The 72,089-nt window shown below is 41.3% G+C and overlaps 3 protein-coding genes across 4 annotated transcripts; 2 read left to right on the top strand and 1 right to left on the bottom strand.

Annotated features, from left to right (window-relative positions):
- Positions 1-11,498: 11,498 nt before the first annotated feature.
- Positions 11,499-27,918, bottom strand: LOC103697987 (cyclase-like protein 3). The gene is made up of 6 exons (XM_008779934.4): positions 27,381-27,918; positions 26,784-26,828; positions 25,129-25,201; positions 22,662-22,759; positions 12,899-12,969; positions 11,499-12,046 (listed from the first exon to the last, which is right to left on the bottom strand). The coding sequence occupies exons 1-6, from the start codon at positions 27,790-27,792 to the stop codon at positions 11,921-11,923; spliced, it is 825 nt and encodes a 274-aa protein (XP_008778156.2). The 5' UTR covers positions 27,793-27,918; the 3' UTR covers positions 11,499-11,920.
- Positions 27,919-43,293: 15,375 nt separating this feature from the next.
- LOC103697988 lies at positions 43,294-58,895 on the top strand. Of its 2 annotated transcripts, XM_039129921.1 has the most exons (9): positions 43,294-44,071; positions 44,196-44,328; positions 45,149-45,366; positions 45,459-45,651; positions 45,732-45,817; positions 46,148-46,239; positions 57,671-58,173; positions 58,264-58,581; positions 58,687-58,895. In XM_039129921.1, exons 1-7 carry the CDS (start codon positions 43,899-43,901, stop codon positions 57,925-57,927), a joined length of 1,152 nt encoding a protein of 383 aa, XP_038985849.1. In that variant the 5' UTR covers positions 43,294-43,898; the 3' UTR covers positions 57,928-58,173; positions 58,264-58,581; positions 58,687-58,895. The 2 variants fall into 2 exon arrangements, with proteins under 2 accessions (XP_038985849.1, XP_038985850.1); XM_039129922.1 differs by lacking the exons at positions 57,671-58,173; positions 58,264-58,581; positions 58,687-58,895 and adding an exon at positions 49,457-49,712.
- Positions 58,896-65,579: 6,684 nt separating this feature from the next.
- On the top strand, positions 65,580-70,573 carry LOC120111859 (DNA-directed RNA polymerases II, IV and V subunit 3-like). The gene is made up of 3 exons (XM_039129918.1): positions 65,580-66,121; positions 66,656-66,893; positions 70,064-70,573. Exons 1-3 carry the CDS (start codon positions 65,652-65,654, stop codon positions 70,325-70,327), a joined length of 972 nt encoding a protein of 323 aa, XP_038985846.1. The 5' UTR covers positions 65,580-65,651; the 3' UTR covers positions 70,328-70,573.
- The last annotated feature ends 1,516 nt before the right edge of the window (positions 70,574-72,089 follow it).

The following is a 72,089-nucleotide window of genomic DNA, read 5'->3' as shown; positions in this document are numbered from 1 at the left end:
AGTTTTTCCGTAGTGCCGGAAAAATTTGTCAAAATCCGATTCTTCTTCTTTTAACCACCTCTACAACCCTTATCCGACCCCTCTAGACTATATCCACCCTTTGTATAGCCTAATGTCATCAAAAGACTAGATAGGGATGGATATTTACCTTTTTCTTTTTGGAAATCGAGGTCCTTGCATAGAGGGGAAGGAGATCTACACTTTTCCCTTCAGCTGGCAGCGCAACCGGGATCTCCTTCCTCTTCCTTTCTTCCTTTCCTTTCCTCTTCCTTTCTTCCTTTCCTTTCCTCTGTTTCACGCCTGAGAACCCCCCCCTCTCTGTCTCTCGGTTTCATTCCAAAGCCACAGCAAACCCTCCAATTAAATCACATCAAAATACTATTCACCCTTTTTTTAATATTATTAAATTCCCATTTTGCCCCTAACACTTCAACATATCTACTGTTATGCCATTAACTTTTGATTTCTTTCCAATTTTACCCTTACCACTTCAACGCATCTACAACTATGCCATTATCTTTTCATTTCTTCCAATTTTACCCCTCATATCAATTTTAAAGGACTATTCTATCCTTTTTTATATAAAAAAATATTTTGGGGTTATTACAGGAGTATGTGTGGATAGGTTTAGAAAAGGGGTTGAACATGAAGAATATTATGGTGTTGTTAATGAGGAAGATGGTCCAAGAGTTCAAGAAAGGGGCATGAGGAAACCTAGGATAGATTTTCCAAGGTTTAATGGAGGAGACCCTTTTGAATGGATTGACAAAGTAGAACGATACTTTTATGTCTATGAAATTTCTCATAGAGAAAAGGTTACTCTTGCAAGCTTCCACTTAGAAGACAAAGCAAGCAAGTGGTGGAGATGGCTTAGGTCCATCTATGAAAAAGAAGGAATAAGGTTGGGATGGAAGTAGAGCTGATCAAAATTCGGGCCGGGCCGGGCTCGAGCCGGGCTCTACAACAGAAATTAGGCCCGATGGCTATGCCTAGGCCCGGCCCGGCCCGACTATCGGGCTTAAATTTTTGCCCAGGCCCGATCCGACTTTATAAATCTGGTTCTAGGCCCGTCTAACCCGGCCCGACCCGATAGGCCCGACCCGACAGGCCCGATTTTTTCTTTGTTTGGAATCTGAAAATGGGCCAGAATGGCCCGACCAGGCCCGACCCAATTTTTTTGGTCGGGCCGCTTTTCTTGCCCAGGCCCGACCCATGGGTCTTTTTTTAATGCCCAAGCCCGAAAAAATCCAGGCCGGGCTGGGCGGGCCAGAAGGCCCGTGATCAGCTCTGGATGGAAGGTCTTCATCAAGGAATTCATGATCCAATGGGGTCCTTCTCCAAATGTCAACCACCATGGGCAACTAGCAAAGATTAAGTAAGAAGGCAAGGTAAGAGCCTATATTGAAAAATTCCGGCAACTACAAACATTGGTGTCAGGATAGTTGGAGGAGGCTCTACTTGGTACCTTTGTGGATGGGTTGAGGCCTTGGCTTGCCAAGGAACTCAAATTGAAGCAACCTACGACATTGCAAGAGGCCATAAGGGTGGCTGAGATTTTGGAGGAGGGCTACCAATCCGAAAGGAGAATGATCAAGGAGACTATCAATCGGGAGGCCAAACTCATTCCACCAAAAATCAGTTGGAAAAGCAAGGAATCAAGCATCAACAACCCCAAAAATCTGCAACCACAAGTCAAGAAATTGTCCCGGGAGGAAGTCCAAGATTTCATCAAAAAGGGATTGTGTTTCAAGTGTGGAGAAAGATGGAACCGGGAGCCCAAGTGCAAGCCGGGCCAAGCCTATCTTATTGATGTTCTTGATGCAGATTTTCAAGAGGAGGAAGTCACCAACTCAAGTGACCATGAAGAGGATTCGGCCCAACCAAAGGAGGACTCATCCGGAGGTGAATAAGATGATGCCGAACTCTCTCTTCATGCACTCACCAGCATTCCCAAACCATGTACCATGAGGCTCCTAGCATGGGTCGGGAAGAATGAAGTTTCTGTGCTTATGGATAGTGGGTCATCCCACAACTTCATCAACACCAACATTGTACCAAAGTTGGGTCTTCATCCTACCCAAATTCAGCCCTTTGAAGTCAAAGTTGCAAGTGAAGAAAGGCTCAATTGCAAGGAGGTCATTTATGATATTAAGATGAACATCCAAGGGGTACGTATCAAGGCAGATATATATGTTCTTCAATTAGTTGGTCTTGACATTGTCCCTGGGAATGCTTAGCTTCGAAATGTTGGAAGAATGATTACAGATTTTGGGTCCATGACTATGGAATTCAAGATTGGTAATCAAAAGAAAAAATGGACAGCAATTGGAAGCCAAGAGGTGAAATCATGTGAAGCCCATACCCTTGAAAAATTATGCAAAGGAGGCGCCACTTGTGTGGCAATATTATTAGCCACCCAAGGTCAAACCAAGGATGAAGCCAACAAGGATGAGTTTGAAGGTTTGCCTAGTCAAGTTAGGCAATTGTTGGAAAGCCATAAGTGGGTGCTTGAAGCCCCTAAGACATTACCACCGCAAAGGATGTATGACCATCCCATACGACTTAAGGATGAAGCCAAAGCCATCAACGTACCCCCATATAGATATGCCCATTTTCCAAAAGGAGAGATTGAGAAGCATGTTGAATAAATGATGAAGCAAGGGTTGATTAGGAGGAGTACTAGTCCCTTCTCTTCACCGGTGCTCTTGGTTAGAAAAAAGGATGGGACATGGAGGTTTTGTATGGATTATAGAGCCCTAAATGAAGCAACAATCAAGGATTGCTTCCCCATTCCAACGGTGGATGAAATGTTGGATGAACTTCATGGCACCAAGGTTTTTTTCCGATTGGATTTGAGAGCCGGATATCATCAAATCAGAATGAGGCAAGAAGACATTCAAAAAACAGCATTTAGAACACATTCCGGCCACTATGAATACTTAGTCATGCCTTTTGGGTTGTGCAATGCTCCATCCACCTTCCAAGCAACCATGAATGACATCTTTCGGCCATACTCGAGAAAGTTTGTAATTGTGTTCTTTGATGATATTTTGATTTACTCTAAAAATTTGAAGGAGCATGTTGAACATCTAGATTTGGTGCTACGCATCCTTGAAGAGCATAGATTCTACATTAAAGCCTCCAAGTGTGCCTTTGTACAACAAGAATTGGAATACTTGGGCCACATCATTTCGGGAGAAGGAGTCAAGGTGGATCAAAAAAATATTGAAGCAATGACTGATTGGCCAATACCACACAATGTGTCCACCATGAGAGGATTCCTTGGACTAACCGGCTACTATCGAAGGTTTGTCAAAGATTATGGTCTTATTGCTAAACCATTGGCCAATATGTTGAAGAAGGGGGAGTTTGCATGGACCGAAGCCGCAAGGAAGGCCTTTAAAGAATTAAAAAAGGCCATGACACAAACACCGGTATTAGCATTACCAAATTTCAGCAAGCCTTTTGAGATTTATACTGATGCTAGTGGTGAGGGAATTGGAGTCGTACTTGTGCAAGAAGGAAGACCAATTGCCTACATGTCAAAAGCATTGGGTCCTCAAAAGAAAGCATGCAATACCTATGCCCGAGAGTTAATGGCGGTAGTTCATGCAATCAAGATATGGAGGCCATACCTATTTGGAAGGAGGTTTACAATTGTCACCGATCAACAAGCCATCCGACATCTCCTTGAGCAAAAGATCACCACTCTAGAACAACAAAAATTTTTAGTCAAATTGTTGGGCTTTGGATATACAATTCGTTATCAACCCGGTAAAGACAACAAAGTTGCGGATGCCTTGTCAAGAAAAGAAGGGAGCCCTATGATAGCTTTAGAAGCATGCTCTACAATCACCCTTGAGGACAAGGGTGTTCTTCAAGCGGGGGGGAATGGTGAGGTTCCCTCAAATTCCTTCCTAAGTGGCGGTCATTCCATGGAGTGTACACAAGGACAAGAAGCCCAAGTGGAGGTCAAGCCAAGACCAACCTCGCCAAGTGCCAACTTGATGACTATTGAGGTTAGCCATTCTTCCTTAAGTCCTTATCAAGCCAAACCTCATCCAAGGCACTGGGCGAAACATTCGGATTGTGTAGCATTGGGCTCGGCGCGCGCTCGACCAAAGGCCGTGCGCAAGGAAATTGCACGACCATGCTCAATGCCTTGGACGCCCAAGCCATTGGGGCATCACAAGCCACCGCACAGCGCGCGCGGCCTTGGCTTTTCAGGCCGTGGCCAGCGCGTGTCCAAGCAGGAAGAAGACGCTCGGCCAGAAGACCGAGCGCACCAAAAGGCAACCAGTAAACGACCACCAGTCTGTGCCCACACATGGAGTAGGCGCACCAACGACAGACCGAGCGCACGCTTCAATCAGGCGCATGGCTGACAGACCGAGCGCGCGCACCAGGTCCAGGCGCGCGGCCAGTAGACCGCGCGCACATGCATGAAAGAGGCGCGCAGGAAGAAGCTCACGCTCGTGCAGCCAGAGCGCCTTAGGCCTCGGCTGGCTCGTGCGCGTGCAAGGAAGGAAAGTGCGGCAAGCGGCGTCCCGCACGCGTAGCGCTGGCACCATCAGGCCAGGCCGGCGCATGCACACGCGCCAAGGAACGGGCGTGCGGCAAGCGAGCGCGTGCGAGGTTCGTGACCACGCACGCGGTCCGCCCGACCAGGCACGCCTAAGTATCCCGCGACCAACCGCCCAGTAGACAACCGGCTAGCGGCTAGCGCCCAGGTGTTCAGAGCCCAAGCGCCCAGCGGCCAACTGCATAGTGCTAACTGCCCAAGCGCCCAAGTGCCAGCATCAATGGCCAGAAACTGCAAGCCACAACAGACTGCAGCGCCAGCCAACAGCAAGGAACCAACGCCCAAGGGCTGCTGCAGTGCCATAGCCAGCCAACCACCGAAAACCATCAAGAGCCACCGGCCCAACCACTTGGCAACTGGAAAACAACTAATGCATCACTTCAGCCAACACAAGAGCAAGTGAACAGCGGTTGCCATTAAGTTATCAAGCCAAGAAGGGGACAAAACTGCAGCAACACATGGCGCCTTCTTAGGCATTGTAAAGGCCTATATAAAGGCCTAAGTTAGAAAGATTTAGGGATCTTTTTCAGAACATTGTAATAGCCACTTTGAAAGTGAGTTCGGCCGAAAGGCTTGGGTAGGCAATAGTGCCTAATTCGGTCCCTAGGGACTTGGGCTAAAGGAGGAAATATTAACCTCCTTAGATTAGGCTAAGGTTGGATCATCACGCCTTCCTTAGATTCATTGTATTTTCTTTCTTCAAGTGAAATCAAAGCAGCCATTTGTTGCCTCAATTACTTCCTTGAGTAGTCTACAATTGGCCTCATTTGCTTAAGGTTCCGAAGAGGAGATCATTCTCCATTCTTAGCCAAGTCAAGCTTGGAGTTAGAAGGAGTCACAAGTGCCAACATTCTAAATCAGCCGGCGTTACCTTAATTCAGTCAAGGCACACATCATTGGCCAAGCCAAAGGAACCAAAGGCCAACGCCCAAAGGAGCCAAATGCCATCGCCAAAGGAGGCCAAAGGCTAACGCCAAAGGAGCAAGGAGGAACACTTGGTGTGGTTGGCGAGTGACCGACGCTAGACCCCACCACCTACCAATGACCTCCTCCTTCTCCTCCGTCTTCCTAAAAATATTCCCCACTTCCTCCCGGTTCCATTTTCGCAACCGCCTCCTAGTCAACTTTAACCTGCGGAACACCCGATACATAGTATCTTCCCTAACCGGGACTCTCCAAGCCTCCCTCACCATTTCTCATGACCGAGGGTAGCAAAGCTAAAACTTCTCAAATCTAAAGGAGGTGTGAACTGGTATATGTGCCTTTGTACTCATCAGCAATGGGCTATGGTCTGAAGTAATCCTGGGCAAGTGTCTAACATGGTGATCTGGGAAGCACTGAACCCACCCAGCTGTGGCACAGGCTCTGTCTAATCTCTCCCAGTCTCGGGCCCGCCCCTGCGGATTATTGCACCATGTGAACCTAAGGCTCGAGTAGCCTAAATCAGCTAGTCCATTGGAAGTGAGAAAGTTCTGGAACTCCTTAATCTTCCTATTGTGAGAGAAGGGCTTCCCCTCCATCTTCTCATGGGAGTCAACAATACAATTGAAGTTCCCTGATATCAACACTGTATAACCCTGACCGATCACCTGAGAAGCTTCCTCCCACAGGATCCTTCTTTTCTTATACTCAGTACTAGCATATACCGCTGAGAGAACCTAAGGACTCCTATTTCCCTCCGAAATCACCATAATTACCTCCTGATTACATACATTGAATCTATCCAACCTGTAACGCCCCAGTCCCCAAGTGACTATAATGCCTCCCGACAATCCTTGAGATTCCACAGCATAGAACCCCCACGATCTCGGTAGAGCCCTTCTAGCCTTCTGTAGACTCCTCCCAGATAGGCGAGTCTCAAACAATACACAAATATTAGGATTGTGCAATTGCACCAATCTACGGAAAGCGGGGGCAAAGGAAGGTTTCTCCACCCTACGACAATTTCTTAACATAATGTTCATAAAACACCCAAAGAGTCCCTACAGCCCACTACCCTGGAGCTGCTGCTACCGCCTACCACCCCCTCCATGCTCCCTTCACCTCCTGGAGCAACAGTAGACTTCACCTTAGCTGAAGCCATTATTTGAAGTAGAATCTGATTGTGCTGTGCTCCCCACTGCACGCCTATGCCATTTGGCACGCTGCTACAGTGCCCTGCTTTCCACCAAAGTCCAGGGCCTCCATATCAACATCCGATTCCCCACACTTGGCCTTCCCCCGCGATAGCCTCACCTTGAGAGGAGCTTCACTGGCCGGTTGTGCCGTTTGGCACAGTTTGGTTCGGAGCCCACAGCCATTGCCGGCTGCGACCACCTCCACAGGGCCGAAGTCAAGCCCATCCACTGCTCCACCCTGACTCGTCGCCACCTCCCCAGGTTCATCCTCAGTCATTGTCGTCGCCCCCGACTCGGACAAACCCGCCGCCACCGAGAGAGCACAGGTCAACCGCTGCCCAAGTGGCTCCGCCCCCCTGCCGTGAGGCGTCGACCGCTCCCTTGGACTTGTGCGCCACCCGAGAAGGCCGACCATGCAACGACGCAAATGGTGGAGGGGAGCTCCTGCTCCTCCGGCGAACGGTAATCATCGTCCGCCCAGGCTTCATGGACGAGGGCGTCATCTTTCCAGCCGCTCGAGATGATCCACCCACCGTCAAGCCCGCTTCCTTTTGTTCCATGGGTGGGCTCTGGGACCATTTCATGGGGATGAGGCCCGACCCATCTGAGCACAGTCCACTACTTGAGATGGGCCTCACCTGAACCCGGCCCAAGTTGGTTTCAGCCCGACACGAGTCCAGCTGAGAGCCTAACTCGGCGCCCGACCCGGAGCCCGAGCCGGGTTGACTCGAACCACCCGGAATGGCACCTGCTCCAGCTTCCAAGACGTCCTTCTCTGGCGTCCTCCGGCGAGCCACCTTGCAGGGTTTCTGCCATCCTTCGAGGTCAGCCGGAGAGCCCATAGGGACCGGCCTATCTCCCGACAAACTTGGCCCAAAACTCGGGATGGGCATTGAGTTCTTCCTCGCATCAGTCCCTTTCATCTCCTTCCTCCAGGATGCCGCCAAGGGTGGCTGCCGAAAACCGATCCGGTTAGTAACCATCTACGGTCCGTAGCAACCTACCTCTTTGACCTCATCGCCCTCCCTATCCACCTGCGAGGGGACCTCTGCGGTGGCCTTCCCCCTAGCGTCCTCTCCCAGTCCATGCTTCTCCGTCACCGATTCCATCCCCGCCACCGAGTTCTTCCCCATCGCCGCCGGTGGCGGGAACTCACATTCCACCGATGAGTGTCCAATCCGGCCACACTTAGAGCATGGAGCAGGCATGCTTTCATAGGTAAATCCCAGCTAGAACTTCTCCTCTCTTCCTGCCAATCTCCCCAGCATGAACATCTTAGGCTTGAGCGGAGCAGAGATGTCCAGCTCAATCTTAACCCAAGCAAAATCATACTGCTTCCCCTGCGCCATGAAGCCATCTAACTCCAGAGGGTTGCCGGCGCTCGCCGCAATCCGAAGGATGGTTTTCTTCTTCCAGTAATTCAGCGGCAACCCGGGCAAACAGAGCCATACCACCACCCGCCCGTCGAAATGAAGTTGGAACGCTACTGATCCATGGCGAGCAACTGTCCGGCCACCATCCAAGGTCCATTTCTCATCGCGGCCTCCCGATCCCCTTCCTTTTCCTCACTTGAGATGCACGGTTGGATGTTTCACTTATCTTCCCCTAGTCCCCTTGTTGGTTTACTGCATTAATACCGTATCCCGCTCCCTTATTCCGTACACAACATTTCCATAACAAAATCTAGCTCAAAATCTTCATAGATCTGCCGGAATCTTTCCCGGGCTAGAGATATCCAGGCCAGGTGCAGGTACGACGTGGAAGAAGCCACTGCTCGGATTCGGGCTCGAGTTGTATCTTCCACGCGAAAGAAGGATTCAGCTTTCTTCACGCAAATCCACCGTTGGATTATCAACTTGCTTCATTCATGTCTGTTCAGCAGATGGATGACGGAGTTTGGGTCGCTTTGAGAGCTGTGTGATTGATGATCCAACGGTGGATTCTATCGAAGGAAGGTGAATCCTTCTTCCTCGCGAAAGAGACGAGTCCCCCCGGATTGTTGGGGTCATTCGACGCGTACCGACCCAGGTTCCCAACAGGTGGCCAAATCCTTCGCCTCTCACGGACTCCAAGCCATCCTTGGCGTCCGAACTCGCCGCCGAGTCCATAAAATGGCAAGCCCCCATCGCCGGGCCAGTCCTCAAAGAGAGCCAGAAGAGGACGAGAGAGAGAGAGAGAGAGAGAGAGAGAGAGAGAGAGCAAAAGGTTAAAGAATGGGAGGTTGGGCGATTGCCGTTCACGGGGGGGCTGGTGTGGACCCGAACCTTCCGGAGGAGCGGCAGGAGGCGGCCAAGCTGAACATGCTATCCCCCTCACCGACAGGCTACAGCTGAAAATAAGCTCTTCGGGCGAAGTGGTCGAATTCAACGCAATGCAGCGTATGCACGAAATTTGAATAATGTGATGCCAAGAATGCGATAATGAAAAAGACCAGGATCTGAAGAAGACCAAAGACCTGAACAAAAAGTTCAACAGAGGGAGCAAGCATCTGGCACCCGAACTATGTTCCTCTTTTTTTTTTTTTCTTCCTAGAAATGAAACAAAAGAAGAGTTCATCTATCAGTTTGTTTGGAGCCTTGTAGGGCCTTCTTCTTACATATAGTAGGAGACTGTAATTTCTAAATTTCCAGTTACTCTAAGGTTTGATAACTGCAATTTTAGAGCCAAAAGTTAGGACAGCTTTAGAGGAAAGGGTTTGGATGACCAGAGATGCTTAGAATCACAACATGAACTGATAATTACCTTACTCTTTGGTTCTTTAAATTGGTAGATTTACCATACACGGTGGTCATTTACCAAAATCAGGGGTACACTTGGTCAATGTATTAAGGGTGGTTCTATATACACCCCCCCTATTGCTAAGGACACCCCCCAAAAACCAAAAAAAAAATACCCAAACTAACCTTTAGTGTAATTACCATATTGCCCTTGAAATTTTCTCATACACCCCCCCTTCCTCCTCCTCCGTTTCGTTTTGAAAAGAAAAAAAAAAACACCCCTCAAACCCCCCTTAAACCCCTCGATCCATTTACATCGTTTAGGCGATCTTTGAAGGAGATTTAAGCCCCATTCGAAGCATGGACAAGCAACTAGTGATTTGGGACGAAGAATCGGCCGCAAAGGTACGTGTTCCACCTTGTTTCGAAATTTTTTTTTTTTCACGGTTCGTGCTCCGTTCGGCACTGGATCGCCGAACAAAAGGCTTCTGTTCGGCTGAACAGTGCCGAACAGAAGCCTTCTGTTCGGCAACCCTCAACCGAACAGATCTGTTCGGCTGCACAGTGCCGAACAGAAGGCTTCTGTCCGGCACTGTTCAGCCGAACAGAAGCCTTTTGTTCGGCGATCCAGTGCCGAACGGAGCACGAACCGTGAAAAAAAAAAATTTCGGGAGAAGCCGGCGAGGTGGTTCCGGAAGAAGCCGGCGAGGTGGTCGGAGATCGGGAGAATGCCGGCGACGAGAGGGAGAAGGGGGAACGGGGGGGTTTTGGGCGTTGGCAAGGTGTTTTGGAGGGGAAGAGCGGGGTGGGGGGGGTTTGGGGGGTGTAGAGAGCAATTTAGGTGAGGGGGTGGGGAGGGTGGGGGGTAATTTAGGAATTTTTAATTTTTTAGGGGTGTCTTTAGCAAATGGGGGGGGGGGGGGGGGGTGTAGAGAGTATTTAATTTTTTTTTAATTTTTGGGGGGTGTCCTGAGCAATAGGGGGGGTGTATATAGAACCACCCATGTATTAATGAGACTCACAAAGCAACGCAGATAAGTTAAATATTTTATGCTGGACGTGCATGGAAGCTGTATCACGTGTGGATGGAGCCCACGCATGTAGCATTCAATTTTTATGATTTCCTTTAAAAATTTCGCAAAAAAAAAATGATGGTCTTGCTATGTTTGGTCAAACGAGAAAAAACAGAAGCCTACTGCAAAGAAATGCAACACCAGAAAAAGGTAAATAAGATTCTTATTAGCTTCCCTTTCATCTTTTAACATTGGATAATATGATATAGAAAATTTAGAATCCTTTTCCTTGGATATAAGTTCCCTGAATGGCCTTAATATAGGTAAATAATTTGGTCATATAGATTAAAAAGATGGCAAGGAACAGGTACAACTATATCCTTTACCATAACCAACAAGCTTAAGTTCAGCTATTATTTCTTTGGATTCTTTAAAAGGCAACTCCAAAGCAAAGAGAAGCTAAACCAAAATCTTTCCAACGACATTTTACCAAGGTAAGGTTTTTGTTCCTCTTCTAGTCAAAAGAATTCTCGAGGCACATTTTAAACAAATAGATTGAATATCTAATGCTATCCTCAATAGAAATGAAAATATTAAACCAAGTATAACGGCGTCAAAACTAGTAGACCTTTCCACAAAAGGAGAATTTTAACAGTTCTGTATTAGAAACTGACCTCTTGAATTCAAGGACTATTATGGTTGCAGAACTTTTCAATAATTTCCACCAACAGCCTTGCCTCGATTAGATATTGTGCTCACTAAGTTGTACACATTTGAATTTGTTATATGACGTATTTTTCCTAAACAATGTAATCCTGTTCAAGGAAACATCATGGATCATGAATATAGGGCTGCTTATGCAAGTCTCACATGAGCAACTGCACCTATACTTGCATCAGTTCTTTCTTGTTGTAACAGAAAAAAAAGAAATTTAAAAGGTAAACTTAATGATACTGCCCACTCTTAAGCACAATAATAATGCAAAACCTTGCATCAGATATTCCATTACTATATGACATAATAAAGAGTCCAAAAGCATTCCTTATAGCACACCGATGCACCAAACATGTGATAATCAGAAGTCAATGTTGCTACCATGGCTACATTAGTTGGCATGATTCATATAATACAAGGTGAAGTCATAACCTAATGATCCAGACTTTTAACTCATTATAGAAGACATGAAGCATTTTCCACCATTCTATTACACATAGAATCTATATCTCATATAATGTAGTTACGAATCTACAAGCTGTGTCATTTAAGCAGACGTGTCTAACACTAAGAATCTAAAAATATTATAAAACCATGTCTATCCCAACACCTGATGATTGAAGAGATTATTATGCCACATTGTTGTCCCTGAAATACTGAAACTTTACATAGAATAGAGAGATAATGTCAAGAAAGGTTCTAGAACAACCCATTTGCAGCACTAACAGAGAGAAATCTGCGCTGGTATGTTGCCCTTCCGTGCAAGGCTTGCATAACTTATTTGATAAGAATGCACCTGATTGGTGAACCCTCAGCACCAAGCAACCTGAGAGGTAAGCAATGCAAGGCGTATATCCCAGGCTTGACATTATCTAGTTTTAAGGCTTCCACGAGGATGATTTCCTGAAAAAACCAATACAGTTTGACGAGCATTGGTAAAATGACGCAAAAACTTGCAAAGTCTGTCATAATGTGATGTATATCACAGAACCTGTTGCCTATTCTCTAATTAAAAACATAGACAGATTACAGATAATACAGGACAGCATGGTGTAAGACATCGACACATTGGTAAAATGGCACAAGAACTTGCATAGTCTGTCATAATGCGACGTGTACCACAGAGCCTGTTGCCTTACATGTAGTAAAGGATAGCATGGTGTAAAACACCGCAAATATTTTATTATTTATTAAACACGGAACAGATTAAGATCAGTTTCAACTTGATGATGATTTTGCCAGTTTGACATTGATCTGTCCTTTCCAGATGATGTTTATAATTTGTTGTCTAATTATTTTGTACTCCCAAGAAAACATAAAATTGAAACTTGAGGGTAACTCCCAATTAGGAAAATAATCCAAGGACAATAAACTATGACCTCTTGCAAAACTACTATGTGATACAATATATGTAGAAGAAATATATTTTATAAATATAGCACTTCCTTTCCCCCCTTTTATATATAATGTCATGTTTGCCTTTATGGCAATCACACCCCAGAATATTTACTATTTTCTCCATGTTGGCTTGTTTCTCAATATATTAACTGATAAGCATAAATTTTTATTTTATTTTTGCTTTCTCGATATATTTACTATTGCTTGGCAGAAGATAAGAAAGACCATGATGGATGATTTAAAGAAATGCATCTATATGGAGAGTTCAGTCAGGACATAAAAGTATAAAGCTTCTCCAATGAATTTTAAGAGAATACAATAGAAAGTAAAATTATTATCTAAAAGGAAGTCTCATACCCTGCTTTTGAGAAAAACCAAATGAGAAGGGATCAAATCAGCATATGCAGCAACAGATAAATAGTCAACACCTGTGCAACATGGCAGAAAATGTGAGAAGTGAGACCAACAAAGAAAGCAACCATTGATTATACCATTCAACTCGGAAAACTGAACTGCACTACAACTGAGCAACAACCAAACCACTCCCGCCCCTCTCTCCCCCACCCCCATTAGAAAACATAAACTGAATAAAATGAAATAGCACATGTCAATAACTAAAAAGCTTTGCATCTATTTTTACCTTTACCATAAGGATTCTAGAACATTGTGATAAGTAGACATCATTAAGAGGAATAAACATAAGAATGAAATTAAAAAATATGGAGTCAGTGAAGAATGAACTACACGTGTTGTTATTATGAATAGAACACCACAACACTAGAAATAATGCCATATGAGTCAAAATGATTTTCAGATTTAGGATGAACAACCTTTTTGTTATCTAGTTTCCACACATTCCTTACATTATTATAATATAAATGAAAAGTCACCAAAAATGTTAATATGGTAAACTTCCAATGAACACACAGGTAATAATAAATCTTGAATCACGCAGATCATATTACACCAATATCAAACTCACAGATACGCATCATTTATATTATGTTAAATGGACCCTATAGCTAATAAAAAGTTTAGTGCCAACAAGAGATGTTTCATGAAACTGGCTAAGGTAATCACAGAATGGCAGTAATGTTGAATAAAGTCGCCCTTATGCCCTATTACATTCATCACAAAGAAGAAAACAGATGTCTAAACAACTAAAATGATATAGTGGAGAATTAAGTCCCGTTACTTTAACTAAATTATTCTTTAAGTGCCAATGAGTGTCATGCCATGTTGGATCATGCCCAAGTGTCCAGAATTGTCAGCACTTTATCATTCCCAAAATGTAGAGTATCTAGGTAACTCTGCTCAATATAACACCCCTTGTAAATCCATATGGGGGATTAAGGCTCAGCAGAATTTTGATATTCAAAATTCTCACATTCTTAAAACAATATAGAGAGTTTTCACTAAGAAATTGACCACTCTTCAATTATGAAATTGTTTTAGAACTACTCCTAGATTTATTGATGAAAGTGTGAAGCTTGATTTAGGATAGTTTGTTAAGCAATCAAGTGAATTCAGTGGGCAAGCGTAGTGCTTAGATTAAAGGTGTTTCTGCATGCAAATTAGACACCTCTTGGGAGTCGTACCTTAAGGATAACATGTCTAGAAGCAGATTTTGCACTGCAACAACAGTGGATCTACGGTAAATAAATGCTAGCGTGTGTCTCAGGTTTGGTTAGAAAATCTTAGATCAAACTCATATGACTAGTCAAATTACATATACTAGTCTAGACCATATGATGTAGTCTCAAGACTCCATCTTGTACATTGTTTATATTTTTTGTTATTTCTGTGTTTTCCATCCAAAGCCATGTTTAGGCTTGAATTTTTAGTCGAGTCATGTACTAGGATTGCCTAGCAAAAAGGGTCCATCTAGGTGTGATAGAAAGCCTAACCCAACCACAAACCACTACACTTAATTGCTTGAGCCTTGGCTTTTCTTCAATGCCCACGACCATCACTCATCTCTAGGAACGAAGGAGGATGGGTGAAAGTCTTGGAGATAAAAATTGTGCATGTTGAATGTATGGAAAAGGGGGGAAGGAAGTTAGAAAAGAGAACAAAAAATAAAAATAAATAAAAAGTTGCTGTTCACATGAACAGTAACCCGACCCGAGTTACTGTTCATAGAATAGTAATAGGCGGTTGGATGGAAGATAAGGACGAGTGGGGGAAAGATAAGGGCTATTGGAGAAGTTATTGAATAAGGATTAGTAGAGAAGTTACAGAAACCGTTTTGGAGGATTTTAGGAAGATTGTTCAGCTGTTTTGGCGCCTATAAAAAGAAGGGACAACGTCCATTAAAAGGAAGAAGAAGAAAACTTAGAAAGGTCGGTGCCACCATGGGCGAAGCCCTGAGAAATTCTTTTTCTGCCACTTTCATCCTTTTTGACCTATTTCTTTTTGAAACCACCTTCTCGATTCCTTCATCCTTCATCTCGATGCCTTGGTGGAGCGCGGCCTGAAGATTCTCATTGGATTGGAGGAACCAAACTTGCAGAAGTAATTATCCAACTAGTTCTATCACTATCTTTTACCCAGCCCTCGTTTCTTCATCCATCAATCATTATCTCTATCCATTATCATTACCATCGTTGCCATCGATCACATCCTTGGAACTCAAGTTTACTAGCAATATTTTTTATTATTTTGTTGTTATTTTTAGTTTGCTGCACTAGTTATATTTCATCGATTAGGCTTTATTAATAAGATATCTATCATATTTTGTTTTGTGTTCACATACCTCTATGATAATCTTTTGGGATGATAACTATTTGCTGAAGTGTCTAATCAATCACACCATAATTGATTATTATGAAATCAGTCTACACTTGCAGTAGCCGATTATAGGTTGCAGCAAAGTGGTATCAGAGCAAATAGATCCTGCATATCTAGAAATTTTTATTATTGTGTTTGCATCATAACATTCATTTTTCTATACTTTAAATTTTGAAAATTAAATTTTTGCACTTCAAAACAGAAAAATATATTTTCTGAATTAAAAAAAAGTAAATTATATTTTGTGCTTTTAAAACTATAGAAAGTTAAAAATATAGAAAAATTAGTTTCTGCATTTAAAAAAAATTCTGCATTCATTTTTTGCAATTAAAAAAATAAAATAAAATATATTTTTTGCATTAAAATACTAATTTTTGTATTAAAATATTCATTTTCGACATTAAAAAATTTAAAAAAAATTAAAAAATTCTAAAAAAAATCTATTTTACTTTTATAATATTAGAAACACCTTCGAAATAGTTTTGGCTCGAATCTTAGCCTACAATCATGTCTGAAAATTGGCAAGATGCATGTAGAGCCCAATAACAAACCTTAGAGCAGATCCAACGACAGGTAGAACACCTTTCCAACTTCATGACTAGACTAGAATTAAACATACCTGAGATAGTGAGACCTAGAAGAGAGAAAAACCATCAAGATGAACCAAGACGTAGAGTCAAACCTCAAGGTAGACAAAGGGTCAATCAGAGAGCAATCGAGAGTAGTGAATCAAATGAGATAGAAAATGGTTTAGATGACCGACCATTACATAGGAACAGAGAGAGACCACCACATAAAGAACCCCCTCATGCTAGACGTTGGGATGATGGCATTAAGATAGATATTGAAAATTTTGAGGGGCGTTTCCAGCCAGATGCTTTTTTTGATTGGATCGACAACATTGACCAATATTTTGATTGGAAGAAAATTGCTGAGGATGAAGAGGTCAAATTTGTGACCCTCAAATTAAAAGGACACGCTGGTTTGGTGGAAGCAACTCCAGAAATGAAGAGTTCAGCAAGGTAAGGATAAGATTCGTATCTGGAGTAAGATGAAGGAGAAATTGAGAAAGTGATTTGTCCCGTTGGATTATCGCCAAAACCTCTACTTGAAATTCCAAAACCTCCGACAAGGGACTAGGACCGTGGATGAGTACATCGAGGAGTTCTATAAGCTCCAAGCAAGAAACGACCTTAGTGAGGACCCCATTCATGTTGCCAATAGATATATCAATGGCTTGAGACGGGACATCCTGGACCAAGTGGAGATGTTCGATGTCTTGAGTATTGATGATACCCATCGCCGTGCACTGAGAGTAGAAGCACAACAAAGACGAACCAGCGGTCGAAAGTGGGACTCAAACAGAAACTCTACTATCCATGAAAAGAGTCAGTTCGAGAACAGGGCAATAAGTTCTTAGAACCTTACCCGGACAACAACTGCCCTAAAACCCAATTCTAACAAGAAATTATGGGACAAGGGCAAAGGCATTCTGACACCGGCACCTGATTCCACTATCATTTGCTATAAGTACCGGCAACCTGGACATAAATCTTCTGAATGTTCTCTGAGAAAATTTCAGTCTCAGCCACACCTGATTGAGCAAGGATGCCAGGACTATTCAGATGAACCCAATCCAGAGGCAAATGAGGGTGAGTCTGAACAGGAGGATGAGTCGGAGAACGATGATGTCCACATTACAGGTGTTGAGGTGGGCCCACTCATGATGATTCACCATGTCATGGTCGCACCTAAGCAACCTGTCTACAACAATTGGTTGAGGCGAAGTATTTTTTTGACTATAGGTACTATAGGGGGATATACATGTTCTATCTTGATTGATAGTGGCAGTACTGAAAATTTCGTGTCTCAACATATGGTGATAAACTAAAGATACCTGCACAAAAGATATATAAACCACATAAGGTATCTTGGTTTAAGGAGGAAGTTAAGGTTCCAGTCACCCACAGGTGTCTAGTAGAGTTTTTCATTAGGAAACGATACTAAGATCAGGTATTGTGGGACGTTATGCCTATGGAGGTGTGCCAGGTATTGTTGGATAGGCCTTCGCAGTACGATAGGAAGACCCAACATGACGGAGAAAAGAATACATATTCCTTTGTGAAAGACAAAATGAATATCACACTCTATCCACAAAAGAAATTGTATAGGTATAACACGAAAAATTATGTGAAAGAAAAAGGTAAAGAACCTACTCAAAGGGCCTTGATTCTAAATTTAAAATCTTTCAAGGCTGAACTGAAAGAGGACTTGGTAGTTTGTGTTTTGGTAGGAAAAAAAATCCAGGAGGAAGTGGAGATTCCAAATGCGGTCCAACCTTTATTCTCTGAATTCAAGGACCTAATTCATGAGGATCTTTCAGATGGCTTAGCACCCATGAGGGACATTCAACATGGCATTGATCTAGTCTCGGGTACAAGTTTGCCACACTTACCTCACTATAGGATGAGTCCGATTGAGTATGAGGAGCTGAACAAGTAGGTTACCGAACTCTTACGAAAAGGTTTCATTCGTGAGAGCAAGAGTTCATGTGTTGTACCTGCTTTACTCACTCCAAAGAAAGATGGGTCATGGAGAATGTGCGTTGATAGTTGTGTCATCAACAAGATTACCGTCAAATACAGATTTTCGATTTCTAGACTTGATGACATGCTTGATATGTTAAACGACGCAAGAATTTTCTCCAAAGTTGATCTTAAGAGTGGTACCATCAGATTAGGATACGCCTAGGAGATGAATGGAAGACCACCTTCAAAACAAAGGAAGGATTATATGAGTGGTTGGTGATGCCATTTGGGCTATCCAATGCCCCAAGTACATTCATGCGAACCATGAACCAAGTACTTAGACCATTCATAGAAAAGTTTGTAGTGATATACTTTGACGATATCTTGATATATAGTCCTAGCCCTGAGTCTCACCTAGATCATTTGAAGCTAGTGTTGCAGACACTTCGAAACAAGGTCCGCCGTACCGGGTTCGGTAGGACCGGTACGGTTCCGGTTCATACCGGAATCGGGTGGTACGAACCGGAAAGCTCTTCTCCGCCGGAGCCGAGAAAGAAGAAGAGAACGAGAGAGAGCGCGGGGAAGAGAGGGAGGGAGACCACCTGTGGCCGCCATCGGAGAGCCGCGGAGGGGCGGCGGAGGCCGGCGGGGGGCGGGGTAACCTGCAGAGGCGCGGCCGTGGCTTTTTAATTTGGGATTTTTAAATTGGGGCTCTTTAATTTTTAAGTAAAGTCGGCAACCGATATGCCGACTTCACTTAAAACCCCCAAATTAAAAAACCGCGGCTGCGTCCCCTGTTTCTTTTGAGGCCTCGGCCTCCGCCGCCTCCCGCCGGGCTCCGCCGCCCCCCACCGGCCTCTGCCGCCCTCCACGACTCTTCGATGGCTGCCACAGGTGGTCTCCCTCCTCTCTTTCCCGCGCTCTCCTTTTCTCTTCATCTTCTTCGTCTCCGGCACGGAACTGGCCTGTACCGGTTTTCACGGCTCCAGCGTACCGGCAGCTGGCCGGACCGGTTCATACCGGCAGCTGGCCGGACCGGTTCGTACGGGCCGGTTCGGCATACCATGCTTCGAGACCACAAATTGCATGCAAATCTGAAGAAATGTGTCTTTTTGACTGACACACTGATTTTCTTGGGTTACATTGTGTCATTAGAGAGCATAAAGGTTGACCCTGACAAGGCAAAGGCCATCGAGTCGTGGCCATGGGTTGGCTTCGTTTTACCGGCGGTTCATTCGTAATTTCAGTACCTTGATAGCCCCGGTAACTGATTGTTTAAAGAAGGGCCCTTCAAGTGGACACCCGTAGCGAAAAAGAGTTTCCAACTCGTTAAGACCAAGATGATCAGTGCACCTATCCTTGCACTACCCAACTTTGATATGATCTTCGAGGTGGATTGTGATGCCTCACATGTAGGCATAGGAGTTGTCCTGAGTCAAGAAGGACGTCCTGTGGCTTACTTTAGCGAAAAATTGAATGACACTCGTTCATGTTCCTCTACGTATGACGTAGAATTTTATGCAGTCGTTCAGGCTTTGCGCTATTAGAGGTATTATCTCATTCAACGGGAGTTTGTACTCAACTCTGACCACGAAGCTTTGAAATATTTGAATTCACAGAGAAATCTGAATAGAAGACATGTTAAGTGGTCCGTCTTCCTACAAGAGTACACGTTCCACTTGAAACATAAGTCTGGAACCACTAACAATATGGCGAATGCCTCGAGTCGTCAAGTTTATTTGTTAGCCACTTTAAGGGCATGGGTTATAGACTTTGATGGCATGAAGGATAAGTATGCTACTGACCCATATTTTGGTGAGATTTGAAAATTGGGTCAGACGACTGGGTCAGATCCGTCCGATAGCTTTCACATTCAAGATGGATTCCTGTTTAGAGGATCACGCTTGTGCACATGTGGAGATGAATTGCGTGAGACTTTGATTCGGAAATTTTATGAAGGAGGATTAGCTGCTCATGATGGACAGAGCTGCACTTTAGGACTCCTAGTTGAGAGGTATTTCTGGCCTAAGATGAGAGATGACGTCATTAGATACGTGCGAAAATGTCAACATTGTCAGCAGGGAAAGAAAAAGATCCAGAATACAGGCTTATACACCCCGTTGCCTATCCCTAGTGGCCCTTGAAAGGATATCACCATGGACTTCATTGTAGGACTATCCATGATTGCTCGGAAGGTTGATTTGATTTTTGTTGTGGTGGACTGGTTTTCAAAAATGACACATTTCATTCCATGTAGGAAAACATCTGAAGCATCTCATATAGCACATTTTTTTAAAAAAAATTGTTAGACTGCATGATATTTCAAGATCATTCACATCTGATAGGGACACAAAATTCACTAGTTATTTTTGGAAAACTCTTTGGAACAAATTAGGAACAAACTAAACTTCAGTAGTGTTTATCACCCTCAAACAGATAGTTAGACAGAGGTAGTGAACCGTACACTCGGTAACATGCTTAGATGTTTAGTTAGTGAGCATCCTACTCAGTGGGACTTGATTTTAGCACAGGCTGAATTTGCATACAACACTATAAATCGTACTACTGGTAAGTCTCCATTTAAAATCATCTATAGTTTTTCTATTCCACACATACTTGATCATGCTTCCATTCCCTATCATGGTTGGATAAGTGCTGAAGCAGAGGGCAATATTGAGCAGGTCCGTCACATCCAATGAAAAGTCCACCAACGCTTGCTTGACTCCAATGCCAAGTACAAGGATGATGTTAACCGTCATTGCAGGGAGGTTCACTTTGCAGAGGGCGATCTGGTGATGGCCTATTTCAGGAGAGAGATTTTCATTGGGCAGTTACAACAAGCTCAACTCGTAAAAGTATGGTCTATTCCGCATACGTCGAAAGCTGGAGGAGAACGCCTCTTTATTGGAGCTTCCAAACAACGTCTAGACTTTTCCAATTTTATACGTCGCCGACCCGTACTAATTTCATGGAGATCCACCAGAGGCGGTTGCAGTTCCAAATCTACCGAGCACCAGCTCAGAGTCTAGTTTTCATGAGGGTATTGAGGATATTCTTGACGTGCAAGTAGTAGACACTAGGCGTGGGCAGTATCGCAGTTCATGGATTAGCGAGGACAAGTTGAGGCGCCAGAGACCCAATTTGTTGCAGCGCATACAGGAGGCCTACTTGTCAGAAGTCGAGTTTTTTCCAGCTAGGAGAAACTGATGTAGTTTCAGGACTCCATCTTGTACATAGTTTATATTTTTTGTTATTTTTGTGTTTTCCATCCAAAGCCATATTTAGGCTTGAATTTTCCGTCGAATCATATACTAGGACTGCCAAGCAAAAAGAGTCCACCTAGGTGTGATAGAAAGCCTAACCTAATCACAAACTACTACACTTAATTGTTTGAGCCTTAGCCTTTCTTCAATGGCCACAACCATCACTCATCTCTAGGAACGGAGGAGGATAGGTGAAAATCTTGGAGATAGAATTGTACATGTTGAATGTATGAAAGGAGGAAGAAAGTTAGAAAAGAGAACAATAAATGAATAAAAAGTTACTGTTCACGACTTCACGTGAACAGTAACCGAATCCGAGTTTTTTTTTTTTACGGAACAGTAATCCGACCTGAGTTTCTTTTCACGGAACAGTAACCCGACCCGAGTTACTGTTCACGGAACAGTAATAGGCGGTTGGACGGAAGATAAGGATGAGTGGAAAAAAGATAAGGGCTATTGGAAAAGTTGTTGGATAAGGATTAGTGGAGAAGTTATAGAAGCCATTTTGGAGGATTTTAGGAATATTGTTTAGCTGTTTTGGCGCCTATAAAAAGAAGGGACAGCAACCATTAAAAGGAAGAAGAAGAAAACCTAGAAAGGTGAGTGCCACTGTGGGCGAACCTGAGAAATCCTTTTTCTGCCACTTTCATCCTGCTTCTTGGAGCCACTTTCTCGACCCCGTCATCCTTCGTCTCGATGCCTTGGTGGAGCACAGCCTGAAGATTCTCATTGGATTGGAGGGACCAAAATTGCAGAGGTAATTATCCGACTAGTTCTACCACCATCTTTTACCCAACCCTCATTTCTTCATCCATCAATCATTATCTCAACCCATCATCATTACCATCGTTGCCATCTATCACATACTTGGACTAGCAGTATTTTTTATTGTTTTGTTGTAGTTATTTTCAATTTGCTGCACTAGTTATATTTCATTAATTAAGCTTCATTAATAAGATATCTATCATATTCTGTTTTGTATTCACATACCTCTATAATGATCTTTTGGGATGATAAGCATTTGTTAAAGTATCTAATCAATCACACCATAATTGATTATTATGAAATCAGTCTACACCTCTAATAGTCGATTATAGGTTGCACCACCATAGTAAATCTGAATAAGGTTTAGTGATACTAGTATTAGTTTATTCATTCTTTAATATCTCATAAATCATCCCAATGAGGAAAGTCCTAATAGGAATAATTGGCAAATAAGGAATTACAAAGCCATCCCCAAATAGTTTCAATGAGTTGATGGTTAAGGTCATATTTTATGGTTATAGGCTGCTGACTTGCCTTCCTGAGCAAACATAAAGAAATCCCTAGTTTTTAAAAGTAACAGGCTCCAATCACTAGCCCCATATTTATTAGTTATCGCCACATCAAAGTATTGTATGCCTAAAATCTATGTATGTATGTTTTAATGCAGCAAAATATTATAAATAATTGATTGAGCTACCAAATAATATGCACATACACATACACATACATAATTATGAAAAGTTCTGCAGGCAAAGAAACAATGTAAAAACTCACCAACAAGTTTGATATCAGTGTTATCGACCAGCCACCGCGCACCATCTTTCATGAACCCAACGTAATCTGTATGACACTCTTTTTTCCACATAAGCCTCCTGCAAAAAAGCGCAGTATTTTAATGACATATTCAGTTACATCATGTAAATCTAATTCCAGTGTAGTATTACAGCTCCAAAGGCAACTGTAAAAAATAATATTAGTATTTATAATTAGCGACTTTTTTTACATTTTTTATGATTTAAAAGATGTTGCCTAGCCAACTAATCCTAATAGTTATAAACTGAATTTTCTTTTGCTCTGTTACAAATTTTATGCATTAAAATATGTTTCTTTGGGGATCATCCTAAAGACCTCATTACTTTTTTGTAAAGAGTAGCTAGTGGACTATATTGAAGTAATGCACAGGCTATGAGTATGTTAAAAAAATAAAGAAAGAAGATGACAATGACAATGAATGGCTAGCAATTGCCTAATTATATTATATACGATAAAACTATATGTTGATAACAAAGAGTTTAATCAAACTCTTAAAGACAAAAAGAAAGCAACTGCAGGTTTTGCTGTGTCTATGTTCTTAATCTACATAAGCTCATCGATTCAATACTCCTCTAACTACAATCTAGTAATCCAAAGGAAAAAATTGCATGAATGATGCCTTCCAAGAGATTAACTTAAGGCCTCTGAATATATTCTTGCCCTCATCCCACAAATTAGCAGAAGGCAGAGCAAGGTTATTCTAACTCAACTAAAACTTCAACATATCACCTAAAGTAAAACAAAGTTAGGAAGCAGAATCATTTATTAATTTCAGGCAACTTTTATGAAATAAAAGTGGAAGTGGAATGTAAATTTCCAGGCTAGAATCTTGGTGCTTCCATGATCATCAATAGGACGCTCATAAAATAGTACTAATATTGATCAATGTATGCCTCTCTTGGTATATCTAGGTTTTCTTGATTCTTTATTCAAGAGAAAAATAGCACAGCCCTAAGGTGGTGTACTAGTTGATGTAAGAATGCTGGTTTGACTTATTAAGTTTCTTACAAAGGTTCAAGTTAGACAATGATTGATAGAATTATTTATGTTTGCAATTTCTTGGTTGAATTTTGGAACAATTTAAGTAGAATCTGAAGTCCTAATTTAAGTAAAATTAGTGCCTATAGGTTCTACTTTATGTATAGGTTGAATTATAATAATTTTGAACTCATGATGATTGTGTTTTGCAGTACTTTTGTTGTCTTTCAGTATAATATCCAACAGGAATCCAAATTTCACAATTTTTGGTAGGATTTCTATACATTAGGCTCACAAAATCTATATAAGGTTGTCAGCTCTTGATGATAAAAAAGATGGAGTCATTTTGATTAATTGCAAGTTCTTATCCTTGCTCTGTGTAGTGTGATCCCATAGTCCTTATCCCCTCTTTTTGTTGTTTGCCTTGTTTTTCTTTTCCCTTTTTGTTTCCCTTTGATTGAAGCACAAAATCTTAATATTTTATATCTTATAGCAACACTATAGATTTTTTTCATCATTTTATCCATCTTCATTTTTCCCAAATAGTTGTATCGTTCCGGAAAATGCCAGAAAACACTAGAATCTAGTTATTTTCTCATAATGACCCCTCAAAACCCCAACTTAAGCCCTAGAATCCTATTCTTGATGTTAGATTTTAGTTACAACATCTATTTTCTTCAGGGAAACAACTTTGCTATCTTACTTTTAGCAATAACTAAGATCTGAACCTAGGTTCTAGCTAAGTTTTGCTATGCTCTTAAGCCTCTTTGAATCTTTTCACGCCTATGAGACCCATTTCCCATGACATTTTTACATCACTGCTTAACTAGCTAACCATTCGTATGACTTGATGCAACTTTTAAGGAAATGCCATATGTATGCGTACATACATCCTGTTGTGGGGGGGTGCACCCGAATTTAGTCCCACATCGGCTAGTAGCGGAAAGGTTCTGTGCCTTAAATAGGGGGTGAAAATCCTTTCCTCTTGAGGGCCCTTTTGTGGGACAAAACCGTAAGGGCACTAGTCTCCCCCCGTCTGCGCTAGACACGCGGGCCGGAGCGCCCAAAGCGGACAATACCTCGGGAGGAACGCAGTCCTCTTTCTCTGCTAGCTTAATGTGGGCTAACTGTTGCGCGAGGCTCCGGCCAAAGCGTCCGTCCCCGCAACACATCCTATTGTACTTACCTATCTCATCTATTGACAAAACCCTTTTCTATTCAAGTACATTTGAGCATATGCTCTAACGAGAATGTACATTGCATTTTTGCTCTTGCTTCCCATGGTGAGGGATGTGATTTGGTAAAATAAACATGAATGACATGTTAAAACTTACTAATTTTTTGATACATGATAATTTCTATGAGCAAAAACTAGTGTTGAATATGTTAGAACAACACAAATCACAAGTTATAATGGAAAAAAAAAATGAAACTTCCATATATCCATCACCTGTCAGTGTTTAATGTTCTGAAAAGCACACGACGAACTCCTCTGGGAATATGTAAAGACTCCATTACCTCAGCTGCATAAGGTGGATATTATCGTTGGCTGAGTTATGTTAGATGCATGATTTAAATATAATTCAAGAGCCAAAAAAAACACTAAAGAAGATAGCATCCAGACTGGCCAAACAAATCAGCTAGATTTTGCCTCTGCTCAATGAAGTTGAAAAATGTAAGTAGTTTTTTTTTTTTTTTCTTATGTGAAAAATGGAATGTGATCACAGATCATTCTGCTTATGCAGAGTTATTGATTTTTTTTTTTCAGTGAAAATAAGATCTTAAGAATCTACTTCAGAATTTCAGCATATAATATGCAAGTAAAAGTTTTAGCAGGTAAGCATGTTTTCTCTCTTTTAGACGTATAAATCACTCGATGTTAATTTTTTTTTGCATAAAATGAATACTTCTAAGAGGACTTACTAAAATTACACAAGTACATCAAGCATGCAAATATCTATATGGGAGCTCACTCGAAACAACATACTATCTCAATTAAATGGTTTCCAACTACATTATCATCATGAACCTCTAAAGTTGGGTCCAAGCCTATACAAAGTATTAAGCATGGAGTTCTGGTTATATACAGGCAGATTTCAAAATTTTATCCCTTATTTGCTTAAGCAATGGACCATGTGTCAAGTCAATGTATGTAATTTGTTTCCATTGGAGAACAAGAGGTGCTTTAGTCCTAATAGGAAGGTGTCCATACAATTGCTGATCACTGAAAGGGGGAGAAATTAGGTCTGATATTTGAACCAACCAATCATGGGTGGTTAATATTCTGCTCCATTCTGGGTCTGGTCAAATTCAAATCTACAGTAAAGCTAGCTTGATCTCGAGTTTAGGCTCAAACTTAGTTCTAAGCCAATTATGAACAAATCTCAGTGTATTTAGGATTGCTTGACATACAGATCTTTGGAGTCAGTCCAGTTACTGAATTCAAAGCTCAACAACCCTAATCTAAGGGCTCGAATTGAGATTTAACCCAGCTTAAATCAACTCTCGTTCGAAGTTGATCGTAGCTCGAACTCAAGTCTAACTTGATTGATATGTTTCAATCGAGCTAAGTTGCATAAAACAGGTCTGTGTCAGCTCATCTTGAATTTAGGCTTGATCAAGCTTGTTCAAGTAGGAAACAGGCCAGGCTTGAAAATCATGTCAGATCGAGGCTCGATCGAGCTCAGCTAGTTTACACGTAATTTATTGTTTATTAGGGAAAATATGTGAAAATTATCTTTTATTGTTCACTGGGATATGTTTCATGTGAATCTTGCAAATTTCAAATTGAAGATTGACCGAACTTGTCATACTTCTTTCTTACTGAAATCTCAACACTGAAACTTTCCTAAAAACTTAATTATGATAATATAGTTTTATACATGCGAATTTGATAATGATAAGTTGTTTTGCTGCTTTAAGCTTGGCCATATAATACAAGTCCATGAGGAAATGACAATACCATTATTCTAACAGGTTCCATAAATCTTTACAAGTATAGGCTGAAAGAAATGAACACAGATAATCTTCACAAGAACAGCAAACAACAAGATGCTTAAATAACATAATCTGATCGAGCCTGCAAAGTTCAGCAGCAGAACTTACCTGTTATATTCTTGTCCCTTGGAACATCCACTAACAATGCAGGGCCTGTTAAAAGGTCAGCAAACATTAGCACTACCAGCAGAAGAAAGCATAAAATGTTACTGCACTTTTCTATGTAATTGATATGCATCAATGGTGCGAAAACTAATTGCACAAATGTCGCAACAGAATGTAATATAGCAAGCAAATTTTAACTATCAGGATCTATACAATTAGGGGGGAAAAATACTGCTTCTTATTTATAACTATTTTAACCCTAAGTCATCAACAGAGTCCTCTTGATTAATTTTTTGTAGATGATGACCTGCTTAAAAACATAGCTGCCAAACATAATGTCTGCCCTTCTCAAAGAGCATCAATTGATTTCTTTCAAGATATCTCCACTTCTGTCCCATGTTTTTCCTTTCAAAATAATAATAAAAATAATAATCTTATTTTGTGCGTTCGAAAATTGAATAAAAGCTACACGAGGGGAACTAATCAAACTAATTAAGAAACAACGTGACATGAGATTAGAAGCATAGAAATAGAGAGAAATTATATAAGAATGGATATGATGGCAAGAGAAGACAAATGAAATCAGAGATACTGCGATACCATTGAGGACTTCAAGGTCGAGGGTGTCGACGTCGAAGCCGGCCTCGAAGTAATGCTGGAAGACATGGCCGGGGGCATCGACGTGGGTGCCGGAGTGGGTGGGCATCTTCATCTCAGAGTTGTTTGCGAGAGAGCCGTTCTTCATGGACTTGGGGAGCCACAGGAACTGGCCCAGCCCCTCGTCCGTCTCCCACGAAGGCATGTCCTCCCTGTACGCGTGCGTGATGTCCAGGATCCGGCCCCCGTCATACTCCTCCCTCCTGATCACCACCAGCTCCTCCTCGCCGCCGCCCACCCCGCACGCCGCCGTCTCCTCCTCATAGGCCGGGTGGGCGGAGGAGGCGGCGGCGCCGGCTGCGGCGAGGAAAAGTATCTGGAGCATGAGAAGGATCGGTCCCGCGATCTTTGCCATTCTTGGTGGCAGTCAGGCAGTGGATGGTGGGAAGTTTGGGACCGCAGGTCGCCACTCGAAGAAGAAGAGGGAGGAGGATGACGCCAAGAATTGCTGACGCTAAAAAACGTTAGAAGAACGCTTGTTTATTAGCGGCCGGTGGCCGGCCACAAGCGGTCTGACCTAAGTTGCGATCACGGAAAGAGTGCGCGGCAGTCGACCAATTATTTGGACTCGGAAGGTCATGGATGACGTGCGTGGGTCTAGAAATGTGTGCATCCTAACCTCCAGCACACATGTCCATAGGCCAATAAGCAGCGGCCATAGCAGAGGCCAAACAACGGACCCAAATTGATGTTAGAGGTTCGGCTTGTACAGGACCATCCGCTTTTAGAGACGTCCGATTATTGCTGCAAAAGTGTGGCATCTTCTAGATGTATATATATTTTAGAAGGCAAACAGAGCTGCTGATTGAGTCGTCTTCTTTTCTGTTCATTTTTTTAAAAAAAATTTGCTTGACTCGCTTTATATCTGCTCCTTCACTTTTGTGAAATATTTTGTTTCTTGACTCAGTAAGCTATGCTCGCATATATAAGCTGCCAGTGTACCCAAAAAAAAAAAGATTCGGCTTGTATCATTCCCTAAAAAGAATGATTGATCTTGAGCATTGGATCGCGCAGTGCATCAAAGCGCTTTCATTTATCTACCTGCGTGGATTTTTATATGATCCAACGACGGATTCGCATAAAACAAAAAATCTTCTCTCTACATTGAGAACTAGATATCCACTTAGTTTTTAACGAGTAGAAACGCATGAAACTTGAACGGTTTAGTGACTTCCTTTAGCTATAGGATTCTTATGGAAAAGGACTGTGGAAGAGTTTGAAAGCAAGAGGCAAGCCCAGTAGGCTCCACAAGAAATAAAATTGGAGAGATTTGGCCAAAGCTTGCTTATGAACTATCCCACCAGCTCCATATGGTATTCATTTTATGTTTTTTGACCAACATATGCAGATAAAATTAATAGATAAGACTGTGGATAAGGATAGAATATTAGTATGATGCAATCTAGTTTATTGGTTCACTTGGTACAGGTTTGGCTTCATAATTTGAAATACGCAACTAACTGATGAACATAATACAATAGATTAGAAAATATAGTTTAAATATTTTAAGTAATTTAAATTTTGAGGATGATAATTGGTTTTGAAATCTAATAACATTTCAAAATTGGAGTAAGAACAAACTTAAAATTGTTTGGTCAAGAGAAAACCAAATAGTACATGTGAAAGATAATTACAAAAATCTTCGTTAGGTTTATGTTTATTATACTTATACTTACTAGTTTGTAAAACTTACACTTATATCCAATTAAATTAACGGCGTTAGTGAATTCGTTTATCTCATATGAAAAATCAAATTGCCCCTGTGTGATGAGCACATTACAAAAAAATTCTAAGATTAGGAGTAAATTATACTTGCATCTAATATGTAACTTAGAATTTAGAAAACAAACTGCAACATAGCCAACTGTGCGGATGCTGCGTCCGCATATATGTCCTTTGCAGATGCTGTCCGTTCTATGTGGACCTCTGCATAGATATATTATAGAACCTACAATGCGGGAGATGTAACTGCCTCAATATGAGATTTTGTGAAGGGATTGTTCGACATGAAAGTGTCCATGGCAGGAGCGACATACAGAGGTTTGCTGTAATCCCTTGTTCAAAACAATGCATGTCAGTAGGCTGTCACACAATCAACCTGCAATCTGAATGATGGAACTAAAAATTATATAAATGTTGGGTAAAGCAATGTAAACAAGGAAATTTGTAGGATACATATATAGCATCAGTCCGGACTGGTTGAAGAAGATATTCTGCTTGACAGAATTTTATTCAGGCAAATGGACCCTTGTGCTTAAGCAATTCAAACTCCCCTTGCAGATAATTTCAACTCTTAATACTATGTAATTTTATTCAATCTTAAAAATATAACTTTGCAAGTGTATTTGCTGATAATGGAGTGATTACCATGATATCTGCCCGCATCTCCTATCTTCCTCTAATTAGACCATTCCTCATCATATTGGTAAAGAATCACATCCCTCAGCTGTGATAATTTATCTGAAATAAACTAAGGATGACCCTCAGAAAAAATTCAGCAAAAACTTTAAAATTTAATGGTAGCTTTCCACAAGCAGCCAGGAGGATTCGTGGTTTGGCAGACTGCATACTGTCATGCAACATATTTTCTGATACTGATTCTGTGTTAGCCATCATGTCCTCACTGAAATTTCATAATAAATGCTTACAAAACTCTGCAAAACAACCTGATTAAGTGGATTTTAGGTCATTTAACTAAAATAAGATTATTATAATTAAATGAGACGATCCAAAAGGACTCACATCGTATTAGAGCTATCTAGGTCCATAAGATGATGAAAATTGATCCAGCATGTAGTTAACAGAAGAAAAAGTTCTGTTTTAAAAGCTGTATGCCCTTACTGATTAGTTACATAGAACGACAGTATCATACGGCAGAAATGTACAATTATCAGTAAATCTTCTAGAAGTTGAGGTGGACGGTAATCAGTTTGGAAGAAGTTCTTGCATATAGCAACAAAAAACAGAAAATTGCATGTTTTGGCAAATGAATCTGTATCTTTTGTTTTTAAGTGACATTCAATATTCTAATTATCTTGGTCAAAGGGCCATGGGTGTTGGATGGCCAGATCCCCAGTTTGCAACAAGAGTAAAATAACTTACACATTGAACAACTTACTAAGGATCTCCAAATATTAATTATTGTTTCAGTGCCACCAAATCATTATGAATAGAATACATGTGATTAACTATTTGACCCATTTTATTCTATTTTGAACAAGATTAGTAAGATTCTAAGAAACCATTCAGAAAAACAAATGCAGCATAATCTTAATGATATTAATTATACATTAAAACATATGGCTTGGCTGCATACAATTTATATACCATTGCACTGCTAGGAAGTCTTTGTGACTTGTGAATGTGTTTTTCCTGCTCTTATTTGGTAATTTGTGTCAAACATTTGGCAATATCTATTTTTATTACATACCAAAACACTAAACTATTAATTTAGTCTTTTCTCTCTAAATCTCCTTTTGAATTTCCCCCCGATTTCTTGATTCTAAATATGAAATCCAGGGATGTGATTTGAATTCCTGCTGCCATCTGGAACGTGATACCACAATAAATAGGGAGACAGCAAGTAAAATGATCAAGGACAAGCAACAAAGCTAGCCTTGCAAGGGGAAAAGAAGAGGTAATACCATGGGAACAAAAGGTGATAATTGACAAATTAAAGAAAGCATATTAAGCTTATGGTCTTTGAATATTTGCAGAGATATTGAAGTAATTTCAGAATATGCACAACATCTAGGACTTAAGGAAAGAATGGACAACAATTATCTGTTGAGACAAGGAGAAGCAATTGGAGAAAAGACCTTCATACTGGAAGGTTGAATGTGTTTATGCTTTCAAATGCAAGTTGTTCTCCTCGGCAGAAAGGCGGATTTAAATGTAATATAAGGTTATGTCACAGAAAATGAAACTGCCAAAAACAGACACATCATCTGCCCATGCTTGGGTAAGATGAACACTAAAGTACAAAGCGCATTAATTAAATATGGCAACACTTTGCAAGTACTTATCATGTCATAAAACTGAACTCAAGCAAAGGAAGTGTTGATTGAATAGCACACAAATTTCCAACTAGAATTTTATAATATCCTTTCACATATACAAAACAACTGATGCTCTGAATATTTGTGAGAGAAACCATGCGTTTCATGTCCTCACAACCTAAGAAATAGCATTTCAATGGTTACAAAATGACGTTGCTCACGTCCTGTTTGATATCATTGTTGTTTTTGTTTCTCTGCAAATTAGTAGAAAACCTCACGGATGTTGAAGTTGAAAACAGCATTTGCACAAAACTTCTGCTACCCCTTCCTTTTATTTTTCGCTCTCGTTTGAAAGCGAAAAATCTCTGCTTCCAAAAGCTCGAAGGATTTTAGAAGCAATTTCATAAAACTAAGGGGTTCCATCATGCATGTTATTCAGTCTAGTCCATTGGGTTTCTGAAAACAAAAATTATTCAGTCTAGTCCATTGGGTTTCTAAAAACAAAAACAGAAAACAGAGGCAATACCAAATAGGCCCTGATTTTTTTCCTTTATTCAATCTCTGATATTAACAAAGTAGCACTTTCAAGAAAGATCATCTCCTCAAACCTTCAGTTGATTCTTTAAAATATTTTGCAGCTCCCATGACATTAGATGTTTCTAACTATGCAATTCCAATCCAGGAATCAATCTTCTAAAGAACAAGCAGTTACATATTTCCATAATTCTGACTACTATTTCTTAGCAGCCTTGATCTGGAGCGTGAGTGAAAATGATTGCATGGATGAAGTAAATGTTGCATTCCATTTAATTAAACCCTGATCCTGTTTAATTAGAACCCACATTTTGACAAGTATCACTTGTAAATTTTGATAATCACAAGGGCATTAAGGTAATTCTGTAGTAGTGAAGAGTTACCTTGATGGGGGTGACTCTTTACGGGTGTAACTAACCACAGTGTTTGGTCCCTAGAGAAAGCTATAAATAGCCTGTTTGACCCATTCTCTAAGACACGCATTAAGAATTTCCTTTTCATAAGATCCTTCACTGATTCATTAAGTTTAATTATTCCATCAATGGTATTAGAGCGGATAGATTCTAAAATAAATCATACTCATTTGGTCTGTAAGACGGAGTGAAGAGAGAGCCCATGTTATTTAAACATGTAAAGAACTTTTGGTTGGCTGATATGGGACTGAACTCCTATCTCGGGAAGGAAGTTTTTGCCCATATTACTTAAAGCAATGAATTGTTTCATTTGGAAGATGTGGGACTAAACTCTTCACTTCTTTCCCTTCCTTCCACCCATGTTTGAGAAAAAGGAGGAAGGGAGAGCCTTCCCCGTCCCAACTGGTGACCAACAGGGCCACCGTCCAACGGCCCGCCGCTCAGCGGCCCCAGCCGTGGCCAGTGGTGCCAACCTTGCCTCCCACGGCGCCCGCAGCGCCGCTTGCGACCGCATGTTGAGGACCTCCCATGAACACTGCTGCCGGATCCCACAACCAAGGAAGAGCCCGTGCCCAGGTGATGCCAAAGGAGGGTCGCACAACGGCCAAGCTTAAGATCCAGGCCATCTACCTTGCTTGGAGAGGTGGCCGAGCCTTGGCCAAGCCCCTTCACACTTGGCCAAGCCTAAGCCAAGCCCATTCACACTTGGCCAAGCCAAGACCTCCAATGCTTGGCCAAGGTCAGCCAAGAGTGGGCCAAGCATGCCAAAGGCACGGCGCACCCATGCACGGCCCAAGCCGCGCCTGAGCATGCCCAGGCCGCCCAAACCTCGCCGGTCGTAGGACCGCACACGCCCGACCGTCCGTGCCCAGGCGTGCCCGTCCGCGCCCAGGCGTGCCTCCCTACGCGCGCCCAGGCCATACTGTGCGCCCATACCGCGTGGCAGGCTGCCAGCACCTTGCCAATGGCCTGCCAGTACCCTGCCCGGGCCATGTCAAGCCCTGTCCAGCCCTACCACAACCCAACCTTGTCCTGCCGCTTGCCAGGCCATGCCTAGCGCCTGCCAAAGCCATGCCACACCCATGCCAGCCTCAGCCTTGGCCAGACCATGCCCAACCAGCCCTGCAGTGCCTCAGCTCATGCCCAACAGCCTGCCAGCCATGCCCAGTCGTGCTGCAAGCTTGCCAGCCATGCTCTGTTGTCCTGCCAAAGCCTTGCCATAGCCATGCCAGCTGTCAGCTAGCCCAGGCCATGCCATGGCCTGCTGTCATGCCCCGCCAGCCCTATAGCAGCCCTGCCACAGCCATGCTAGCACCCATCCATGCCCTGCAGCCTGCCAGCTATGCCTTGCAGCCTGCCACAGCCTTGCCAAAGGCTATGCCAGCCCAGCCATGCCTGCTGCCAGCCATGCCATCCTTGCCAGCCATGCTGCCAGCCCATGCCACAGCCTTGCCAAGGGCCATGCTGCAGCAACCATGCCAAGTGTGCAGCCTTGTGCCACAAGCAACTATGGCCTTGGCCATGCCTAGGCCCTATGAAGCCATGCCTTAGCCATCCCTTTGGGCATCCATATGAAGACTTATAAGGCTATAAATAAGCCATAGAGAGACATCTTTAGGGAACCTTTGAACCTTTGTCTAGTGAGTGTTTCCACTTGTATTCGGCCTAAGGGCTTGGGAGGGACTTGTCCCTATGTATTCGATCCTAGAGTGTTTCTAAGGACTTGGACTAGTGAGAACCCATCATAGTTCCACTAGATTATGCTTGTAAGCTTCATTTTGGGAATTGAAACAATCCTCTAAGCGTTTCTCTATATCTTCCAACATGTGTGATTGTCTTGATTCCCACGACCAAGGGACGGGTCAAGCTATAACCAGTAGACCCGCCCCTTGTCTTGATTCCCACGACCATCCGAAGGAGTGCGTCCATCATTTGCAACAAGCTAAGGGTCGGGCCAAGCTACAGCCAGTAGGCCTGCTCCTTGACTTGTATCTGTGACCATCCGAAGGAGTAGATATCAACCGGCATTACCCGCATCGGCCCAAATCAGCAACTTAACGAGGTGCGTGCAAGAAGCACAAGGCAAGGATTTGGTGTGGCGACTTGGGGATGAAAGCCGCCCTCCATCACCACGATCGCAGCCTACGACCGACACACCGACGGCCTCTGCAGCTGGCCCCACAGCCTGCGGCTGTGTTCACAGCCTCCACAGCCGTGCCTGCGGCCAGCGATGGTGGTTGCACCGTCGTCGTTTAGGAGAGAAGGGGCCACTGGTTTTGGCCCCCTTCTCCTCCCTTCCATCGTGAGGAAGAAGAAAGCATTAACGGGCTTCGGCTTTTCGGGTCGAAAATCGAAACCTGAATCTGTTTGGAATAAAAAAAAAGGGATTAACTAGTTTCGGGTTTCTGGGTTTCAACCCGAAACCCGAATTGGATTGGCTGGAAAAAGTTAGTTTAAGTCCCTAAAAGCATATTATTTACATGCGGGTACTCAATAAGTTACATATAGTCCCCAGCCAAAAGTTGAACTACATAAAGGTCCTCTAAATATATTTATTTGGGCCATGTACTCAAGTTTCTTTACATTAATTTGTATACAATCCCCAAAAGAAAGTTGAGTTACAGAAAGGTCCTAAAATATATTTATTTGATCCCTATACTCAAGTTTCATTACAGAACAGCACGCTGATAATTATGTATTACTCCCTATAATGAATTTATTGCATAAATGATCTATTTAGATACTTTCTTATGATGAAACATGATCATTTAAATTATTCATATTTTGATGATAAAAGGGTGATATATGCATGAGACGAGCTAAAGCATCTTATGTAGGAAAAGGCACAACATAGCGTCGAATGTCGTTGAAATAGCATTGAATGTTGTCGAAATACTCCTGCAGTCGTGGGAGCTCTTTGGCTCGCGATCGACACAACGCAGAGCGCCCCGAACTCAGGTCGGGGCACGTCATCGAAGATATTTGGTGCCTCGAGCTCGGGTTGGGGCATGTTTGTTGATAATATTTGATGTTGTTATGCCGTAGTTGTAGGCTCATGCCGTGGAAATAACCAAATCATGTTGAATCTGTTAAGGCATTTCAGAGACACATTTTTTAAGGCCTAAAAGATAATTTTCATTGATAATATACTTTTGAGATCAGCATTCTGACTTAAAGGAGCTAAAGTACCATCCAGGGGTGGCAGCTTGTGGACCCCAGGCCGCTAGACCCGGGCTGGTGGGGATGAGGCCTTCGCCACTACCCCCCAAGGTCTAGGAGTCACCAACACGTGGGATACATGGCTATGGCATTGATGGTGCCTGCGATAGGGCGGTTGTCATTCTGCCCCTCGCGCGGCTCTGGACTCTGATCCTCAGGCTTCCTTAGGTCGGCTTGGGCACGAACAAACCGACCCAACATACCTCGACGGATAAGTGCTTCGATCTCATTTCGGAGCTAATAGCAGTCTTCCATATCATGGCTGTGATCTTTGTGGAAACATCAATATTTGCTCGAGCGCTTCCGCGACTCAGACGGTCGCATCCTCGGTGGTGGTCGGAGGTAAGCTTGACCCTCAATTTTCATGAGGATCTCAGCTCGGGTAGAGGTGAGGGGAGTGTATTTCTCGAACTTCTGGAGAGACCTCAGATGAGTCGAACTCTTAGGCCGAGAAAAATTTCTCTCAAGCCGAGGAGATCTACTCCTTGGTCGGTTGTATTCCCTTTCCGCGACTGTCATATGCCGCGTGGTAGGGAAGTAATGTTGCGAGTGCTATCCTGAGGGCTCGCGCCCGCGAAGAGGAAGTGTAGATTGGGCTACCATCTATTGCAGGCCTTGAATGGCCGCAGCAAGCATTTGGACTTGTTGGATAAGCAGATTAAACTGCTTTGGCTGGACCTGAGGAGTTTGGTCCGCCGGTGCAGGGGCTGCAGGGGGTGGACTTTGAAGCGAGTTGCCAAAAATTGGTGCCTGACTCCTCGATGTGTTTGGAGCTCCGTGGCTACTCAATCTCATTATTACGACTCAGGCCCTTCATCTAGCGTCAAATATTGTGGTTCAAATTCGGCCTGAGGGTGACCATGCCGGAGGAGTCGAGGGATCAGGATGGAGTGGGGATGCCGCTTCCTGCGCTCCGGTGGACCTGCACAAAGTCTTACTAGTGGAATTTCGGTGAGAGCCCTCCGATGATTAAGTTAGAGTGGATCTTAAGTGGTCCAACTAAAATTTCTTAGGCATTATCTGATGGGGCTATTTATAGTTTCCACGGAGGAGCCCAGGTAGCATGTGACCACAGCTTGCTTAGGGCACAAGTTTCGAGCTGTTCCTGTACACGGTATGGCATTGCAAGCATTAACAGAATATGGCCCTTGGTAGCAAGGTATGGCTCCTAGTCGTCATGTCGTAGAGTGGCCAGCAAGCAAAGCATGGTGCGGTGAGACTGTAATGTACGGCCACGTATGCGGGTGTAGGGGTGTGCATAGGTGCACACGTGTATGCGGTCGTAGGCGAGATCGGGCTCGCTTGGAGGCCGCAACCTTTACTTGGTGAAGTCAGCTTGATGAGCACTGAGGTCGGGCTGACTTGGGGGGCCGCGACATACGTTCGGTGAGGTCGGCTTAGCGGACTCTGAAGTCAGCCCAACCTCCTTGGCTCTGAAGTCAGCTCGGTAGGAGGCCCTGAGCTCGGGCCGGGGCGTCACTGTGGATACTTGCGGTCGATGGAGCCTCTTCGGCTCTTAGGTTGATCCTGTACGGAGCCCCGAGCTTGGCTCGAGGGGCGTCATTGTAGATACCTGCGGTCGACGGAGCCTCTTCAGCTCTTGGTGTGAGCAAGACGATCCATTTTAACCCCCCCCCCCCCCCCCCCCCCCCCCCCCATTAGCTCCTATTATAAACATAATTAGGTAGGAGAGTTGAGTTGCTCAGGTAAGAGATCAAAACTTCAAAAATATCTGCGAATGAAGTAGAAAAATATTGAAAGAAAATAAAAAAAGCTAGCTCTTGAGCTCTCGGAGTAGTGGTACAAGATGTATAATTATTGTGTTTTTCTTCGAAATTTGGAACTTGGAGCTTTTTTTTATAGGCTCGATTCAGATAAGCATGGAGAGCCTACAAACCTATGTGTGTGTATACATTATTATATATTTCAAAATTAAAGCCAACATGAAACTTATGTTGTTTTTTTTATGTAAAGGGGAGGCAGAAAGGAGCCACCCGACTTTTATTGAAGATTAATCATATTTACAACAGAGATGAGTTACATTGCCAATAGAGAAGAGGAACAGATACAAGAAAAAAAGGCTAAATAGTTCCAAACTAAGTGTTTGATGATCAGTAGAGGAAAGAACCTCATCCAGACTAATAAGCAGAAGCATTTGTTGCCTGAATGTTCCAAGCAATTTCACAAAAATTTTAACAAAAAAATACCAGAATCTAAAATGGCTACAAGCTCCAAATTTCAAAAAAAACTTGAGAAAGTCTAGCACAAGAAACAACCAATTTTTCACCACCAATTTGTATACCACGTCCGGTATCTCCTCTGTAGCATAATATAATTAGTGATGGGCATCGGGCCGTGCCGGGCCCAGCCCAGCCCAGGCCCACCGGGCCACAGAATAAACGGGTCGTGCCTGGCCCGGCCCGCTTCGTAAATGGGCCGTGCCGGGCACGACCCGCTTAGCCTAAAAGCTAAGCCCGGCCCGGCCCTAGGCCCGTGGGGTGGCGGGCCGTGCCGGGCCCTGGCACGTCACGGGCCGCGAAATGGGCCGTGCCTGGCACGGCCTGTAACGGGTCCAAACGGGCCGTGCCAGGCATGGCTCGTCTGGCAGGGGAAAGAAAATAGTCGTTTCCAAACGGCTATTTTTTGGTTTTTACCCAAAATACCCCTCCCAACAGTCCAAAAACGGCTAATTTGAGGGGTATTTTGGGGGACGGGCCGTGCCTGGCCCGACCCAGGCCCGGTTCAGGCCCTTATGGGCCGTTCCGGGCTGGCTCGCGGGCCGTGCCGTGCTTGGCTCGCGAGTCGTGCCAGCCCAGGCCCTTATGGGCCGTGCCGGGCTTGGCCCGCGGGCCAGGAATTGGTAACCCAGCCCGGCCCCCTTTTATGGGCCGTGCTAGGCACGGCCCGTTACTGTAGCAAGCGGGCCGTGCCTGGCCCGCTTCGTGCCGGGCCGTGCAGGGCCATGAGCGGCCCGGCCCAATGCCCATCTCTAAATATAATACAATCTGCTGGAAGGCATAGGATGACGAACAGGAGCTGTAGCTGAGGGGACAAAGTTACAATCCTTCAATTATTGAAGCGGTTGATTGCGTTCCAGAACTGCATGACAGTTGAAGAGAAAGCATGACATAATATCCTTCAATCATATTGGACGTCCAAGAGAATATCCCAAAGAAGATATAGCTGGCTGAAATCTCGATCATATGCAACCAATGGCAGAACCATACTGAAAAGGAAGAACAAAATTCTCTGCTTGAGCAGTCTGAAATGAGAGCATTCTCTGGCACAAAAAAAAAAAACCAACTGATATAGTTCAAACTGTATTAGTCATCCACAAACTTAGAGACAATATTCTGCACTTTTGAACAAATTTATTTTTTAACTTCAGTCAGAGTGTGCGTGGTTACCGGCTCACCATCCTTGATATCCTACTTGGGTTTGAATAAACTGTACATTTATAAATACAAGAGTGCTTGCATTTAATTATCCAATATAGAATTATTAAGAATATGATTTCAAAAACAAAATATGCAGGCATTTATTCAAAAAATTAATTTTTTTAAAGATAGAAATGAATATTTTCTGCAGTGATATGGGCTTAAAAAAAAAAGAGCGACGATGACGCCGTCATTTAAATCTTGCCCTAGGTCCCCTCTCCCAATCTCGGCCCTCCTCTGTCTCTCTGGGCTCCTCGGCGAGAGGGAGAGAGAGATGGGTGTTCTGGCCATTTGGGAACTGATATTTCCAATCTGACGCTGCCGTTAGAGCTTTCGGAAGAAAAGGCCATCCAGGAGAGGCTGGCGGCGTGGCTAGCCGCAGTCGTCTTCTAAAATCGTTCCTTTTAACATGTTTCCTAATTCGTCCTATGCCTGCAACTCCGTACTTCCACAGGGTCCGACGGCACAGATCTTCGGCACGACGCAGACGCTAAAACCCCACAATGACACGTGCACGTGCCTGCTATGGATTGGGCTTATCGGAGTCCGGAAAGCTTGAAGACCAAAAAAAAGGACACGTGGTGTTCACGCTGGTGTCATGCTGACGTGTCATAGACGTTACGGATACGGAATCTGATGACGTGGTGTAAGATATTCCTGGTGTACAGTTTTGAGGCCAACGCTAGATGATTGTAGGGTATACCATCAGGTCTAGGATGAATAAGGGAGGACTCAGCATTAGTGCGCCATACCGATTATTTGTAAAAGATCTCGCCATCGTACTTAAAATAAAAAATTAAAAAATATTATTTAGATTTTTCGACCGCATTCAAAATCTATCTAATAAATAACTAATGTAGAACTAAATACACACATGCATAAATCATATATATATATACATATATATATATATATACATATATATATACATACACGATATTAATTATTTAAGATAAGCGCTTGATAAATAAAACCCAAAGCATCCGTTCGCGTGCATGGTGGTATGTTGCCATTCCACAGAGACTTCATTTTAGGATGAGTAGTAAGAAATGGGGACACCCAAGACACTGTAGAACCAAAAACAAAACCAAAAACACAAACAGCCAGGAGGATGACTGGGGTGGAACCCCTGCCATGTCCGTTCAGCCTTTACTTGGGCGAGTCGCTTGGAGAGATTGTACCATTCTTTTTTCTTTCTTTATACACCACTTTCAGAGACACCTCGACTTGCACCCTCTCGTTTGCTTGCTGCTTTTAGGAAGCATATATAGAGGATGGGACCAATTTGTGTCAATCAAAAGAACGGCACAAACTAATAAATCTCAAGTTACGGGAACATGTTGATATGCTCCAGGCTTGTTTGAAGCCTTATCTTTTGCACTCAATACTGCTCAAATTCTCGGGTTTGCATCCTTTTCAACAATATGTAGGGATCCCACATATTATGTAGAAGTGAGAATCGTTCTTGAAAGTAGAAGATTATACTTTAGGCCTCTAAATCATAAAGGATCCAATCAACCTAGCTAGATCAATCCTAAAATTTTCATGAAGACGCGGGTCTCGCATGGTTATTCCTAATTAACAAACTATAATTTGAATGAGAAATTTAGAGTACATAAGGACAAAAGGGGAAGGTTGGGTTTCAGTTGGTTCTCTTTGTTTTATACATGGAATCTAAACAATGACAATTGATGAGGTTGGAAGGTGTCCCCCGAACCCCAGAGCTCAGTCTCCACCGGGCTCAGACAGCGGAAGCGACTGCTTCTTCTCAGAGGTATTGTCCGCTTTGAAGGAAATTTCATACTCTCTTACCAAGGTACAGTTTTGCCCCACAAAATGTGCCTCTGAAGAGAAAGGGGCAGCCCTCATCCATTTAAGGAACAGACCTTTCCGCTATCTAGTCGATGTGGGACTAAGTTCGGACTCTTTATTCCCACAATAACAATCATTTTTGTGCTTTAATGAAACAATAATTAGTCCAACAATGATAAGTCCATCGTAATAAAGTAGCCACGACTTTTTGGCCGCATAGCTAACTGTATTTGGCCAATACCAATAAATGGTATTCTACATTCGCATGGAAGCAACCAAAGCTATCAACATTTTGACTCGTAGTTGAATATAGGCAACTCTATTTACTCATTACACTTTGTTGCTCTAAGTTTTGCTTCTTTTCTGAGAGATGGATCTGTTTCATGAACCAATCATTATGCCCCTCCTTCCCCTTTTAAAACCTTGGTGCTCATTCTAAAGAGGGATTTATTTTTTGTTTGAGTACTATTCTTTTTTTAGGAAGAGATTTGAGTACTGTTGAAAATATAAAAATCCACATTTTCTTCATCAAATACTATTAATGTAGCACCATCTTATCGAATTTTTCAATATGAATAGCATGTAATACACCTGATTATTAAACTCTATTTCCACTTGCAATGTTATGCATCTTATACATATTAGTGGAATTTGATCAATTTCAAACCTCAAGACATGCAGACACACACAAAAAATAATATATAGTTATTTCCTACTTGAGTGGTACGGTCAACTTTCACTTTTCTAAAATTTATACAGCCAATGAAAACCTATGCTTAGTGTATAAGCTTGAAAATAAAAGTCAGTCGTTCAAATTTCTTAAGATTATTAAATGCATTTTAATTGAAGGTTAAATCATCTTTTCTAGATTTGCAACTAATATCTAAACATCAAAAAATCTCATAATTGGATGAATCAGATTGATTAGCATTTTTCGTAACAGCTAATTAACTTGTGTTCAACTTTTTTCACTTTATTCAAATAAAATAAATTATTAATTTAAATGCTACTCTCTTCAAATAAAATAAATTATTACTTTAGATGCCATGAGTTTTATAAGAAAGAAATCTAATGAGATGGACATTGAAAAAAAATGATGCTTCTTTGATCCCCGGACGTCCAACATGATATAACCATATCCTTAAGAGAAACATAGTATCTAATCTTGTGTTTGCTTGCCAATATTTAGCTGCTATTAAATTAGCATTTCAATATAGTCCCTTCATATGGTCATGCTATTATGTTGTACATATTTTTGTTGATTCCTATATGCAATTATATTTATTTTTAGATATAGGTATGCACGATTCATATTAGATTGGTTTGGAGATATACATAAAACCGAACTGATTAAACTGATTTCTTAAAATTGAAACTGGAGCAGATTATCTAGAAAAACTACTTAAAAACTGACCTAAATAATTTAATTCGATTTGGTTTGTTATATAGGTTAAGGTTCAATGAGTTGGGTTAAATAGGTTGAGCTAAGTCTAAACATAAAAATTTATTATACATATATATAATATAATAAATTTAGAAATAAAAAAATATAGAGCCGGGTATGTTCGGTTTAAATTATTTTTAAAAAATTTTAAACCGAAATCGGTTAAATTTTTTTTAGATTCAAACCTTTCTCAAATTGATAGTTTTAAAAAATTGATATAAATTGAACCAAAGTGAACAGCTTGGAGACTGTTTCAGCCAGTTTTTGCACACCTCTATATATTTTGCACACAATTTCATGTGAACGAGGATAGAGGACTTTAACATAAAATTGTCCGTCAAAATATAAGGAATAGGAATAAAAATTTCAGGCCCTTTCGATCTACGGTTTTTTTCCAGTACTCTAGGTCTCAAAAGTGCTTTCTAGGCGGGCTCTTGATCTCGGGTTGCTTTGCGAGTAGAATATTTTTAGTTATCGCCAGTCTATCTTCATTTTCCTTGCCTTCTCTTGCTAGGTGGAAAGTGAGTGATTTGGATTCTTTATATTTAGTATAGACAATCTTACCCTTCTCTCAAACCATGATGGAATTTCACAATTACTCCAACCTTATCCCTATTAAATCCATATTCAATGTATAGACAATTAAAATAAAAATTAATTGAAGGGATGGATAGGTCTCAATTACTCCAACCTTATCCCTATTAAATCCATATTCAATGTAGTCGTCTTTCAGTACATTTATATTTTTAACAGTCAATAAATTATGTAACGTGTTGAGTTAATGGATCAATGTATATGGAGAACCACATTCATGGTTCTCCATATAAGACCATTATCCTCTCAACACCTTTCCTTATTTTACTACCTTTCTTTTTTTAGCCAAACCACCTCCGCCGAGTCATGCCCGAGTCGCCTCGTTCCTTGCCCACGTGGTGCACGCGGTGAAGGGTATAATTTCTCCCCACAGGGCCCATCGGAACGCAGTGGTACAGGGGGTGACGAAGCGACAAAACCAAACAACAGAAACCGGCGTTCCGACCACGCGGCGAAGCGAGCCCTCGCCCCCAGACACAAAAAGTTTCCTTTTCCGACCACCATCCCCTGTTCTTCTCTGCTGCTCTTCCTCTCCTTTTCTTTTCTCTCTCTCTCTCTCTTTCATATACAGACACGCATCTGGGGGTGGAGCGTGAGGGAGGAGAGAGAGGGAGAGAGGGAGAGGCAGTTTTGCTTTAAGGGAGAAGAATCCAAAAGGAGTTTTCTCTGGCAGTGGGGGGGGTATCAAAAAGACAGATTATAAACTACGATGCGCTGCATTAACATGTGAAGGCCCTTCCAAGTGTCCTTCCTTCTCCCTATCCATCCCCCCTCCTCCCCTGCATTCAATTCCCTTCCTCTCTTTCCATCTCCGTCTCCATCCCCTTTCGCTCTGCTTTCTGACGTGATAATAACGGGTAGTTCTTGTTTTTGAGTTGGGGGTGGGAGGGGGGGGGGAGAGAGAGGGAGAGAGAGAGAGAGAGAGAGAGAGAGAGAGAGAGCATTGATGGAATGATGACAGAGCTTTCCAAATTCAGTTTCCTGTGGGTGTTTTCCTCGTTGCCGTCGTGATGAGTATTGAAGGCCAGTCTATATATATAGGGGGTGACTCAGGCTCTCAGTCTCCACTTCCCTTTCTCATTCCCACACAGCGAGAGAAAGAGAGTTCGCAGCCATCTCCAACCCGATCTCTTCTTCCCCGTTCTTCTCTTCTTGCTCGTCCTGTTCGTCTTCTCCAACTCCGGTATCCAACCGTTCCCCCTCTTCTTCTTCCTTCTCTGTACTTCGTTTCTTCTGGAGCTTTTCTTTCGAGTTTTGGTAAAAGGACCTGATTTCTGTGGGCGGTGCTGGTGGAATATTTATATTAGGAAAACAATGGAAGGAGCGACAGCGACCGTGGCAGACTTCGAGATGGCCTCAAGCTCGAGCGCAGGACACTCCAACCTCCAGTCTTTCATCAACTCCACGACGCCCTCTGTGCCGAGTCACACCCTTCCAAAGGTCCTCTCTCTCTGCTCTCAAAAAAAAATCCCATCTTCCCCCCCCCCCCCCCCCCCCCCCCCCCCCCCTTTCCTTCCTCCTTTTTTCTTCTTTTCCTGGTCTGTTTTGTTATTTTTAATCGTGACTTATTATCGATCTCAAGTCCGACACCGATCGTTTTGATTTCATCCTCTTCTGCTACCCTTCCTGCTCTAGCTTTGTAGATCAACAATGAAACGATTAATTTTTACAAGTCGTCTCTTCGTCCCTTTTTTAACTGTTCCCGTTTAATTTATACTTGTATATCTTTTTGGTGCATCTCTGCTTTGATTTTTTTAAGGGGGTATATGTGTTTTGGAATGGATACGACGAAGTATGACGATTGATGGTTGGACTTGGAAATGGCTTATTTGGCATTTTTCTTCAGTTTTTCGGACTAATGCCGGAATCACACTTTCACTTGAAGTTTCCTTTTATTGTGCATGGAGACCCACATGGTTAGAGTCTTCGAAGATTTTTTCTTTTCTTTTTTTACCATTGTTGGACACTAGAATAGATGTGCAGATATGGATAGTCGACAATTTGGTTTCTTTTTTCGTCTATTGGATTTTCTTTGGAGATCACGGTTCCTACTCTAAAGAAGCCACATTCTCTTCTGATCTGGATCTTTTTGCTTGTTTATGCGATTAGTTGTACTCTTTTGTTTCTTTTCTGGAAATTTTGTTTCAAAATTCATGCCTTTCCTTACAGACTGATTTTTTTTTTTTTTTTAACTTGAATGTTTGAAAAGCAATCCTCACCAGAGAGAGAGAAAAATAAGATTTATGTGTTGTTAATGCAGCGGTCTTTCGAAGACTGGAACAGCCTTTGGCTCCCGGCAGGAAGGGACACCGTTGAGTGTTTCAACCTGAGAGACCTCTGGGGCCAGTACACCGAGTGGAGTGCCTATGGTGCCGGTGCTGAGGTCCTCCTCTATGGTGGAGACATTGTGGACCAGTACTACGTGCCATATCTATCAGCCATCCAGATATATACGAACAAATCCCGTGCTTCCTCTAGGTCCTTCATCGAGTCCTTGCGATTGAATTCTGATGTTTTCAATGTAAACAGACCTCGCAACTGACCTCGATTGCATTCCTCTGTCAAAATAGGAATGGCGCGAGCAATTGCTGGAGTAATGGGAGTGCATACAGGAAGCTGGTTGATCCTATGGGTTCTGATGTTCAAGAGGATGCAGGCTTGGATCATGAAGGTATCCGACGAGCACAAGAGCAGTTCGGGTACCTTTACTTCGAATTTATCGAGAACAACACGCCTTTTGGGAGGCCACCCCTCTTGGAAAAGGTGCATTCTGCGCTCCTCTTGTTTGGCTGATGAATTATTATTTTTCTGTGCTCTGTTTTCTGATTCTTTTGCTTTGTTAGGTCCGGGAATTAGCTAGCATCCATCCGGGCCTGATGTCGTTCAAGAGCGCGGAGCTGTCGCCGGCTAGCTGGATGTCGGTTGCCTGGTAGGCTTATTTTCTGCATTGCTCATCCAGTTTCCGAAAGAAATGATCCAATTAGTCAGGTTTTCTGGCATTTTTTTCCTGCAGTCATTCTGAAATCCATGATTGGAATGTTCTTGGGTTCTCTATGACATATAAGGAATTATAGTCAATCATAAAATGACAAATGAAAATGACATGCAACTACATATCCTTCTGATGATTTAGTGATGCAATGGACAGATAGTTATTTTGAACTTTCGGAAGTTTTTTTTTGTTTCTTTATTGGGAAGTAGATATGAAAATTCAAGCTTATTCTAATCTCCAATTTTACTGTTTTCTGTTATCAATTAGGTATCCTATTTATCACATCCCTGCCAGGCCAAAGGTGAAGGATCTGTCAGCATGCTTCCTGACTTACCACAATCTCACCTCATCATGTCAAGGTATGTATCTATGCTTCAGGATTGAATCTCATGTTCGTACATCTATCTCCTCATGACCTTTTAATGTTTCCTTATTTAAAATATATTTAACCAGCCTTTCTTGTCTGGAATTTTCCTATCATTTGCTTTTCAAGTGTATGAAATTTTCGCTGTGATGAAATGCGGGGAACTTTTGCTTACCAGATATTCTATCAGTATGACTTGCTAAGACAAAATAAAGAATTTCTCAGAATAAAATGTGGAGTCATATCTTGATATGACACTAAAAATACATTAAAACAGATGATGTTGCTTAACATCCTATAACATCTGAAATGTCATGAGTGGTAAATGTACCTCGCTTGAGTGTTAATAGTAGTTCTACGAAAACAACTTTTTCATCTCTCATTATATTGACAGTGGACTTGTTTGTCATTTTTATATTAGAAAGATCACTGTAAGGGAATTATCAAATAGTCTAAGGATCTTTGTGCTTTACGAGAAGACTGAACCAGCCTTCTCATATTATCATCTGGATTTCATTACAGCCGAATAAAAGCAGTAGTTTTGTCCAGATTTTAGCTGAAGCATTTTTTAGGGAAAACATTTAAGACATATAATCGTGACTGTTTGACCTATGTTTATGTGTGTTAGATGTTACTGTATCTCTTGCTCAGATTACCCAACTAACTGCAACTCCTATTCCTGTTTTCCTCTTCAATATTTCTTTCTGAAATTCATTCAGTGGTCATCTTGGTCTTCTTATCTAGTCAAGTCTGACTGCTTGGTGTCCTTGTCTCTGTTAGACTTTATAATATCACTTGCTCAGGTTACCCAATGTTCCAGTGATCTTCCTTAATTCCAAGATTTCTTTGTGGAATTTATTCAGTTGTCATCTTGGGCTTCTTATGTAGCCAGGTCAGTGAAGCACAAAACATGACCCAAACATAATCCTTGTTGTAAGGAGGTCAGATCTGGTTCCAAAAATTATTTCAACTTGGCTAACTAGCAGAGAGTGATGATTGTTTAAGTCTTGTTCCTATTTTATTTCTCAGCATAGATAACACAATACGAAATATCATGAAAAACAGAAATCTCTTTCCACTGAAATTCCATTTTGTTAACCTACCAGAGGAAACAAAATGCCTAGATGGTATATTTCTGTTAGGTCCGTTTTACTTTGTTTTCAAGTTAATTTCTTGTCCCAAATACATGGCCTTGGTTGAAATACACGGATCCCTTATGATACTTAGGAAACATAATGAGATTTAGAAACGTGTTGATACTGCATTATTCTTACTTACTGTATATAATTGCAGATTTTACATGGTTAGCAAATAATTTTCTTATCTCAATTTTAGGAACACGTATGTAGCTATAATTCTCTAAATGATTATCATTACAATATTATGTAAATGCCAACTACCACTTCAGTATGACATAGTTAAACATGTTAAAGATGCATTAAGTTGATATTTTTTTAATTTCTATATATCTTATGTTTTAATGATTCTTTCTACTTTTTGTCATGAAGACATATTTTTTCTAGTCATGGTCAATTTTAGTATGCAACCATCAAAAATTGAAAGAAAAAAATGAAATGTCAAAGTTCTTGTGAACTATGACCTTATGCTTTTCTATACATTGCTGAATCTATGAGAAATCATAATTTCTTTGCCATATTTATGATATATCCTTCGACCCATTTCCTTTCCTGTATTTTTCTCTTCCTAGATTTTACTTGCTTCTTTCTGTTACAAAATACTAAATGGGCCTTATTTTTGGAAATATAGAGGAACCGTAAGCCCATTATATGGTGATATAAATCAGTCATGGAATCTAGATGAACACATGTTTTTATTTGTGATGTTATTGACTTATCCAATCTACGTATCAAACAAGAAAAATTTAGTCACTAGTTATTAAAAAATTTGCTTGTGGCCATTGGTTTCCATTTAGTATAAATGGAGTCCTGGTCATGGATTGACGTGCCGAGCATACTGGCTCATACTAGCCGGTATGGTATATGCATTATACCTAGCAAGGATTGGTGCCAACACCCCTCATGACTAGTTCCTAGGGTGAACAAACTTAAACCAATCCTGTAACATTTGGCACTACTTACTACTGATCTTAACAGTGCTTTTGTACCTCATTTTTCTTGTTTTTTCTCAATTCTTAGCCCACGCCTTGTGTTGGCATGGTACATACCATGATGCATATGTACCATAACAACGAGCGATTGCCGTTGGCTCATGTCATGGAATTGGACATGTAGGTAAAGTAAGATATATTACTTTACCACTGACGACGCATGGGTGAAGGTATGAGTGCCAAATGTAATAAGGACTTTCTAGCAAGGATTGAAGTACTACTGGTACTTGTTCATACTGGCCATATTAGATTGTACTGGCAAAGTACATACAATGGAGCCATTCTACCGGATCGTTGAGTATACGAGATCACCCTCTAGGTTGGTATTGTGGCAACACATAAAAATTCACCTCTATTTTGTTTTCCTTACACCAAGAAGGAAATTATGTATCAGTAAGGTGCAATGCTTTACCAGTCCATACGATACTAGCAAGGTATCAATATAGGTACCAATATCGATACCTTAAACGTGCCTCTTAGTCTATCTTATAGCATTATCTTCCAGTCTTTTAATTACATCGACTGCATTCAATTTGACTATTTTGCATGTAATGATGCCTTATGCCTACCTTGGAAATGGGATAGAGAATTTTAGAGTAACTTTTCTAATTCTCAATAGGTGTAACTAGTTTAAAAATAATATCTAAGTCCTTATTTGTGTTTTGACAGATCTTTCTTATCCCCATTTAATGATTGCTGAGTACCAGGGTAAAATTGACAATACTATGGTTGCTTTTGGTTGAAATATAATAAGTCCTTGCTTTTATAGTTACTATTGATAATGTATAGTGCTTCTAACATTTCCAAAATAATGTGAGATTGAACAATTGGGGTGCCCTATTTTAGGGAACCTATGGACCACAAATCCTTGATTATCTAGGCTTCGACCGAATTGTCGGGGATTAGTGTCTGGTCCTTTAATAGGGTATCCTCAATTTAATTGTTTTTATCTCAACGTCCATCTTGTTTCCAAACATAGCCTTTGAGATCAATATGGTTCCTTATACCAGATGTATCTTCTTCCTTTTTGCGTGAGCTTTAATTGCGAGTAGTAATGTCAATTATCTGCTCATTGTTGTTCTAGGTTTCATGGCAAATCTGTCTCTTGCCTAAAGTGGTCTTGACCAAGAACTCTGCACCAACTCTTAGAGGTTGCGGGTCAAGTGGGCGTCAAGTTAGCTAAAAAAGTTTCTAACTCCTTCAAAGGAGTCTTATAGCATAATTTTGCTCTGTAGGCAACCTTATTTTGTTGGGAGAAAGCTTGGATGATAATGATGATGATGATGATCATATGTTTCCTTTTTCCCTTTTGCTAATAAAACCCTTGATACTTTTGATAATTGGTTCTCCACAAGAGTCATATCATAGATATCTCATTCACCCTATATTCAATTCAAATAGTAACTTATAAATGATTTAATACTTCCTAACAAGGATTAAGGACTCGCTCCATCTATCGTGCAATCGTCAGGCAAAGATTGACTTTTACGGAATGGAAACACAACACAAATCCGGAAGCCCGCCCAGTCCTTTGGGCGGGGTCAGAGGTACTGTGCTGACCAGGGTTTGCTATGCCGATACCGAGCACCATACAGATTGCCCGGTGGCACGAGTTGGGATGGGCCTGCGCTACGCCGTGTCGGGCCTGTACCAATACAAGAGACTGTAGGAGAGAGAGAAAGAGAGTGAGCGGGGGAGGGAGGAAGGCCAGCGGAGGCCGACGCTATTGCAGTTGGCGTAGGCCACGGCCGAACCCCTATTTCACCTCCGCCGGTCTCCCTCCCTCCCCCGCTCGCTCTCTCTTTTTTCTCTTTCCTTCTCTTTGTCCTCCTCCGACGGTGACTTTTCGGTTTCTTTGCCATAGGACACTCCGAACCGGACGGTTTCGCCAACCTTGGTGCTAACTGAGAGAGAGACCGGGTCTGGAGACATATCCAGGACCCTGAGTCTCTCCAAACTAGATTATCCCAATCCATATCGGTACCATCCTAGCCCCAGATTGGGACAACCAAGTATTAAGATCTAAATTCTTGCTTTCTCAAAGGAGATACTCTCTTTATTGGTAATGAAAAGACTACATTATAAAAAGAAGTACTATAAGAAAAGCTACCTTCCAAATGAATAGAAAGAAGATTAAGGTATAGAATGTAAAGACCTTTTTTGTGACTAATTTCATGCTAAGAAAATATAGTACTAGAACAAAGGAGATGCCATTTACTGATAAGGTAAGATCTTTGATTTAGATGGAATGTCTATGATTTCTGAGATGCATTGATTCATTGTACCCAATAGGGATGGCAACTAATTGGGTATGGGTCGGGTAGGCCAATACTTGTATCTACTCTGCAATTGGAAATCCTATACCGATACCTGCCTCATATCCACCTCGGAGAGGGGCTGGTCAGGCAGGGTAGATGGGGCAGGTGATGGCGGGTTGGATTGGGTAAACACAAAGTACATTAGCCCAAAAGCAATCATTTCATGATTGGTGATAAAAACAAGACATTATTTTGGTTTTTGGAGTTCCTGTTTTCTTATCTTTGCATTGCCCTTAGTCCAAAAGCAATTACAGTATGTAGGTATCGTATTACAACGATTTGGTCAGTAACTTTGTCAAAATGACTTCTTACATTTGTAACAAAGATCTCACTATACATAAACTCCCAAACCACTATACAACAAAGAAAAAGCAGTTGGGCAAAAGTAATAAATCTTGTGGCATAGCTAAATATTAAAACTCAATTACAATAATTTTTTGGAAAAGATTTTAATGAAAAATTTTTGTTTGCATTTAATGGACATCGAAATTAGATCAAGATGGAAAAAAATCCATCTGCACTATCAAATCTTGCGGCCTAAAATTGCTCCCAACTTTAGATCATGTGTCCAGGCATCCTATTGTGATCATTTGCCTGATTCTGATCGATCGATCATTTACATTAATGAGGCTTGCTTCTAGCCAATGGCTACCAAGCACAATTGGTCATCTTTCTCGAGAGTCCACCAAATCAATGGCTAAACGAATACCCACAACTTTAGCACCCCGCTGCGTAAACGCAAAGCATCAAAATGAACGAAGGAAGATCAAAATGAACAACCCATACATGAGCGAAAGATTATGGGCGTCGATGTCAAGGATAGCAACCATACTTCGAAGAGACGAAGACCTCCACCAAGATGACCTCGTTCTTGGGGAGCACAAGAGTAGGCGCGATGATGGAGGGGATGAGTAGTTGTTCAACAGTGATGGGATGACATCCGAAGTGAGGAGTGCGAGGCACTGTGGCTAGGGCAAAGGGCGGACGGACCCTCGAACAGGGAACTCGGGTTGTCGGGTGATAGTGGTGGGGAGGGAAAAGTGAAGAGTTTGTTTATGATTATATTATATCAGGTTAGCTTTGGAGTGGGTCTTACCATTTTCCACACTCGCTCTGAATCTGCTTCGGGTATCAGAATTAAAATTTGTCCCCAACCCTGAAATTAAATGGGTTGTGTAAGACCTGCCTCATTAGAATTAGGTCAGATTGGGTACCTAATGGGTTGGCTTAAATTGCCACCCCTTAAACCCAACTAATGGGGTCTCTTTCAATATCAAGGTTATAAACATAACAGCAAGTTACCTTCATGCTCCATTTTTCAATTTAAAAGTCTATCTCATTTCATGTTTTTGACTTTGATATAACAAAAGAAAGCATATGGAAACTCAACCTATTCTGTTTAATCACTTACTCTCGATTTTATTAATGCACAGGAATTTTAGAACAACTTCCATATTAATTGGTTCCAATCTATCCTACAGCTGGTAACACTTATTTTGTTTAGGCCAAAACCTCCTTTTTTTCTGAGGTTGCTAATAGTTTTTAGAAATTCCAAGTGAACAACTCTGTTGTTGGATTAAAACTCTTGGGCAGTTTGAGAGGTCAGTGGATTCTTGGAATTGATCTTTAATGTGGAGTTGATTTTTGTGTTGGGTTGGAACATTTAAATTGTAACCCTTGTTAAGGGTCAAGGAACTTTGTACCCTTGCTATTGCAAGTAAAACCACCATCCTCTTGGATGTTGTTGAATATTCATAACTCACTGCAATCCTTATAGTCTCCTTCACCCAATTAGCTAGTTTCCAAGTACTTATCAACTAAAAACCTCTCTATTGTACTTCTTGCTCAAACATAACCAATCTTTATGGATGCCACATCCTAAATCCCTCTCTTCCATGTGTGGCACTTAGGCCCTTTCTCCTCTCTAATTTTCTCATCCCAACATGCTCTATCTTTCCATAGGATAGGGGATTTATTTGCACTAACAACTCTACTAGAGTGTTTAGTGTTCAGATATGGTGAAAAATGCATGAACAAATAGCAGGCCTGCCTTCTCTATTATCCTTTGATTTCATAGACTAAGATTTCTTGTGACCCAAAATGATGAATGAGACTATTGCTTCAATGAATGGTATCATGCTTCCTATTTCATGAAAAAAGATGACATGATGTCCCATTAAGGAGAAAAGGTTGGAGAAAGATGTTGTGACAAGATAGGAAGAATTATGAGAGGCATAATGGATATAAAAGTTGGAGCGGAAGAATATTTTGGATGGCTTTATACCAAGGGTTTTAAAGTCTTGGATTGGTATTGTACCAATATAATATAAACTAGCATGGCATGGTACTATTTTGACATGTCATACATCTTTGGGTGCTTGCTTAGCAAAAGTGATATACAATACCATGTATTGGTATGATGTGGTACCAAAGGATGTATTCGTATGATATGTATAATTTGGTATCGCCAGATAGACTGGAATATATAGTACTTGAATACGTGGTTTACACATTTGGAGAAGACAAGAAAAATTGTTTAAGCAAGATATACATGGAGTAAGTTCTCCTAGGTTTGAGACGACTTATGGCAAGGCTTATATGGAAAGGTTTTATATGGAGAAATTTATGGAATTAGCTAAGTGAAGGAAAGACGTAGAAAGATCTTCGTTAGTTGTGTAGATCCTTAGACATCTAAAGGTTTTTATTCGCTATACCTATCACATTATTTGGGGTGTTTTAGCACCCACTCTTGACTTGGACCCACACAAAGGATCCATCTCAAATAAAAATAGTACAAAGTATCACAATTAGTGTTAGATCATAAGGATTGCCGAACCATCCTGAACTGGATGGTTTGGGGCATGCCCAACTGGACTAAATAGCTACTTGGGGGGTTTGGCCAGTTGATTGGATTCGCTTTTCTTTTATATATAAAAATCCTTCTGCCTCCTCTTTCAATCTCTCGATTCCCCTCTCTCTTTACCACCTCTCTCTTTCTCTCCTTCCTCTCTGCTTCCCTCTAGTTCCAGTATGCATGGAGATGGTATGGTACATACCAGTACCTTACCGAACCGTTCGCTGGCCAGTACAACCTCCAATACCAATTTAGTGAACCTTGATGATGATTCTAGCAATGTTTCTTACCTTAGTTCCATGAATAATTGTCGAAAACGAGAATCAATAATGGCTTTTCCATTCCTAAAATGTCTATTCTTAGCAATCATCAAGAAAAACTAATTTTGCTTTCCATGCTCGGGCAAATCTAGGATTGTTGACCTACTCAAAGCAACACTTATCAGAAATGGTTTCTCCATGGCATGGATACGAAGAGAGAGATCTTACATTTTCACTAGCGACTTCTTCATAGGTAGTGGCATCAACATACATCAGTAATAAAGATGGATAGAGATGAAGAATGGGAGAGGGAAAGATAAAATGGGAATTGAAAGGAATACAGAGACTACCGGATAGGGGTCTTACTTGGGTAGAGCTTTCTTCTTTTAACTTTTCACATAAATCTTTTGAAAAAATAATACTAAAGACCAATTATGTTGTACTTTTTTATTGGGAATCCAATACCTATCAGAATTAGCATTCCCATGTTTATATTAGTTAACAAACACATGAATGGGCTAGAATGGAAAACTGATAATGATTCCCAATTTCCACTTCAACAAACCTAATGTGCCCGAGGTGTGCTTGATCATTCAATAATAAAATTATATTGATCCTCAATATTGAGACCATCACATTTAATGCCATTGGGATGCTAGAAAATTTTTTGGTATATAAAGTCATCAACGTCAATGAGCAACAGATTTATCAACCTAGATCTCAACTTGGATATACAAGAAGAGAACATCTCAATTAAGGTTTTCCATCTCGGTACCGGACTCCGTACTAGTGCCATATTAGCACAGTATTAGTACGATATGGTACAGATTTTTTTAGCGTAATGAGTGTCGGTACGCCACCCATATCGGATATCGGTACCGAACCAGCATGGTACGGTATGCTCTGTACCGCTTGGTTCGGGCTGGTACGACATACCATGACTCAATGATAAAAAACACGTATATCTATATTCTTTAGGTTAAGTTCTTAGGTTCAATAACATTGTAGGAACTCTCACTCATATCCCAGACAAGGTTTGCCATCTTGATGCCGAATCCCGTACCAATACCACACTAGCACTGTCCACAATATCAATATGGTACGGTACAGAGTTTTTTTGGTATACTCGATACACCATCCGTATCGGATATCGGTACCAAACTGGTACAGTACAGTACGTTCTGTACCGCTCGGTTCGGGCCGATCCGACGTACCTTGATCCCAGACTTCAAATTTTGGGCCACACCATTCCTATAATACTGCATGGAGCATTTACTCTCTAGAATCTACTTTGTGCTTTTTCCAAGGCTTGTTTTTTCCTTCTTCTTTTGACTTAGTGGCATCTAGCGAGAAGATCTCCTTTCACTGATTCAACTTTAATAGTAGCTAGTTAATAAGGAATATTACACCTTGATAATGGCTAGTTTATAAGGAATAATTATCATGTTCCTAGACACTTGAATGGGATGATTTTCTTATTAATGGAAGTAATAACTGCAATTTTATTGAAACATTAGGAAGTACTTACCGATATTACAAATTATCTAGTGAGAGCTTGTAATTTGTATCAACAGGCATAAAGCTCCCTAGTCTTCTTGGCAACAATAATCTCACCGAGCTAAAATTTCTTGCAATACTTTCTGTCATCGGTCTAATTTCATACTTGCCTGTCTTGTTAGGAGGGTCCAAGGCCCTATCTATTTTAATGAATGAGGGTAGCAATTGAGCGTAAGTCTCTTGTACCAAGACGTGCTCTACCAATTAAGCCAGTTGGCACCCCCTATGTCTAATTCCTCTTAATAAAGCAGAAGTCTGGCTTAAATGAATGTTTAGTAATTTGTACTCCTTAAAATAGCTGATTGAAAGTTAGATGGTGAACATGCTTCATCATTCTGTCATATGTTTCAATGTTATGAATGCTAGTTTCATGTCAGCTGAATGTTTCTCTTTAATTGTTCTATAAAGTGTATGAAAAGGGCCTGCCTTGTTTTCCTTGGAATGGACCTTTGTGACAGTATTAGAGTCATAAAACTATCACTTGTTGTCATAAAATTATTAGAATTTGGAGCCAGTAGATTCTGTTACCTCTATTTCCACTTGGTCCATATGAGATTGCACTTGTGGATCGTCTAGTAGGCATTTGCGAAGCTGAGATGTTACAGAACCTCTTCGAGCTGTAGAGTAGTTAATTTTGTGAACGGCAACCAAATGGTGAGTAAACCTATGTATCAATCTGTTGTCTGGTGTGTTTTACAGGGTGACCTATAATTTCCATCACGTATGGTTTTGTTAATATTATAATCAGAACTTTAGGAGAGTCTTGACTTGTGATGCATTTTCTGATTTAGCTAAATCACAAATGAGGAGTAAATATGTCCACATTTGATTTCACAAACTCATGTACAAATTTCTCCTTGAAGTTCTTTGTCATGGACACAGCAAAATTTCTTAAGATACCAATCACATCTTCTTTAGTGACATAAACCTCCTTGATGAGCTGAATTACTATGTAATTCAAGTTGTTGGAAAGCATTAGCTGAATCTCGGAGAGTATGGGCTAGTGAAACTGTAAGTAGGAAGGCATCTTTGGTTATGATGGGTTTAATTATCTGAATCTTTGGGGAACTGTGAGGCTGAATGCTCCAAAAACTAATGAAGAAAAAGCAGTCCACCGTAAGTTTGCCTTTTTAAGTATGGAAACCACATCACTGTTAGTCACAGTGTGCATAAGCTGTAACAACGAGAAACATTGTGGTCTTTATATTCATATGTTGGATAGCTTCATTCAAATAAATGAGTTCTACTTAATGTGGCGATAGCATCCATTAGTAAAAAAGCACACAGTCTTGCTTATGATGGTCGTTGTATAAAGACTTAGTGGTAGATAATAACCAGTTTCAAATTTGCTCTACTAGGCATGTAAATGCTTCTCCAAGGAACCTTTATGCAGCAACCTGTATGTGTTTGAGATTTCTACTTTAGAATAACAATTCAATTTGCTGCGAGCTGACTTGCCCAATTGATAATTGATTCTTGACATCAAGACCTCTTTTCAGCTAACCTGTAGGGAATTTTTATTTCTTTTATGTCTTCTTCTCTTTCGTAGTCTACAATATGTTTTTTCTTTTTTTAAATATCTGCATTTGAAAGCTTGTCTGAGGATATGGTTGTCATAAATTTAACTTACGACCTTTATCATCTGAAAATTGAAAGGTAATCTCCATCGAAAAATTAAAATTGTGAGGTGCTTATACTAAAGTTTTATCTAGTGACAAACAACATGATGCATCACCATGCAGTTTTTAATAAATCTGATACATAGCAAAATGGGAACTTTTCATCTCAGAAAGATCTAGAAAATTCTCTCCAAACCAAGCCAACCAGTTCATAACCCCAGTGCCCCCACTTGAGACATGTTTTAGTTGTACATTCTCTTTAGCATGTCATGACTGTCGGCTGTCACATTCACCATTTCCAAGCTAACTTCGGCAAAAGTTTTTTCTTTTTTTTTTGTTTTTTGGTTCAGTTACTAAATTTTTCTTATATTTATATTACCCTTCTTTTTGCGGCATAATTATGTTAATACTATCATGTTACTGTTTCTAATCTCAACCCTTTGCCAATAGTTGTGCTGTCTGTACAGCAGACAGGTTTGGATCCAAATTGAACACTTTGTTGGGAATTTGTATCTTAAGCACTTACCCCACCTTTGGTCAGCTGATCTTTATTCTATGAGAATCGAGTGCAACATGAATGTTTGAATATTATCCTTCCTTTTAATGGTCCTCATTTAGGTATATACATGTATTCAAAATTTTACCAGGCTCTATATTTTAACCGACCTTTCTCCTGTGATGCTCTCGCAGATCATATGCAGGGAAGCATGGCAGAAGGCGTGTCTTACACTAGAGGCGGGAACAGTAGCAGCAGCTCTGAGGGGAAGAGCAACCACATTGCCCTTTACCCTTTTGGCCTCGCGACTTACAGAGCACGGGGGAAGGTTTGGACAAATCCTGGAAGTGGAGATGATGAAAGAGTTGTCTCCCTCTACAATGCTGCAGACTCCTGGCTGAGGCAGCTTGAGGTTGTCCACAATGACTTCAACTTCTTCAGCACTCATTGAACCCCCATGCGCATATCAGGCACCATTCTAGTTCTCGAAGAACTTCCTGACTGGCCCTGCCCCATGACATCACCGTGATGGAGATCGGATTGATCAGCGAATGCGGATAACTCTGATTCGGTCGTTTTTGTAGATGTTAGTGGAGAAGAAGGGTTGGGGAGCCCTTCTCAGTTTTATTTAGCAACAAAGTGAGTGATGAAGAGCTGAACAGAAAGATCTGTTCGAGAGGAGTCAAGAGATATAGTTGTATGTATTAATCTTTGACTTGTACAACGATTTTTTTTTTGTTCTATTATCGGCATACATTAATATGACTTTTTCTTTTGAGAAATATAGGACATGGCAACAAATCTTATTTCAAAGCGCATTGGGGAGTCATCATCATCCGACGCGACCAGTCATATCGAAGCTCAGGTGCTCGGTGAATTGATGGGCCCAGAGCATTTTAGTCGAGTGAGAGGTTACGGAGTTGGAGTTACCCCCATTCAGTTGTCTGCAGTAGGCATGTATACAAGAAATGCCAGAGAAGGTAGTAACACTGTAGAAGTTCGTCATCTTCAGGCAACTATTGAAGAGCTAAAGCAGAACCAACAAATTTTGCTGTCTCAACTTGCGAATATTTCATCTTTGTTACAACGATTTCTCTCTTCTCAGGTAAATAACTATATATATTTGAATAATTTATATATAATCAATTATGATGTATGAGTTAATGTGTCACATTATTTCTAACTTCTAATGTTTCTCTTTTTTTTTTAGATTCTTGATACTTCAACAGCTCATAGAGGTGATGATGATGGAGCTAGCTCCCGCTCCTGATACCTTCTAGACTATTTTTTTATGGAGTTTAATATGTATATATTTTTTATATTTTTCAAAGTACATTAATTGTAATTTTAAACTTATTATGTAAATTTAATCAGATATGACAATATAAATATTTCGAATGATTTGAATGTTTGTGTCAATATAAATGTAATACAGGTCATATTGTTATAATGTGTGTTTTATGATATGCATTTGTATTCTTAATTTTTTAAAAAAAAAATTTACAACTCCCGACGCTTAAAAGCATCGGTAAAAACATGTTGTGGTACACTAGCCCGGCACGCCTACGTCGACGCTTAAAAGCATCGGTAAAAACACGTCGTGGCATATGCAAGTAGCCCGGCATGCCTACGCCGACGCTTCTAAAGCGTTGGCGAAAGTTACCGCACTCCGAGTTCTGCAGACGCTTTCATTAGCGTCAGCAAAAACAAGAATTTGCCGATGCTTTTATGCGTGGACGAAAAGCATGCGGATGCTATCCGTTTGGTATTCGCTGATGCTTTATAAGCATCGGCAAATTCACGTTTTTGCCGACGCTTTCATGTAGCGTCGGCAAAAATTTTTGCCACTCCGGTATCACCAACGCTTCTGCGACGCTTTGTTTAGCGTCGCTGAAACTTTAGCCGATGTTTATAAGCGTCAATAAAGGTTATAAAAAGCGCCGGAAAAGATGAGTTTTTATGTAGTGTTGTTTAGACTGCATCAAAAAAAAACAGACTAACAATTTTAAGAAAGATGCCATAAGAAGCATAAATTTATTGGATCTTATATATACATATATATGTGGGCTTTTTTCGATCCCATGTTTTACCGGTCATAAGTATTTTATCACCTTTATTGATGATTACTCACGTTATGAGTATCTCTACTTATTGTATGGCAAGGCTGAGGCATTAAATGCCTTTAAGCTTTTCAAAATAGATGTAGGTTACAACTTGGTAAAAAGATTAAAGTTGTGAGATCAGATAAAAGTGGTGAATACTATGGTAGGTATACTAAAACTGGACAACATTTAGGTCCATTTGTTAGGTTTCTTCAAGGGCAAGGTATAGTTACACAATACACTATGCTTGGTACTCCTAATTAAAATGGAGTTGCAGAAAGAAGAAACTGAACATCAATGGAGATGGTAAGAAGTATGATTAGTCACTCAACTTTTCCAATTTTTCTGTGGGGTGATGCCTTAAAAATCGCTGCGTATATTCTAAATAGTGTTCCTACTAAAGCTGTCCCAAAAATACCCTATAAAGTTTGGACAGCTAGAAAACCTAGTTTAAGGCATCTACACATTTGAGAGTGTCAAGCTGAGGCTAGGGTGTACAACCCACAAGAGAAAAAGTTGGACTTTAGAACCATTAGTTGTTATTTTATTGGTTATTCAGAAAAGTCCGAGGGATACAGATTTTATTGTCATAATCATACTTTGAGGATTGTGGAGACAAAAAATGCTAGATTTCTTGAAAATGACCAAATCAGTCGGAGTATAAAACCTCAAAAAAATAATTTTGAGAAAAAGCAAACTCCGTATAGTGTACAAGATTCAAATAAGCAGCCAATGATTCCTTCACCTATTATTAATAATGATTTGGAGGAGGATGAGTTTGCTATTAATGTTCGACTTGAATTTGTGCCAATTATTACTGAAAATGTTGCTCCAATTATAGAACCAGTGGATCAAGAAGCAGCTTTAAGAAGGTCATCAAGAATAAGGAGATCTCCAATTCCACCAGATTATATAGTATAACTTCAAGAATATGGTTATGACATCGAAAATATTGACGATCCAATAAATTTTTCACAAGCCATAAATTCAGTAAATTCCTCCAAATAGCTAGATGCTATAAAAAATGAGATAGATTTTATGGCTAAAAATAATTTTTGGAATTTAGTTGAACTACCTCCTGGGGCTACTGCAGTAAACTGCAAATGGGTTTTTAAAACCAAAAGAGACTCCAAGGGCAAGGTAGAGCGACATAAGGCCAAATTTGTGCCAAAAAAATTATTCAAAAGGAGGGTATTGATTATCATGAGATCTTCTCTCCTATTTTAAAAAAGAACTATTTAAGGATAATTATGGCTTTGGTGGCTTATTTTGACTTAGAGCTGCACCAAATGGATGTGAGATCTGCATTTCTTAATAGAGATTTAGAGAAAGAAGTTTACATAAAACAACCTGAAGGTTTTGTTTCAGAAGGACAGAGTCATAAAGTTTGCAAGCTAAATAAGTCTATATATGGACTCAAGCAATCATCCCGACAGTGGTATCTTAAGTTCAATAACGTCATTTCTACGTTTGGCTTTATAGAAAATGTTGTTGATAGATGCATATATCTTAAGATTAGTGGGAGTCGATTTATTTTTCTAATCCTATATGTAAATGATATTTTGCTTGCTAGTAGTGATTTGGTATTGCTTAGGAAGACTAAGTAATTTCTCTTCAATAATTTTGATATGAAGGATATGGATTTTGATATGATGGATATGGGTGAAGCCTTATATGTCATCGGCATTTAGATTCATAGAGATAGATCTAAGAAAAAAGTTTGTCTATCTCAAAAAGCCTACATTAAGAAAATATTGGAGAGATTTGGTATGGAAAATTCCAAACGAAGCCTGGTGCCCATTACTAAAGACAAAAAGTTGAGCAAATCATAATCTCCAAGAAATGAAATTGAAAGGAAGACTAAGTAATTTCTCTTCAATAATTTTGATATGAAGGATATGGGTTTTGATATGAAGGATATGGGTGAAGCCTCATATATCATCGGCATTGAGGTTCATAGAGATAAATCTAAGAAAAAAGTTTGTCTATCTCAAAAAGCCTACATTAAGAAAATATTGGAGAGATTTGGTATAGAAAATTCCAAACGAAGCCCAGTGCCCATTACTAAAGGCGAAAAGTTGAGCAAATCATAATCTTCAATAAATGAAATTGAAAGGAAACATATAAAAGCATTATCATATGCTTCACTAATTGGGAATTTAATGTATGCTCAAGTCTGTACCAGACTAGATATAACATATGTTGTGGGATTACTGAAGAGAGTTCAAGCTAATTCAGGCATGGAACATTGGAGAGCTGCAAAGAAAGTATTGAGATATCTTCAAGGAACTCAAGATCATATGCTTACATACAACAAATCTGATCTCTTAGAGATAGTTGGATACTCAAACTCAGACTTTGCAGGATTTTCAGATAGTAGAAAGTCAACATCAGGTTATATCTTTCTACTAGCAGGTGATGCATTCTTATGGAAGAGTTCGAAGCAAAAGATGACAACTGCTTCAATAATGGAGGCTGAGTTATTGGCATACTATGATGCAGTTACACAGGCTATTTGGTTGAGGAACTTTATCACGGGCCTATAGGTCGTTGACACTATTTCAAGGCCCATAAAGTTATTTTGTGATAATTTAATAATAGTTTTCTCAATATAGAATAACAAGATATGCAATGGAAATAAGCACATGGAGGTGAAATATCTTATTATAAAGAAAAAATGTGATGGCCATAAAGTTTCAGTTCAATACATCAATACTGTGCTTATGTTGGCAGATCCTTTGACCAAAGCTGTAGCCCCTGGATTGCATAAAGGGCATATCAGTCAAATGGATCTTTCTGTATAAATTAATTGATGTATTATTGTGTACATTTCAGATGGTTGTAAATTACATTTGTTGTATTTTCTTCTTTAATTAATTTATATGTTTTATGCATACTATGGTAGCCGAAATTGTTGACCAAAGAATGAATTTCATGAGAAGTTCATTCATAAGAGTTTGGCTATGCAGGTTTAGTGATATAGTGATCATAGAAGGTTATACGCTAATCAAATAGGTGTTATTTCCGCCATGGTTTGTAGTATTATTCTCAAAGTAGTCAAACATAAAGTTTGCCCAAATTGATATCAGAATAGAAAGAATATATGTATAAAGATTATAAAATTCAAGTGCTAAGGATATTTCACTTGGCAATATGATCCAAGTGGGAGAATATTGGGATCCCGTCAAGTTGTAGCCCACATTGACAAGTGGCATCAATATGGTTCAAGTGGAACAATATTGGATCCCGTTTAATTAAACCTTGATCCTGTTTAATTAGAACCCACATTTTGACAAGTGTCACTTGTAAATTCTGATGATCACAAGGGCATTAAGATAATTCCACAGTAGTGAAGAGTTACCTTGATGGGGGGTGACTTTTCACGGGTAGATAGCTATAAATAGCATGTTAGACTCTTTCTCTAAGGCACGCATTAAGAGCTTTCTATCTAGAAGATCCTTCGCTAATCTCTGTCCAAATCAGAGCTATTTTCGGTTGATCGCACAGATCAGATTGCACACATCTCGAAATTTCAAGATGGATTTAGCGAGTCAAGGTGTGATTTATGATTCGTTAAGTTTAATTATTCCATCAGTAAAATAACTTTACACCTAGAGGAAATAACCTAAAAGGTCAAAGGGAAAGGGGAAGCACATAAAGTCTGAGAGGGGAGAGGGGAGAGGGGAGAGGGGAGATGGGAAGAGGCAGATCGGTCCAGCTTTGGGTCGTGCCAAAACCTAGCCCATCTACATTCCTCGAGCGGCCGAGCAAAATCAGGCCTGATTGTTACTATTGTGCATGTATCTTTTCTCTTGGTTTTCCTAATGCAAGGGTTTGCAGCCAACATATATTGTGACTAGTGGAGAATGGTGATCCCAACAGAGCAGAGCAGGGGTGTTGATTCTACCTATTGTAAGGGTGTTGATTCTACCTATTGTAAAATTGTCCGGCTCATATATCGATTTTTCATCCATTTAATAGAAAGGTTGAATTTGAGTTAACAAATCTTTGATCGGCTATATATCTGATCCAACCTATATCTGGTCCGGATCCAATCCGATTGCCGCTCCTACACCAAAACTCTAGCATGCCTAAGCCATAGAAACTTTCTACCATAAGATTCTGTTGAATTACTAAAAAAAATGATGAATGGAGTCCATGATATAGGTCCATTTGCACAATATAATTTTTTTCCCCTCGAGCAAGATGGATATGACACGATAGACTTAGCGATTCACGTTGAATGATTGGTACAAGAAAACTATTTTTAGGCCATAGGAAAAAACTATTTATTAAGTATGAATTTCGAAGTCTACTGCATATAGGGGTGGCAATCGAGTCGGGTCGGGCATAAACGGGTCGGGTCAGATTCAGGTCGGGTCAAAAAATCATAAACCTGAATCTGACCTGTTTATTAAACAGGTCAGAAATTACAACCCAAACCCGACCTGTTTATTAAATAGGTAACCCGACCCGACCCATTTAACATGTTTAATAAACAGGTCTATTTAAATAGTTCTTTTTTGAATTGTGACCCGTTTAAACACCCGTGAGGCGTGACCCGTGACCCGTTTAAACACCCTCCCCTCCCCTCTCCGTTCTTCCCTCACCCGTCTCCTCCAAGAGTCCAAGACCTCCTTCCTCAATCCTCACTCTTCCAGCGGCCCAGCCCGAAAACCCTTTCCCACTTCATCCGCCTGCCCCTCCGTTCGCCGATAGCGGCCGCCGCCCACCTCTCAGAAGCCCCGCCTCGGAAGTCGGAAGGTCCCATGACCCAACCGCGGCAAGCCCTGTGCCGTCGACGATCGACCCCCGCGTCTCCCTCCGCGGCCACCACTCCCTCCTCCGCTCCTCTGATGACTCCCGGATCTCGATGAAATCCTCCGACCTTTGGCGGCTTGGCCCCCTCCTCCGACCCGAGTCGTCGTCGAGTCCCTCCTCATCGACCTCCTCGGCATCATCGAAGGCCTGGTGTCTCCGAATCTTCTGCTTCTCCTCGGCATCATCGAGTCCCTCCTCACCGACCTCCTCTGCTCGCTTGTTCGCCGAATCTGAGGGGACCAAGGTGAAATCCCACAAAAAGGGGCGACGACCGGAGAGGCAATGGCCGGCTGCGTTCTTCGACGGAGGGGCGACGACAGAGGGAGGCAATGGTCGGCTGCGGTCTTCGACGGAGGGGCGACGGCCGGAGGAAGACCTTCGGGCTTCGGCGGCTCGGCAGCCGGGGGAAGAGAGGGAGAGATGGAGGAGGGAAAGAGGGAAAGAACCCGAGGGCTGTAGGGGGTTTCTCACTGTTTTCATCCGGTGATCTCATCTCCCCTCCCCTCCCAGCCATTGGATCTTAGCCTCCATCTATTTTATTTAGGATAAAATCAGGCCCAATAAGGCCCATATATTAAACAGGTTATATGGGTTAAACGGGTCAGATATCTAAAACCTGTATCCGACCCAATTAATAAACAGGTTAATCGGGTCAACCTGTTTACGACCCGAACCTGTTTAGGCCAAACCCGAACCTGTTTATGGCGGGTCGAACACGGGTCGGGTCATATTTTGCCACCCCTAACTGCATATTGTATTTTGTCTCGGTTGGAGCAAAGTAGACCTAAACTGCATACACACACACACACACACACCTTCCTACGAGTAGCTAGATTGGAATTCTAGAACTCCAAAATTTGTTTTTTTTTTCTGAAAAAAAAGAGAATAAGCTTGTAGCCTTGTACAGACCACTCCATCATGAGAGGGAGATGATGCGGAGCAAGCTATGATTGTAGTTTGCTAATGTAGAAAATTGACAACAAAGTTTGGATGCTTATTTGAAATTGACATGCCTTTTCCTGGTAATATGATTAATTGTATGTCCTGTACAATGAGGGCTCATGGATGTTAGGTCTCTTTGCAATATTAGTTTGTTTTGATGGAAACAACATTAGCATGGTGTGAAACTTTCTAGACTAGCCCTACAGTTCCCCAAGCCTCTTATTTCTAAGGGTAGAGTGAGTCGGTGGGTGCGCGCGGCTTGCCTCGTTGATTTTCGATAGGGGCCGAGAGAGAGAGGGAGGGAGACGGGATGGCGGAGCGGGTGTCGTACCAGCGGTTGCCGAAGGTGCGGATCCGGGAGCTGAAGGACGACTACGTGAAGTTCGAGCTGCGGGAGACGGACGTGAGCATCGCGAACGCGCTGCGGCGGGTGATGCTGGCGGAGGTGCCGACGCTGGCGATCGACCTGGTGGAGATCGAGGTGAACTCGTCGGTGCTCAACGACGAGTTCATCGCCCACCGTCTCGGCCTCATCCCCCTCACCTCCGACGACGCCATGCGCATGCGCTTCTCTCGCGACTGCGACTCCTGCGACGGCGACGGCCAGTGCGACTACTGCTCCGTCGAGTTCCACCTCAACGTCCGCTGCGACTCCGACCAGACCCTTGACGTCACCAGCGCCGACCTCCGCAGCACGCTCCCCAACGTCTGCCCCGTCGACGTCGCCCACCGCGTCCTCGCCTCCGCCGACCCCAACTCCTACGACTCCTCCGACCAAAGGTAGCACAACCAAATCGCGCCTCTTCTCTTCTCTTCTCTCCTCTCCTCTCCTTTGATAGATGGATGGTGGCCACCGTTCCAAAACCACTCTAAACCCTAACCCTAGCTCGAACCCTTTCCCCCCCCCTTTTTTCCCTTTAAAAAATCATTCCTTATTAAACTAGTTCCCTTTCTTTCTTTTGTTTTATTGTTTTGGGGAAAAAATTGTATAGCTTGGAGCATTGGATATTACTTGTTGTCCTATTACGCCTATTTATTGGTTAGTTGAATCGAGATTCACTGATACCTCTTCTCTTTTCTAGCCCCCAGTGCTTAATAAACCCTAATTCGTATCCTTTACCTTTTCCATTTTCTAAACCACAACCAGATTCCAGGAAAAGAGATAAAGAATTGCAAACGTTGGATGGATTTGTGGTATTGTATTTATAATTAGCTCTGGAATGCTTAGACAGTGATAAGATATTGCGTAGTCTTGCTCGTGTGTTTCAGTTCTATTATAAGCACTGTATAATATGGTACATCTATTAACTTTAGGGGCATACTTATCGTGAAGTTGCGGCGGGGGCAAGAATTGAGACTGCGAGCAATTGCCAGGAAGGGGATTGGGAAGGACCATGCGAAATGGTCACCTGCTGCAACTGTTACTTTTCTGTATGAACCTCAGATTCATATCAATGAAGAGTTGATGGAAACTCTGACACTCGAGGAAAAAAGAGCCTGGGTTGAGAGCAGTCCTACAAGAGTCTTTGGCATTGATCCGAGTACCCAACAGGTGGGCTCCTCTTTACTTTTCAAGTTAACGTGTGGGAAAACTGCATGACTTCAGTTCTTTTCTCTCTTGTGAAATCAGGATTTTGGTGAGGTGTTTGGTGGTTATAATTTGGTATGGGCTGTTTATGGATGTCTTTGGGTCCCCTTGACAATTCTATGTGCTGCAGAGTTTTGCTTTGCCGTCGCCATGATGTTGAATTAAAACTCTTGCGAGTTCTTATTTTGAGGATGTTGGCGTCTTGATCTTTTAGTTTTGTAACTAGGCTTTGCAGATATTGTCTGCAGTAGGACTAACACATATCAAGGCTTCCTTGTTTGTATGGGTTTTGATAATTGTTGTAAATATGAGTTTCAATCATGCAATTATGCTTGTTGACCTTGTACAATATTGTCATTCATATAACTGTCTGAATGCCAGTATGTTCTTGCATTCATGTTCAGATCGAGGAAAATAATTGTTTGCATGGTATAAGATGCAGTGTTTAGACACAAAACAACTCATGTTCTGATACAACCATTGCTTGAAAATTTAGTTGGCAATTTTTTTTTTTGTTCCATTATCATGTTTTTGCTTACTCTCGCTCTTCTTGGGTTGAGGTATTACTGCTAGAAGAGTATATTAGTAACTATGGAGTGACTTGACAGTTGACCAAGCTGGCTGCACTGGGTGATGTCCTTTTTAGACAATTTGAAGAGAGTTTTAGGGAAATTATTAAAGTAGACAAAGGTGAGAAAAGGACACTACTAGGACTCAAAAATTAAACAAGTCTCCACATGCCAGTGCGGTCAGCAGTTATTGCCTTGAAACTATTTTTGAGGTTGCAAATGTGCCTCTCGGGGATTGTTGGAAGAAAACATTGTGATTACTCTCTGAAGCCAACTTTTTCAGTACTCATCTCCACAAAAACTCTTCCTGTTAAATAAGATTGTGGTAAGCAGGTAAATCATGGAGTCATTGAAAGTCATCCTCTATGGTCCACAAAGTCCATTTCGTTGGATTCGAGTGAAGAGGATCTCCACTTCAAGCTCCTTGAAAGTTTGATGTCCATGTCCTTGGCAAATGATAATGACCAGGCACGTCATATGGCATCCCAAGAGTCAACATTAGCCAACCATATTTTCTAGAACTAAAAGGAAGTAATTCAAAGTTCTAAATTCTGGAATGAATATTTAACATAGGAGGGCAAATGTTGGAAGCAATATGAGTAAGAAACGTAATGTGATGGTTGGGGCCTAGTTGATTCATGGCCTGTTTCCATATCTGTCATCCACTCCCAAAACCTAGGCACAACTTCCAAAGTTGTTTGTCACATGAATCAATATTTGTGGAACCAGGAATTAAGAAGGCCATTATTGTGCTGAAAGGCTTTGCAAGTTGCAGGCGTTGTAGTTCCTTATTTGACTTTTTCCCCAATGTTTCTCTTCAGCTGAAAGAATGTGGCTAAATTCAGAGATGGGCATAGTTGGGAGGCCCATGCTAAGGACAAATTTGGTCTTCAACCACAGGCTGGAGCATCCATGCCTAGATCATCCTTGTAGAAATCCTAAATAGGAACCAATTCGCAATGTTATGCAGCACGATGTCCCTATAGATGATCTGTATATGCATGGAGAAGAAATCCACTGCTTCTAACCCCTGTTCCCATATTACAATTGTACTCTAGAGAGGCCACAGGGGGTGGATGCAATGAGTTCATTATCACTGACATTAACTATTGAAGAGGAAATAAGACAAATGATTTTGTTGTCTTATATATGAATCTACAAATTGCTTTTTGTGTATCTGGTATATTGAGAAAGATGTATCAAGATTGCCAGTCATCATCATGCTCAATGAACTGATTATAGTTGCATTGATTTGTTGGTTTCAGATTTCATATTGGGAATTAGTTGCCCAGTCTACCAATGTTCATTTATAGTGGTGGATCATGAAGGCACTCCCAAAGCTTAGTTCATCTCGTTGTTGATATTCTACTTGAAATGTTCTTTTAGAAATATCGAAGCAAATCAATACTGGCTGCTGAATTTATCTAATGCCCATAGTGTTCGACATGGAAACTGAAATGGTTTATGCTTCTACTCCAATTGGCAATGACAACTATTAAGTAAGATATTCTGTTGTTAATCTCTGCCTATGACTCTATGAATATTGTGACAATTAATAAGAGCGTGGAATGTATATGATGTTTTGTTGGCTATGGACATAGCACCTTAGTAGGTTATATTAGAGGAGTTTAGGCTGTTTAGCCATGTCATAATAGCTGGATCTGGATAAGGCTTATCATCTACGGAAGAGTGAGCACACTCTTCTTAATTTATGTCTGTATAAGGACCCTTCACATTCTGTAAGCGTGCCTGTTTGTTTTGTCATTCATCATGCTCTTTCCTTACACATGGAATCTCTTATAGGCCCTTAAATACATGTTACCACAAATCCTCCAGTCCACATAAGGCCTTTTTTAACCTGTAACTACCTTAATGGCATCAGCTTTACATTATGTGCAATCAGCCCTATCAGGGGAATCATTAACATCATGGTCTGTGAATACATCCCATAAATTATGTGCTGCAGCATTTTATCTTCTCTGTTTACTTGTTAGAGTAAATTTGAAGATTCAATACAGGACCTCAGTTTGTTCTTGATCTGGGAATGGATTGGACAAGTTGCAATGCCAGGATTTGAAACATCACAGTTCATAGCTGAAGATCTTTAATTATTGACTTTTTTTTATCGTGAAGATGCCTATGATATTCTTCCTTGCATCTATTGAGTTTTATGCTTGACATATTATTTCATGTGGATGTCATTACATATGTTCATTGCAAAGCAGTAGGTTTTTGTAATACATCATAGGTCAATTTTCTTTTAAAGATGTTTAAGATTGCTGCAACTCAGGTATATAGGAACTGCTGCTTGGTTGTGTCCTTCTATGCTTTCCATACAGTTGCTTGCAGCTGAATGGACTTACACTGCATAACAATGAGTAATTTGATTACTTCTTGATAGGGGGTGGCAGAACTATTATCCTCAACAACAATGGTCCATTCAAATAGATCTAGCTTAAATGAAATATAGTGATCGTGCACAATTTTTCATGGTGTGGCCTATCATTTGAAACTCCAGATTTTGACTCCAATATTTGATTGTGGATCGCTCAATTTATGTATCAGGTGGTGGTGGTTGATCCTGAGGCATACACCTATGACCAGGAAGTGATCAAGAAATCAGAGGCTATGGGGAAGCCTGGACTCGTTGAGATATATCCAAAAGAAGATGGCTTTATCTTCACTGTCGAATCAACAGGTGCCATCAAGGCTTCCCAATTGGTCATCAATGCTATAGAAGTCTTGAGGCAGAAGCTCGATGCAGTTCGTCTGCAAGAAGATGATTCTGATTTTGGTGAACTGAGCGCACACCTTCATGGCGGAGGCTAATGATTATGGCTTCTTCAAGCTTTGCTGCTCTAGATGCAATATTTGCTACTATTATGTCAGTGTGAGACTAATCATGCCAGTATTGTAGTGTTTAAACTGTTTTCTTGCGATGCTACATAGGCAGTATGTCACATCTTTCTTAACCTTACTACATATAGCCTACTTGGGTACTGCACCACTGCTACAGTACATTCCTCATTTTTTGCCTCTTGCATCTCTAGTAATGTTGTTATGAGTCTGCTCTGACTGTTATCTTGGGCATGAAAATTCATATGCATGCATTCGTTGCATTTGTTGCTTCCTGATCGTGATGACTTCAGGAGCAGGTGAATACCAATTTGTTCAAGGCCAGTATCTTTTTTGAAGAGAAGATGGGCAATGCCATCAAAGTTTATGGAGATCATGAATTATAAAGGCGGGACCTGCATCCAAATTGGTACCCAAACCATGACCTGGTACCCAATTCCTGAAGACTTTGGACCAGTTAGTTCTTCAAGGCTATTGAGTGTATGAGAGGATTAATTTTAGATCATATCTTGCCTTGATCCTTATTTTATCTCGGCTTTCCAAGTGATGGAAGTTGGTGATTTGTTTATTGTGGCATGAGGTCTAATTCTGGAAGCAGTTTCCTTAACCGAAAATGTGGTGGAGCCAAGTAATAGTGGGATGTTGATAGGCTGTCTTCATAAAATGCTTTCAATGGTTCGTCCTCTTATATATTTAACTGCATCTAGATGAAGAAAGAGAGGCAAGAAGGGAATTCTGTTATCGAGTCAGGCGGGCATTGAACGCGGACCATATAAAGCACTAGTCTTTGTTAAATAAACACCAATGAAGGTATTGATGTTATTTATCAAGCTTGAACCTTGGTATTAATACAAGGTAGATCAAATTCTAAGCCTTTCAGAGATTGTCTCATCTTTTTGATTATAGGAGTTTACCCCGAAAAAAAAAATGTTGGTTGCTTTGAAGAGGGCAATTGGTGTTGCTGATTTTTTTCTTTGATGTCAGACGTGTAATATTATCCCTGTGAGACCTTTGCCCAGTTAAATTATGATCTATGTCCAAGGTAAAGCCTCATACTTTGTTATGCATTCATCTGAAAATCAGTTTTTGGTAAGCTTGCAAGGGTAAAACTAATCAGCAGCTCAGGATCTCACTGCAGAAGCTGTTAAAGCATGAAACGATAACTATGTAACAATATCGAGTGACTTCATCTCTCTCTCGAGAATAAAAAAAAAAAAAGCGACCTTTTTGCAATAAAAACAAAGCTGCATTTGCTCTTATTAGTACATTCATGGCAGTTTTTTTTGGGTACAATAGAGGAGTCAGAGACTGAATAGAATTACATAGCGAGCTAATAGCAACATAAGGGAGTATATCATAGACGCAAAAGAGATGAGTAACCAACCAGCGACAACCATAAGCGCCTGCGACAAGAATTCGAGTCAGGGATAGAGGAAGAAAGTCGTGTTGCAGCTGAGGGCATAAGAGGCCTCCCTAGTGCCCTGAATGAGTCATACTAACCTCCTGATGTTGCTGAAAACAACCTAATGACAGAGATGATGGAGGCTTGTCTTGCCAAATCTGCAGGCATTGAGACAGAAGACTGAAGAAAGTCGCCTGCTCCTTGCTGACCATAATAACCATGTCAAATACGCGCACATAGCTTGAGCCTGCCATCTCTACCTTTGCCTCGAACGTAGAGTGCTTTAGGGCCGGCAAAGAATGTGGCACAAACTGGCTGCTGCAAATATGACAT

The sequence above is a fragment of the Phoenix dactylifera genome, chromosome 1 (genome assembly GCF_009389715.1).
Source record: "Phoenix dactylifera cultivar Barhee BC4 chromosome 1, palm_55x_up_171113_PBpolish2nd_filt_p, whole genome shotgun sequence".
Taxonomy (NCBI): domain Eukaryota; kingdom Viridiplantae; phylum Streptophyta; class Magnoliopsida; order Arecales; family Arecaceae; genus Phoenix; species Phoenix dactylifera.
This window is presented reverse-complemented; position numbering and strand designations above follow the sequence as displayed.

What these genes read in the sequence shown, in the direction of transcription:
- LOC120111859 (XM_039129918.1), top strand. Translation starts at nt 65,652, where the DNA reads ATGGCGGAGCGGGTGTCGTACCAGCGGTTGCCGAAGGTGCGGATCCGG. An exon ending in TACGACTCCTCCGACCAAAG is followed by an intron (nt 66,122 to 66,655) that starts GTAGCACAACCA and finishes TATTAACTTTAG; the next exon opens with GGGCATACTTATCGTGAAGT. An exon ending in TTGATCCGAGTACCCAACAG is followed by an intron (nt 66,894 to 70,063) that starts GTGGGCTCCTCT and finishes TTTATGTATCAG; the next exon opens with GTGGTGGTGGTTGATCCTGA.
- LOC103697988 (XM_039129921.1), top strand. Translation starts at nt 43,899, where the DNA reads ATGAGTATTGAAGGCCAGTCTATATATATAGGGGGTGACTCAGGCTCT. An exon ending in GGCCACCCCTCTTGGAAAAG is followed by an intron (nt 45,652 to 45,731) that starts GTGCATTCTGCG and finishes TTGCTTTGTTAG; the next exon opens with GTCCGGGAATTAGCTAGCAT. An exon ending in TCTCACCTCATCATGTCAAG is followed by an intron (nt 46,240 to 57,670) that starts GTATGTATCTAT and finishes ATGCTCTCGCAG; the next exon opens with ATCATATGCAGGGAAGCATG.
- LOC103697987 (XM_008779934.4), bottom strand. Translation starts at nt 27,792, where the DNA reads ATGGCAAAGATCGCGGGACCGATCCTTCTCATGCTCCAGATACTTTTC. An exon ending in CGACCTTGAAGTCCTCAATG is followed by an intron (nt 26,829 to 27,380) that starts GTATCGCAGTAT and finishes ACCTTTTAACAG; the next exon opens with GCCCTGCATTGTTAGTGGAT. An exon ending in TGGTTTTTCTCAAAAGCAGG is followed by an intron (nt 12,047 to 12,898) that starts GTATGAGACTTC and finishes TGGTTTTTTCAG; the next exon opens with GAAATCATCCTCGTGGAAGC.